Source organism: Aegilops tauschii, chromosome 4, assembly GCF_002575655.3.
Source record: "Aegilops tauschii subsp. strangulata cultivar AL8/78 chromosome 4, Aet v6.0, whole genome shotgun sequence".
NCBI lineage: Eukaryota > Viridiplantae > Streptophyta > Magnoliopsida > Poales > Poaceae > Aegilops > Aegilops tauschii.
In genome coordinates, this window is record NC_053038.3 from 8,216,358 (window position 1) to 8,278,366 (window position 62,009).

At 44.1% G+C, this 62,009-nt stretch overlaps 1 protein-coding gene, 1 long non-coding RNA gene and 10 other non-coding genes across 13 annotated transcripts; 1 reads left to right on the top strand and 11 right to left on the bottom strand.

Moving 5' to 3' along the window:
• Nucleotides 1-37,624: 37,624 nt before the first annotated feature.
• LOC109782383 (uncharacterized) lies at nucleotides 37,625-45,381 on the bottom strand. Of its 2 annotated transcripts, none has more exons than XR_012181168.1 (6): nucleotides 43,213-45,381; nucleotides 39,242-42,914; nucleotides 39,035-39,110; nucleotides 38,891-38,953; nucleotides 38,495-38,634; nucleotides 37,625-38,410 (listed from the first exon to the last, which is right to left on the bottom strand). It is a non-coding gene; the product is annotated as an uncharacterized lncRNA (long non-coding RNA). The 2 variants fall into 2 exon arrangements; XR_012181167.1 differs by having other exon boundaries at nucleotides 39,242-43,291; nucleotides 43,432-43,446.
• LOC109782382 (growth-regulating factor 9) lies at nucleotides 38,110-40,599 on the top strand. The gene is made up of 4 exons (XM_020341006.4): nucleotides 38,110-38,302; nucleotides 38,756-38,944; nucleotides 39,297-39,615; nucleotides 39,786-40,599. Exons 1-4 carry the CDS (start codon nucleotides 38,110-38,112, stop codon nucleotides 40,330-40,332), a joined length of 1,248 nt encoding a protein of 415 aa, XP_020196595.3. The 3' UTR covers nucleotides 40,333-40,599.
• LOC120963716 (small nucleolar RNA snoR126) lies at nucleotides 41,927-42,016 on the bottom strand. Its single transcript, XR_005755464.1, has one exon. It is a non-coding gene; the product is annotated as a small nucleolar RNA snoR126 (small nucleolar RNA).
• On the bottom strand, nucleotides 42,358-42,447 carry LOC120963719 (small nucleolar RNA snoR126). Its single transcript, XR_005755467.1, has one exon. It is a non-coding gene; the product is annotated as a small nucleolar RNA snoR126 (small nucleolar RNA).
• LOC120963714 (small nucleolar RNA snoR126) lies at nucleotides 42,576-42,665 on the bottom strand. Its single transcript, XR_005755462.1, has one exon. It is a non-coding gene; the product is annotated as a small nucleolar RNA snoR126 (small nucleolar RNA).
• Nucleotides 42,789-42,879, bottom strand: LOC120963723 (small nucleolar RNA snoR126). Its single transcript, XR_005755471.1, has one exon. It is a non-coding gene; the product is annotated as a small nucleolar RNA snoR126 (small nucleolar RNA).
• LOC120963721 (small nucleolar RNA snoR126) lies at nucleotides 43,168-43,258 on the bottom strand. Its single transcript, XR_005755469.1, has one exon. It is a non-coding gene; the product is annotated as a small nucleolar RNA snoR126 (small nucleolar RNA).
• Nucleotides 43,386-43,475, bottom strand: LOC120963715 (small nucleolar RNA snoR126). Its single transcript, XR_005755463.1, has one exon. It is a non-coding gene; the product is annotated as a small nucleolar RNA snoR126 (small nucleolar RNA).
• LOC120963717 (small nucleolar RNA snoR126) lies at nucleotides 43,812-43,901 on the bottom strand. Its single transcript, XR_005755465.1, has one exon. It is a non-coding gene; the product is annotated as a small nucleolar RNA snoR126 (small nucleolar RNA).
• LOC120963720 (small nucleolar RNA snoR126) lies at nucleotides 44,195-44,284 on the bottom strand. The gene has a single exon (XR_005755468.1). It is a non-coding gene; the product is annotated as a small nucleolar RNA snoR126 (small nucleolar RNA).
• LOC120963718 (small nucleolar RNA snoR126) lies at nucleotides 44,430-44,519 on the bottom strand. The gene has a single exon (XR_005755466.1). It is a non-coding gene; the product is annotated as a small nucleolar RNA snoR126 (small nucleolar RNA).
• On the bottom strand, nucleotides 44,737-44,826 carry LOC120963722 (small nucleolar RNA snoR126). Its single transcript, XR_005755470.1, has one exon. It is a non-coding gene; the product is annotated as a small nucleolar RNA snoR126 (small nucleolar RNA).
• Nucleotides 45,382-62,009: the final 16,628 nt, after the last annotated feature.

Below are 62,009 nucleotides of genomic sequence, written 5' to 3' on the forward strand. Positions count from 1 at the left end.
TCATTGTTTTCCCTTTTCGACCAACGTAGGTGCTGGATAGCCAGTCTGTACTAGTACTTTCCCCACTTCCTTTCCTCTGTGAACCACGTCCTAGATTTATGCTATACAACTTTCTCCGCTACTTTCCCCCATTCATGTCCTCTTTGAACCACGTCTTAGATTCATGCGATACAACTTTCCCCACAACTTTCCCCCTTCCTTTCCTTTTTGAACCACGTCCTAGATTCATGCTATACAAATTTTCCCACTACTTTCCCCCATTCCTTTCCTCTTTGAACCACGTCCTAGATTCATGGTATACAACTTTCCCCACAACTTTCCTGTTTGATCCAACACCTAGATTCGAGTGCAAAAGCAGAAAAAGCCCACATGCAGCTAGAGCAATGCATGTGGAATAAGTAAATTATACCTTAAGGTTCTTGGGGTGTGGTTCGGTGGGCGACCGGAGGCCGTTCGACCCACACTATGTACAGCGGCGAAGAAGAAGGGGTCGGAGGCCCTCCCGCGCCACCGCTAGGTGAAAGTGAACAGCTGCGCCGGTAGTGGATTCCCTCCCTCGCCGACGGCGACAGCGTTAAGCCTCCTTCCCTTCCCGGCAGACGGATCCTGCCGGCTCTTTGACCTGCAGTGAGTGGAGAGAGAGAGAGATGCCAACGAAGTCTTGTTTAGATCTGGAGAGGGTGAGAGAGTGTGAAGAGAGCAACTACAAGTTCTGAGGCTCCAACGCGTATATATATACTGGAGAGAGTGTGAAGAGTGCAAACCCTAGAAAACAAGCGCCGAGGCTGCAGCTTATACGTGATGAGGTGATGATACAGTCACTACGAGATCGTATAGCTCCGTATCCATCCATTTTGACCAGTCAAAGAATCCTCCTGGCACGAATTATGCTCAAGTGTAGTTATCGAACCCGAGACCTCAAGTTTGATGAGCGAACAGGCTAACCAGCTACACAACCCTCCCGTTATGTTCAACGAGAGGAAAATAACCTTTTATACATTCCTGCATTCGTGTGACAAGCATGCCGTGTTTTTTGTGTGTGTGGGAGTCATTGGGATTTAAATCATAATCGTGTCATGTGGCTTTGGTGGTAAGACTATCCACAGTGGTGCAGAAATAATGCAGCCTTAGTCACCTTACCTCTCTCCACATAGTACGTTGGGTCCCACCAGTCAGAGGGTGAAACAAACAAATTAATAAGAAAAATTAAAAGCGCCGGCGGTGTATCTTACCTCACACATCTCGCTACTGCTCGGGAACACTGTCCAATTGATCCCTCTGTTCGCTCACGTACTATTTTAAGTGAATCCTTATTATAACATGCACACAATTTTGGGCACTTGTATTCGACCTAAGTCAGTGTGCCACCGTATCTTGTACGACTCCCTCCGTCTAGGTGTAATAAGTCACGTTAGAAGGTGCAGCGGGACCAAGGTGCAAGCAGATTGGAGGAGAAGGAGAAACTTGACCGGTCATTCCTCCAATCAAAGCCCTGATTTCTGTCTCTAAACGCAACAATTAATCCAAACAACTAAGAGATGCCGTTTTAGCTACCATGCAGGGCCACGTATTAACCCGCATGCAAGCCGACTTTGATTTCTTGACTGATCAACGCATAGTTGTGCTCCATGCATTGGGTTTCCGGGGGACATAACAAGGCAGAGTAAGGAGCATTTGGTTACATTGCTTAGGCTGGTCATAGTGGTGAGTAACTTGGACTAGTAACATGCATATGTTACTACTACGCGAAGTTTGCCGTCGGAAGCGAGCCGATCTGGCTCTGCTGAGCTAGCAAGGTTTTTCTAGCCCACCCAAGCTAGCTGGCCCACAAAAGCTAACATATTTTAACAGTTCCAAACGCCTAACCTTGCCCGGCTATGCTATAAGCTGTTCTTGCTATGGATCCAAACGCTCCCTAAGTAACAACGCTCGCTAGCAACGAGGCCAGGAGGGGATTAATATGCGAAGTTAATGGACGACGCCTAAACATTTTGGGAATATCTGATTTCCGTAGGATGACTTAACACCTAGACGGAGGGAGTACTACTCCTCGGTCCAGGTTTGATGGAATATTCGTCACCTCTTCTCTTCTTGTACGTACTCCATTTGTATCTCACTTCCTGTGGCTTCGCACTCGCATGATTTTCCTATTCTATGAACCTGTGTGTGCGTGTGCGTGTGCGTGTGTGTGTTTAACACCATGTGTGTGTTAGAGAGAGCGACAGATCGACCTACTCCTACAGAGAGATGGTGTGTAGTGTACGATTTTAGCCGCGAGAGTCGTGCATCCTCTAGTTTCCGGGCGTCCGGTAGGGACATGCGGACAGCTGCCACGCCCGCTCCTGACCAGCCTGGCCCACCCAAAGCCCCTCCATCACCCGCGCGCGCTTCCTGCCCGAAATGGTCAGCGCCGCTCCAAAGAATCGGTGCCGCATTCATGCCCGGGAAGAGCGGACGCGACCTCTCACCGGCGCCTGCGTTGAAGGGAGAAGCGGATTCAAGAGTGATGGTTGCTTCGTCCGTCCAACTTACTGCTGGGTCTATGTGATTTGACGGCTCATTGGTCATTATTACTGAGGTGGTAGGACTGCTGGATGTCCCATGCTTTCGGCGAAAGGACGTACTACTAGATTACAATTTTCTCCATTCTTACGGTGGAGGAGTGCAAGAGCAGTGAAAACACGTAGGATCAGTGATTACATGGCCCACCTCACACTATCACCATATTTTCTGGACACCGTGCGAGACCTAACTCTTTACATAGTACTCCCTCCATTCCTAAATATAAGTCTTTGTAGAGATTCCACTAGGTGGACTACATACAGAACAAAATGAATGAATCTACACTTAAAATGCATCTATATACATCCGTATGTGGTTCATGGTGAAATCTCTACAAAGACTTATATTTAGGAACGGAGGAAGTACTTGTATAGTACGTACTGTAATTTATCAGCGAGATAGTACAATGCTATGAAGCTTCCAGCTTCTGTTACATGTATCTTGCGTCCAAGGTTGCCCGTTGCAACATTTCATCAAATACAAAGGAGACTAACATGCATGCTATTGCATCTCAATGATTGACAGATCATAGCAAATATGTACTCCCTCCGTTCCAAAATAAGTGTCTCAACTTTATGCTACATACGGAGCAAAATGAGTGAATCTACACTCTAAAATACGTCTATATACATCAGTGTTTGGAGTATGTACTAGTAGTTCAAATTGAAATCTACTAAAGGACATATATATTCCAAACAATATGATAATCTCTCTAACCAAGGTAGAAGGGACGAGGAGTAAATGAAGGGAGTAGTAAAATTTTCTCCTCGTCCTGCGAGCCACCGCGCGCATGGGCGAGGGAGCGGGCGTAAGGCATACAGTACTACTACTAGTAAGAAAGCTTCACCTCATCCTGCGAGCCACCGCGCCCGTGGGCGGGGGAGACGGCGTACTAAACAAGCTTCTCCTCGTTCTGCGAGTTGACGGGACACATCAAAAGTACTCCAGTGTATAGAGCCTTGCCTCTAAGGTAGGCCCCGCATGGTTTGCCTCTTTTTTAACATCCGTGGTAGACGATCCTCCCTCCATCTAGTGGACAACCAGTACACGTGTCAAATTACCACATGGGCTGCCTTTTCGTACAGAAATGAGCTCCACCGTGTACCCGCGTGGGTGTGGTTGGGAAAGAGGCGGGAGTACGTGCGCCGTGCGTGCACCTCTTCTCTTCGTGCACGTCCCCCACCTACGTGGGTGTGTGTGAGAGATACAAACCTAGACAAATGGCTTGTGCGTTCATGAGTGTTTTTTGTTTGGGGGGGGAGGTTGCTTTCGTGAATGTATTTGTGGGAATATGTGTCGATGACATCTCAAACAAAATTTTGCATGCAATGTGTGTGAAATGGAGGCCTGTCCATATCATATATAGAGGGTTAGGCGATCCATGAGAAGAGAGGGAGGGGTCATAGATATCGATAGAGTCGAAGAGAGGATCAAGTGGGTGGGTGCGAGATCGATGAAGAGAGCCATCGAAATTGTGTGTGTGTGCAAGTCAAATATATAGGGCGACTGACCTAGCTACCGGAACGTCAGAGGGCACAGGTCAAGTTTGTGTGTGGCAGGGAGACATGACTAGAGCGCTCGATGTATTGGTGTGTGTGTGGGAGGGGGTGGGGGTAGGGGTAGGCAGAGGCCTAACTATAGAGGTAGAACGGCTCGTATATGTGTTGAGAAGGAGAGACCCAGCTATGTCTTGAGGGAGATCGGTCGACATCCATACATAACTGAAGGACGGGAAATAGGATGGGACAGAGAGAGAGGAGAGAGAGAGGGAGGGAGAGGGGTAGAGTGCTGGATGGGTGATGGAGTTGCTTCTCGGAGATGGTGGGAGAGGCCTACTAGACAAACTGAGGGTGGAACTGCAATATTATCAATAAGAGTGGGGATGTGTTTCTGTGTGTGCCTGTGCGTGATAGATCTGTCGGGACACATCCATGGATGATGAAGGGGAACCATGTGTTTGGTAAGCAAACCTAACTAGATCGGTAGATCAATTGTTGTTTGTCGGAGGAAGGGAGAGACATAACTAATGAGGTAGATCGATCGACGCGTGGGGAAAAACGAGTTATAAGGACCTAGCTAGCTATATGTATAGCGGGAGATCGGTCGGTGTACGTCCATTTCTTAGAGGCAAATAAGGCCCAGCGAGACGGATAGACAGAGAGAATGGAGCTAGGAGGTGGTGCGAGAGGCCCAGCTACTAGCTAGATAGGGGGAGGCGTGTGCGGTTGTGATATCAATGAAAAGAGGGGCGAGAGTTTACACGTGTGTGGGACCGTATGAGAGACACGAGGCAAGGACACATAAAGGAGGAGATTGAAGGTGCGTGTGTATGTTGTAGGCAGACATCGCTGGAGAGGTTTATCGATCGGTGTGTGTCGGAAAGGAGTTGTGGAGACAGTGGGAGAACGACCTAAAGAAAAAAAATGAATGTGCGCGAGGGATAGAATGCTGAGGGAGGGGGAGGGCGAGGAGGGCGTGTGCATGCATGAGAGAAAGTTAGTGGTAGCTACAAAGGTTAGAGGATTGTGTGGGTGTAAGAGACTAACAAAGATCATAATTTGATATGAAAGTGGATTCATATATTTGAATAGGAGATCATAGTGTTTTAAACATATGCATGCATGAATATAGCGGTGATACGCGTGTTGTGGTTTTGCACATGTTATACCATAATGTGATAATGCATGGCGTCTGCAACTCACAGCTAAATGTCAAACAATCTAAACCATACTATACATCGAACAATCTCACATTTTATTTGTATTTGTGATAATGTGTGGCGTGCAACTTACAACTAAATATCGAACAATCTAAACAATACTGTATATCGAACATTCTCACATTTTATTTGAATTTGTGGTGACGTGTGGTGTTTGCAACTCACATCTAAATACTTGTAGGCATAGGGGGCGGGGCACCATACATAATGTGATAAACACATTATACATATGAGACATGGTTTAGTTTGTGAAGCTCTAGCTATAGCTTGAAATGTACTATGATTTGAAATCAACATAAAGTGGATTCAAAAAATCGAGTTCAAGTTCATATAGTACACATAGTTAATATGTAACTCGAGACTAATCATGTGGTGTGCTGTGAAGATAATACACAAACGATGGTTTAACTTGACAATAATGACGATTGTAGATCTTATTAAAATAGAGAAACGAATTCAAATGCTTTGACTTCACAACAATCATTATTGTAGATCTTATTCAAATAGAGAAACGAATTCAAATTTAGTTCATATTGAAGTGGTAGTATATATGTTTGGAATGCACTAAAACATTCATTTGAGTACTAGGATGCATGCATTATACACGTAGCGAAATATTTTAATTGAACATAAAATGAATTCAAAGTTTTGAATGACATTTGTAGTGCGAATTGATTTGGTATAGTACACGTTAGGCTTGTTCGGAAATTTCATTTAGCCCGAAATATTTAAGATATATCTTTGTCTCGTTGTGCTCCAACAACTCCCTCCATCTCAACCCGCGCCTTGCTATTCCAAAATTACAACGCGCGCGAAAACTCCCACCTCCTGTGAAATCCCGACACGCGAAATGCCCGTGATACCCCTGAATCGAAAGAACCTCCTCAAATTGGTGGGGGTACTTTCGTAACTTACCCCACATTTCGGACAAGCGCGTCCCTAAGCCATGGTTCCCCACTCCCATCCCATCCGCCCACTCGTACACCGAGGCCGGGAAAACCCGCGAAGCCCCACACCCTCCTCCGTCCGCCACCCAGCCGGAGCCTCTCCCCCGACGACGTTATCCACAGCAACACCTAGACGTCCGTCATCCACCGTACCGGATGAGGATCCGTTGTCGGTCTGGTCGTCCCGCCGGTTCAGCCACCCCGTTCTCCAACTCCAAGGAGCTGCCCCGACGTTCCCCTCGTCTTTCGCGCCACCTCCATTCCCACACCGCCGTCTTCACCTGCACCACCGGAAGAGCATCATCATCACCGTTTCCTCGGATGTAGCTGCGGCCTAATCGGCGCCACCAAAGAGGTTGTACACTAATCGCCGCATTTTCTTCTTGATTCGATCTCACGGTGCTGCCGGCGCTCGGTCCGGAGCCGACACGGCGCGGCTCCATCCACGGCGGCGTCGCCGGCCACTTCCTCCACGGCATCGCTCCCTCGGCAGCGACGTCCACATCAGTAGGAGTTGCTGCTACTTTAGCTCTCGCTCGCGCTGCTGCTCTGCTCTTGCTCACGGTCCCCTGCCTGGTCTACTCTTGCTCGCGCTGCTTCTCTCGCTCTTGCTCTTGCTTGCGATGCTGCTTCGATTTAGCTACACTTCAGTCGACTGAATCGACTTTTGGGTCAGTCGATTTTCAGGGGGTGGGGGGGGGGGCTCGCCGGAGTTAAGGAAGAACAAGCCGCAGCGGGGAGGGGGGCTCACCGAAGAGGTACCCCACTATCTATCTTAGGGTTCAGGGTGGGGGTGGTGGTCGCCGGCGGTGGTGGGGCGATGGCGTGGGGATCGCCGGATAAAAAGCTCGGCACGGGGGGGGGGGGCTAGAGGGATGGCCGGGGGGGGCGGCGGACCGGCGGTGGGGAGTGTTTTCGGGGCGGGCGGGGAGGCGCACCGCCGGCAGCGGGCGGCGGGGGGGCGGCGGCTGTTTGGCCGGTGGTGGCTGGTGGCTGTTTGGCCGGTGGTGGCTGGCAAGTCAGGGGGGTGGAGGTTGAAGATGAACTGCAAGCCCTTGATTTCGTATCCAACGGCTGCAAAATCGACTGACCAGAGATGAAAAAGTCAGTCGAGTGACGTGTAGCCTCACCTCTAGTGCGTTCAGTTTCGACAGTAAAATTCAGTTTCGACGGCAAAATTCAGTTTCGACAGTTAAGTTCAGTTTCGACAGTTAAATTCAGTTTCGACAGTAAAGTTCAGAGATGAGCGGCTGATGTATACATCTAGCACTTTTTGGTTATGTATTTTACGTCATCTATTGGAGATGTTGTTAGAATTCCACTCAGGTTAACGTTGTCTCTCTTGTCCTGCTTCAGCCTCGGCGTCGTACAACTCACTGGAGCTGCTCCAATGACGAAACCATCCATCACAGCGGAGCAGTACCTCGGGCTCCATCTCCAGACGGCTAAGATCTTCTTCCCCTCCTCCGACAGCCAAGTCAGCCAGAGCATCCTCACCGGCCAACCCAATCACGCTGAGATCGACATGGCTTCGCCAAAGAGGTTGTACACTTCTCGTGGTTTGACTTAATCTCACCATGCTTCTTTGCATCCTGTGATCTTCCAATTCTTGTGAACCAAACACCCAGATTGGCAGAAATCCTATGTTTTTAAATTCTCTATTTTGCACGTGCATTCCTATCCTATTCCTGTCTATTTCCTATCCTTGCATTGTTAGAATCCTCAAATTCAAACAAGCCCTTACACAATTACTTCTTTTACAGATATGTGTCAAAGAAAACCTTGTGTGGTTTGTCCTGCTCCTGCGGTGATGTGTTCCACCCTAGCTCAGCTGCTCCAACGACGGAAGGGTTCACCACAGCAGGGATCCGCTCTCCAAACTGTCTTTCGCCGCTTCATATCTTCTTCCCCGCCGCCGGCAGCCACGACAATTGCATTACCATCATCAACTAAGCAGATGACCTTGAGGACTACACGAGTCCGCAAGAGAGGTCGCACTCTTCCGTGTCTGCTTATGTTATGCATCGCTTAATATGATGACATGCTACTTTATCGTCGTGTTCACCTATTAGACTCCAACTCAGGTCCAAACTTATGCTGAAACTTGAGTTTTTAAATGGTTGTGGGGTACATATTGGGGCAGCAATCAGTACTATCTGTCTACAATCTGGTTAATCTCGGGTGTCTACTATGAGTTTCATGTTGGGTGAAAACAAACATGAAAGGATCCATTATCTGTATTTTTCAACTAAAGCTATTATCTGCCTGCTATCATTGGTTTTGGGTCTATCGACAGTTTGCTACCTTCACTCTGGATTTGTGCATGCACTCCTTACATAATCTCACTATGTTTTATTCCTATGCATGTCAGTTATTGTACACAATGGAACTGAACATGTAGAGCAAAAGAGACGAGCCTTGCGTGGCAATAAAATTTCATGCAGACGTCGCTCCATGGTGGGCGCAAAGGCAGCCCCCCCTCCACCCATTTCGGATCGTAATCAAGAGGAAGATAATTGTTCTGAGGGGGATTCAGAAGCAGAAGACCACCCCTATTTACTCCATGAGGTCTTCGCTCTAACTTGGCATGCTGATGTTGGTAATATCATGCATATGGTGCCTTGCATTGCTTACTGTATACATCAAAGATGTCATCTGCTTAGTTTAGACATGCTTTGTGTCAATGCCATCTGTTTAGTTTCTTTATCGTATATGTGAATCATGCAATGCCATCTTGTTTAGCCAGGCATCATATATGTGAATTTTGCAATGCCACCCTGGTTAGCCAATCATCTTATATGTGAATTATATCATGACATCATTTTTTTATTACGTGTTAAATTTGTCAACAATTTTAGTACATTCAATTACTCTTCTTGTGCATCAGCCATTCGGCACAGTCATGGAAAAATCTGGAGTGGAAACAAGGTCTTCAGAGCAGACAATGCTATCTGACGAAGCGCATGTCTTGCTGGTTACAGATAGCTCCTCAGAGGAGGATTCAGAGACAGATGACCAGTCCTATCCCCCCCCCCCCCCCGAGGTGCATGCTCTAACTTGGCAGTGTTATGTTGCTCATATCGTGCGTATAGCTTGCATTGCTATGTCATTTGCTTAGTTTAGACATGATTTGTGTGAATGCCACATGTTTAGTGTGTAATTACCATATATGTGAATTATGCAATGCCATCTTGTTGCAAGACATTATATATGTGAATTATGCAACGATATCTTGTCGCAAGGCATTATATATGTGAATTATGCAATGCCATGCTGTTTAGCCAAGTGTCATATATGTGAATTATATCATGCCATCCTTTTTTGTATTTCTCATTGCTTTTGTTGACAATGTTTGTATATTCAACTGCTATTCCTGTGCATCAGCCATTTGAATTGGTGATGGAGAAATCTGGAGTGAAAACAAGGTCTTCAGAGCAAACAATGCTACCTGCTAAAGCAGATATCTTGCTGGTTACAGATAGCTCTTCAGAGGAGGATTCAGAGGCAGATGACCGGTCCTATTATCCCCCTGAGGTGTATGCTCAAACTTGGCAGGGTTATATTACTCATATCATGCATATGTTGTATTGCAATGCTTAGTTTTTACATCATATACACGATATTGAATGCCATCTCCTTAGTTGACACATCATATATGCGATTTCCCTCTGCTCACTTCCTTAGTATATAAATCATATATTTGAATTATATCATGCCATGATGTTTACATAGACAGCATGTATCTGAATTATGGCATGCCAACCCATTTTCTAAAGACATAATATAGTTATATCATCTCATCCTGTTTACATAGTCATCATATTTTGAATTATGTCATTCTATCCGTGAATTATATCATGCCATCATGTTTCCATCGACGGCATGTTTGTGATTTATGGCATGCCAACCACTTTAATAGACACATCGTATAGTTATATCATGTCATCCTATTTACATAGTCATCATATTTTGAAGTATGTCATTCTATCCTGTTTAGTTAGCCATCATACATGTGAAATTGTGTCATGCTATCCTGTTTAATTAGCCATCATATATTTGAAATTATGTCCTGCTATTCTGTTTGGTTAGACAACATAAATGTGAATTATTTCATGTCCTGTTTGGTTAGACATATAGAGTTTGCCCGGAATTCGCCGAAATGGAAATAAATCGACATTTCAGCAAAACATAGGCAACTCACAAGCACAATTCGGTGGCAACTCATGCCACACACACAATTTCCATCATATCGCTCGATTACGTTATATCGGACACATACACATATTTCCATTCTTGCAAAAGCATAAATTTTTAATCACCAATCTCGAGATCGAGCACGGCGATGATGATGTCGATAGGTGTCGCCACACACACCTATGGAATGATCAAAAGTGGACAAAGCTCTTCTTGACAAGGCTAGATCTAGTTATGGAGGTACATAGGTCACTTCACTAAATGCTAGATCTACCTAGCTAGCTAGTTTGGGAGGAGACAAGTTCAACTAGTGGAGGGGGAAGGAAAAAGAGAAAGGAGATGCATTAATGGAGGTGGTGTAGTTAGCTAGGAGTAATAAAGAGAGAGAAAGATAGGTAGAAGAAGGAGAGTAATGGGGGAAAAGTATTGAGGAAGAAGCAAAGTGAGGGAGAGAGGAGGTGGGAGCTAGGGGAAAGTGAAGGAAGAGAGGATGGGGGAGGGGAGGAAAAAGGTGGTGGCTGCGGTTTAGCAGCAGCGCTGGGCGTAAAATGCGCTACTGCTAATAATATAGCAGTAGCGCACTTCTGGCAGAGGCATTATTGCTAAGCGGGGCCCGCCATGTGGCAAGGTTCAAAATTAGCAGTAGCGCACTACACAAAAAGCGCGCTACTACTATTAGAGTAGCAGTAGCCCGGTTAATGTGGGCGCGCTACTTCTAAACCTAGCGTAGCGGGAACGGTCGGGTAATTTTAGTAGTAGCGTGGTTCTACCGAGCCGCGCTACTACTAAGTCGATAGCAGCAGCGCCTGTTTACGGCCCGCGCTACTGATAATTAGCAGTAGCGCCCCTTCTTGTCCGGCGCTACTGCTAAGATTCTCTGTATAAGGTTTTCCCTAGTAGTGCCCTCCGCCCCTCCACCCGCCCCACCCCCAGATCATGTCCTCGGCGGTGCCGGCGGACTCCACTGACGGCGGGGCGGCCACCCCCTATTGTCTCCTCTTCAACTCGCTGGGCGGTGCGGGTGGCCTCCCCCAGCGGCGGCTCCCCTGGGTGGCGCAGTTCCGATCCACCCAAGATGCGATCTGGGGGCTCTTAGCTGGGTCGGCTACAGTGCGCTTCGACAGGCTTGCCGTGGCGTCCGAGCGCGCCCTCCTCGCTGCAGCTCATCCCTCCACCGACGCCCAACCCTTCGTTTCAGCCTCCTCCAGAGGCATCCATGAAGGTGTTCGGTTGTGTCTTGGGCGGCTATTTCCTGCAGCGTGCCGGCCAGTAGTGCACTACACAAAAAACAACACCTCTTGAGCATGCGTTGGTTTTCCCTTGAAGAGGAAAGGGTGATGCAGCAAAGTAGCATAAGTATTTCCCTTAGTTTTTGAGAACCAAGGTATCAATCCAGTAGGAGGCCACACGCAAGTCCCTCGTACCTACACAAACAAATAAGAACCTTGCAACCAACGCGATAAAGGGGTTGTCAATCCCTTCACGGCCACTTGCAAAAGTGAGATCTGATAAAGATGATAAGATAATATTTTTGGTATTTTTATGATAAAGACCAAAAGTAAAGATTGCAAAGTAAAAATAGATTGGAAACTTATATAATGGAAAATTGACCCGGGGGCCATAGGTTTCACTAGTGGCTTCTCTCAAGATAGCATAAGTATTACGGTGGGTGAACAAATTACTGTCGAGCAATTGATAGAATAGTGCATAGTTATGAGAATATCTAGGCATGATCATGTATATAGGCATCACGTCCGTGACAAGTAGACCGACTCCTGCGTGCATCTACTACTATTACTCCACACATCGACCGCTATCCAGCATGCATCTAGAGTATTAAGTTCATAAGAACAGAGTAACGCATTAGGCAAGATGACATGATGTAGAGGGATAAACTCAAGCAATATGATATAAACCCCATCTTTTTATCCTCGATGGCAACAATACAATACGTGTCGTTTCCCCTTCTGTCACTGGGATTGAGCACCGCATGATTGAATCCAAAGCTAAGCACTTCTCCCATTGCAAGAAAGATCAATCTAGTAGGCCAAACCAAACCGATAATTCGAAGAGACTTGCAAAGATAACCAATCATACATAAAAGAATTCAGAGAAGATTCAAATATTGTTCATAGATAATCTTGATCATAAACCCACAATTCATCGGATCTCGACAAACACACTGCAAAAAGAGTTACATCAAATAGATCTCCAAGAAGATCGAGGAGAACTTTGTATTGAGATCCAAAGAGAGAGAAGAATCCATCTAGCTAATAACTACGGACCCGAAGGTCTGTGGTAAACTACTCACACATCATCGGAGAGGCTATGGTGTTGATGTAGAAGCCCTCCGTGATCGATTCCCCCTCCGGTGGAGCGCCGAAAAAGGCCCCAAGATGGGATCTCACGGGTACAGAAGGTTGCGGCGGTGGAACTCGTGGTGCTCCTGGATGGTTTCGGGGTACATAGGTATATATAGGAGGAAGAAGTAGGTCGGTGGAGCTGCGAGGGGCCCACGAGGGTGGGGGCGCACCTCCCTGCCTCGTGGCCTCCTCGTTGAATTCTTAACGTCCACTCCAAGTCCTCTGGATCACGTTTGTTCCAAAAATCACGCTCCCAAAGGTTTCATTCCGTTTGGACTCCGTTTGATATTCCTTTCCTGCGAAACACTGAAATAGGCAAAAAACAGCAATTAGCACTTGGCCTTAGGTTAATAGGTTAGTCCCAAAAATAATATAAAAGTGGATAATAAAGCCCATTAAACATCCAAAACAGAATATATAATAGCATGGAACAATCAAAAATTATAGATACGTTGGAGACGTATCAAGCATCCCCAAGCTTAATTCCTGCTCGTCCTCGAGTAGGTAAATGATAAAAACAGAATTTTTGATGTGCAATGCTACCTAGCATATTTCTCAATGTAATTTTCTTTATTATGGCATGACTGTTTAGATCCAAAAGATTCAAGATAAAAGTTTAATATTGACATAAAAATAATAATACTTCAAGCATACTAACCAAGCAATTATGTCTTCTCAAAATAACATAGCCAAAGAAAGCTCATCCCTACAAAATCATATAGTTTGGCCATGCTTCATTTTCGTCACGCAAAATGCTCTCATCTTGCACAACCCCGATGACAAGCCAAGGAATTGTTTCATACTTTAGTAATCTCAAACTTTTTCAACTTTCACGCAATACATGAGCGTGAGCCATGGACATAGCACTATGGGTGGAATAGAATATGATGATGGGGGTTGTGTGGAGAAGACAAAAAAGGAGAAAGTCTCACATTGACGCGGCTAATCAATGGGCTAGGGAGATGCCCATCAATTGATGTCAATGCAAGGAGTAGGGATTGCCATGCAACGGATGCACTAGAGCTATAAATGGATGAAAGCTCAACAAAAGAAACTAAGTGGGTGTGCATCCAACTTGCTTGCTCACGAAGACCTAGGGCATTTGAGGAAGCTGCTACCTCATGAGCACTGCGTTGGTTTTCCCTTGAAGAGGAAAGGGTGATGCAGCAAAGTAGCGTAAGTATTTCCCTCAGTTTTTGAGAACCAAGGTATCAATCCAGTAGGAGACCACGCTTGAGTCCTACGCACCTACACAAACAAATAAGAACCTCGCAACCAACGCGATAAAGGGGTTGTCAATCCCTTCACGGTCACTTACGAGAGTGAGATCTGATAGATATGATAAGATAATATTTTTGGTATTTTTATGATAAAGATGCAAAGTAAAATAAACGGCAATAGAAATAGCTAAGTGTTGGAAGATTAATATGATGGAAGATAGAACCGGGGGGCATAGGTTTCACAAGTGGCTTCTCTCAAGAGAATAAGTATCACGGTGGGTAAACGAATTACTGTCGAGCAATTGATAGAATTGAGCATAGTTATGAGAATATCTAGGTATGATCATGTATATGGGCATCACGTCCGCGACAAGTAGACCGACTCCTGCGTGCATCTACTACTATTACTCCACACATCGACCGCTATCCAGCATGCATGCATGTAGAGTATTAAGTTCATAAGAACAGAGTAATGCTTTAAGTAAGATGACATGATGTAGAGGGATAAACTCATGCAATATGATATAAACCCCATCTTTTTATCCTTGATGGCAACAATACAATACGTGTCGTTTCCCCTACTGTCACTGGGATCGAGCACCGCAAGATTGAACCCAAAGCTAAGCACTTCTCCCATTGCAACAAAGATCAATCTAGTAGGCCAAACCAAACTGATAATTCGAAGAGACTTGCAAATATAACCAATCATACATAAAAGAATTCAGAGGAGATTCAAATATTGTTCATAGATAAACTTGATCATAAACCCACAATTCATCAGATCTCGACAAACACACCGCAAAAGAAGATTACATTGAATAGATCTCCAAGAAGATCGAGGAGAACTTTGTATTGAGATCCAAAGAGAGAGAAGAAGCCATCTAGCTAATAACTATGGACCCGAAGGTCTGAGGTAAACTACTCACACATCATCGGAGAGGCTATGGTGTTGATGTAGAAGCCCTCCGTGATCAATGCCCCCTCCGGCGGAGCGCCGGAAAAGGCCCCAAGATGGGATCTCACGGGTACAGAGAGTAGCGGCGGTGGAAATAGGGTTTTGGCTCCGTATATGATGTTTCCAGGGTATATGGGTATATATAGGAGGAAGAAGTACGTCGGTGGAGCAACGTGGGCCCCACGAGGGTGGAGGGCGCGCCCAGGGGGGTAGGCACGCCCCCTGCCTCGTGCTCTCCTCGTTGATTGCTTTACGTAGACTCCAAGTCCTCTGGATCACCTTTGTTCTGAAAATCACGTTGCCGAAGGTTTCATTCCGTTTGGACTACGTTTGATATCCTTTTCCTTCGAAACACTGAAATAGGCAAAAAAATAACAATTTGGGCTGGGCCTCCGGTTAATAGGTTAGTCCCAAAAATAATATAAAAGTGTATAATAAAGCCCAATAATCGAATATAATATAGCATGGAACAATCAAAAATTATAGATACATTGGAGACGTATCAAGCATCCCCAAGCTTAATTCTTGCTCGTCCTCGAGTAGGTAAATGATAAAAATAGAATTTTTGATGTGGAATGCTACTTGGCATAATTCTCAATGTAATTCTCTTATTTGTGGTATGAATATTCAGATCCGAAAGATTCAAGATAAAAGTTTCATATTGACATAAAAGTAATAATACTTCAAGCATACCAACTAAGCAATTATGTCTTCTCAAAATAACATGGCCAAAGAAAGTTCATCCCTACAAAATCATATAGTTTGGTCATGCTCCATTTTCGTCACACAAGAATACTCTCATCATGCACAACCCCAATGACAAGCGAAGCAATTGTTTCATACTTTAGTAATCTCAAACTTTTTTCAACTTTCACGCAATATATGAGCGTGAGCCATGGATATAGCACTATGGGTGGAATAGAATATAATGATGGGGGTTATGTGGAGAAGACAAAAAAGGAGAAAGTCTCACATCACCGCGGCTAATCAACGGGCTATGGAGATGCCCATCAATTGATGTCAATGCAAGGAGTAGGGATTGCCATGCAACGGATGCACTAGAGCTAAAAAAATGTATGAAAGCTCAACAAAAGAAACTAAGTGGGTGTGCATCCAACTTGCTTGCTCACGAAGACCTAGGGCATTTGAGGAAGCCCATTGTTGGAATATACAAGCCAAGTTCTATAACGAAAAATTCCCACTAGTATATGAAAGTGACAAAACAAAGAGACTATCTATCATAAAGATCATGGTGCTACTTTGAAGCAGAAGTATGGAAAAAGGATAGTAGCATTGCCCCTTTTTTATTTTCTTTTTTTTGGGCCTTCCTTTTTTTGGCCTTTCTCTTTTTTGGGGGACAATGATCTATGAATGATGATCATCACACTTCTATTCATTTACAACTCAATGATTACAACTCGATACTAAAACAAAGTATGACTCTATATGAATGCCTCCGGCGGTGTACCGGGATGGGACATGAATCAAGAGTGACATGTATGAAATAATATGCATGGTGGCTTTGCCACAAATACGATGTCAACTACATGATCATGCAAGGCAATATGACAATAATGAACGTGTCATGATAAACGAAACGGTGGAAAGTTGCATGGCAATATATCTCGGAATGGCTATGGAAATGCCATAATAGGTAGGTATGGTGGCTGTTTTGAGAAAGATATAAGGAGGCTTATGTGTGATAGAGCGTATCGTATCACGGGGTTTGGATGCACCGGCGAAGTTTGCACCAACTCTCAAGGTGTGAAAGGGCAATGCACGGTACCGAAGAGGCTAGCAATGATGGAAGGTAAGAGTGTGTATAATCCATGGACTCAACATTAGTCATAAAGAACTCACATACTTATTGCAAAAATCTACAAGTCATCAAAAACCAAGCACTACGCGCATGCTCCTAGGGGGATAGATTGGTAGGAAGGCCATCGCTCGTCCCCGACCGCCACTCATAAGGAGGACAATCTAAGAACACCTCATGTTTCAAATTTGTTACATAACGTTTACCATACGTGCATGCTACGGGACTTGCAAGCTTCAACACAAGTATTTCTCAAATTCACAACTACTCAACTAGCACAACTTTAATATCACTACCTCCATATCTCAAAACAATCATCAAGCATCAAACTTCTCTTAGTATTCAACACACTCGTAAGAAAGTTTTACTAATCTTGAATACCTAGCTCATTAGGACTAATTTCACAATTAAAGAAATTTACCGTGCTGTTTTGTCGGACTCTCAAAATGATATAAGTGAAGCATGAGAGAACAATAATTTCTATAAAACAAATCCACCATCGTGCTCTAAAAGATATAAGTTAAGAACTAGAGCAAAAACTATATAGCTCAAAAGATATATGCGAAGCACAAAGAGTATTCTAATAAATTCCGAATCATGTGTATCTCTCTCAAAGGTGTACTTTGCGAGGATAATTGTGGTGAACTAAAAAGCAAAGACTCAAATCATACAAGACGCTCCAAGCAAAACACATATCATGTGGTGAATAAAAATATAGCTCCAAGTAAAGTTACCGATGGACGAAGACAAAAGAGGGGATGCCTTCCGGGGTATCCCCAAGCTTTGGCTTTTTGGTGTCCTTAGATTATCTCGGGGTGCCATGGGCATCCCCAAGCTTAGGTTCTTGCCACTCCTTATTCCATAATCCATCAAATCTTTACCCAAAACTTGAAAACTTCACAACACAAAACTTAACAGAAAATCTCGTGAGCTCCGTTAGCAAAAGAAAACAAAACACCACTTCAAGGTACTGTACTGAACTCATTCTTTATTTATATTGGTGTTAAACTTACTGTATTCCAACTTCTCTATGGTTTATAAACTATTTTACTAGCCATAGATTCATCAAAATAAGCAAACAACACAAGCAAAACAGAATCTGTCAAAAACAGAACAGTCTGTAGTAATCTGTAACTAACGCAAACTTCTGGAACTCCAAAAATTCTACCAAAATAGGACGACCTGGAATTTTTTTATTGATCTACTGCAATTGGAATCAGTATTTTATCACGTTCTGGTGATTTTTAACAATTATTTTCGTGAACAGAAAGTTTCTGGAATTTTCAGCAAGATCAAATAACTATAATCCAAGAAGATCCTATAGGTTTAACTTGGCACAAACACTAATTAAAACATAAAAACAAATCTAACCAGAGGCTAGATCAAATATTTATTCCTAAACAGAAGCAAAAAGCAAAAAAACTAAAATAAAATTGGGTTGCCTCCCAACAAGCGCTATCGTTTAACGCCCCTAGCTAGGCATAAAAACAAGGATAGATCTAAGTGTTATCATCTTGGTTCTTTAATTTTTTAGCGGAGTTATGCTCGAATCCGGGAGGTTCTTTACGCTTCCCCTCATATTCCGAGATTTTTAGATCTAAAGAATCCAACCGCTTATTGCAAAGAGTAATCAACATGTTCATGCGGTGAAGATTTCCACTAACACTCTGAAGAGGTTCGAGAGATTTTTGTAAAATTTTCGTTACTTCGCAAATTTTCTCAAAAACTTGTGTTTCTTCCTGGGTATGATGAGGCCCCTTTTGTTGAGGTAGTGTTCCCACTATACCTTCTATAATTTCATGTCCAATACTGGGATCAATTTCGATAAAATTGCCTTTGGCAACGCAATCCAAGAGTTGTCTATGAGACATATTTAATCCAACATAAAAATTGCAAAGCAGAATTCTAAAGTTCACCTCTAGAGTACAATTTCGATAAGATTCCATCATTCTAAACCAAGCATCTTTTAAGTTTCTCCTTGTCTTTGTTTGAAGTGAAGAACTTCAAAATCGGGAGACAACGGAGTTAATAAGGGACTAGCCATAAAGACAAGGCAAGCGAGAAAACGACGAAGGGAAAAGAGAGGGCGAATAAAACGGCAAGGGTGAAGCGGGGGAGAGGAAAATGAGAGGCAAATGGCAAATAATGTAATGCGAGGGGTAAGAGTTTGTGATGGATACTTGGTATGTCTTGACTTGTGCGTAGACTCCCCGGCAACGGCGCCAGAAATCCTTCTTGCTACCTCTTGAGCACTGCGTTGGTTTTCCCTTGAAGAGGAAAGGGTGATGCAGCAAAGTAGCGTAAGTATTTCCCTCAGTTTTTGAGAACCAAGGTATCAATCCAGTAGGAGACCACACTCGAGTCCCACGCACCTACACAAACAAATAAGAACCTCGCAACCAACGCGATAAAGGGGTTGTCAATCCCTTCATGGTCACTTACAAGAGTTAGATCTGATAGATATGATAAGATAATATTTTTGGTATTTTTATGATAAAGATGCAAAGTAAAATAAACGGCAATAGAAATAGCTAAGTGTTGGAAGATTAATATGATGGAAGATAGACCCGGGGGCCATAGGTTTCACTAGTGGCTTCTCTCAAGAGCATAAGTATCACGGTGGGTAAACGAATTACTGTCGAGCAATTGATAGAATTGAGCATAGTTATGAGAATATCTAGGCATGATCATGTATATAGGCATCACGTCCGCGACAAGTAGACCGACTCCTGCCTGCATCTACTACTATTACTCCACACATCGACCGCTATCCAGCATGCATCTAGAGTATTAAGTTCATAAGAACAGAGTAATGCTTTAAGTAAGATGACATGATGTAGAGGGATAAACTCGTGCAATATGATATAAACCCCATCTTTTTATCCTCGATGGCAACAATACAATACGTGTCGTTTCCCCTACTGTCACTGGGATCGAGCACCGCAAGATTGAACCCAAAGCTAAGCACTTCTCCCATTGCAAGAAAGATCAATCTAGTAGGCCAAACCAAACTGATAATTCGAAGAGACTTGCAAAGATAACCAATCATACATAAAAGAATTCAGAGGAGATTCAAATATTGTTCATAGATAAACTTGATCATAAACCCACAATTCATCGGATCTTGACAAACACACCGCAAAAGAAGATTACATCGAATAGATCTCCAAGAAGATCGAGGAGAACTTTGTATTGAGATCCAAAGAGAGAGAAGAAGCCATCTAGCTAATAACTATGGACCCGAAGGTCTGAGGTAAACTACTCACACATCATCGGAGAGGCTATGGTGTTGATGTAGAAGCCCTCCATGATCAATGCCCCCTCCGGCGGAGCGCCGGAAAAGGCCCTAAGATGGGATCTCACGGGTACAGAGAGTTGCGGCGGTGGAAATAGGGTTTTGGCTCCGTATATGATGTTTCCGGGGTATATGGGTATATATAGGAGGAAGAAGTACGTCGGTGGAGCAACATGGGCCCCACGAGGGTGGAGGGCGCGCCCAGGGGGTAGGCACACCCCCTGCCTCGTGCTCTCCTCATTGATTGCTTTACGTAGACTCCAAGTCCTCTGGATCACGTTTGTTCCGAAAATCACATTCCCGAAGGTTTCATTCCGTTTGGACTCCATTTGATATCCTTTTCCTTCGAAACACTGAAATAGGCAAAAAAACAGCAATTTGGGCTGGGCCTCGGTTAATAGGTTAGTCCCAAAAATAATATAAAGTGTATAATAAAGCCCAATAATCATCCAAAACAGAATATAATATAGCATGGAAAAATAAAAAAATTATAGATACGTTGGAGACGTATCAGAAGCCCATTGTTGGAATATAGAAGCCAAGTTCTATAATGAAAAATTCCCACTAGTATATGAAAGTGACAAAACAAGAGACTCTCTATCATAAAGATCATGGTGCTACTTTGAAGCACAAGTGTGGAAAAAGGATAGTAGCATTGTCCCTTTTTATTTCTTCTTTATCTTTTTTTGGGCCTTCTTTTTTTATTTGGCCTTTCTCTATTTTGGGGACAATGCTCTATTAATGATGATCATCACACTTCTATTTATTTACAACTCAATGATTACAACTCAACACTAGAACAAAATATGACTCTATATGAATGCCTCCGGCGGTGTACCGGGATGGGCAATGAATCAAGAGTGACATGTATGAAATAATATGCATGGTGGCTTTGCCACAAATACGATGTCAACTATACGATCATGCAAGGCAATATGACAATGATGAAGCGTGTGATAATAAACGGAATGGTGGAAAGTTGCATGGCAATATATCTCGGAATGGCTATGGAAATGCCATAATAGGTAGGTATGGTGGCTGTTTTGAGGAAGATATAAGGAGGTTTATGTGTGATAGAGCATATCATATCACGGGGTTTGGATGCACCGGCAAACTTTGCACCAACTCTCAAGGTGAGAAAGGGCAATGCATGGTACCGAAGAGGCTAGCAATGATGGAAGGTTGAGAGTGCGTATAATTCATGGACTCAACATTAGTCATAAAGAACTCACATACTTATTGCAAAAATCTACAAGTCATCAAAAACCAAGCACTACGCGCATGCTCCTAGGGGGATAGATTGGTAGGAAAAGACCATCGCTCGTCCCCGACCGCCACTCATAAGGAAGACAATCAAAGAACGCCTCATGTTTCAAATTTGTTACACAACGTTTACCATACGTGCATGCTACGGGACTTGCAAACTTCAACACAAGTATTTCTCAAATTCACAATTAATCAACTAGCACAACTTTAATATCACTATCTCCATATCTCAAAACAATCATGAAGTATCAAACTTCTCTTAGTATTCAATGCACTTATATGAAAGTTTTTATTATATCCATCTTGGATGCCTATCATATTAGGACTAATTTTATAGCCAAAGCAAATTACCATGCTGTTCTAAAGGACTGTAAAAATAATATAAGTGAAGCATGAGATATCAATAACTTCTATAAAATAAAACCACCACCGTGCTCTAAAAGATATAAGTGAAGCACTAGAGCAAAACTGTTTAGCTCAAAAGATATAAGTGAAGCACATAGAGTATTCTTATAAATTCCGATTAACGTGTGTCTCTCCCAAAAGGTGTGTACAGCAAGGATGATTGTGGTGAACTAAAAAGCAAATACTCAAATCATACAAGACGCTCCAAGCAAAACACATATCATGTGGTGAATAAAAATATAGCTCCAAGTAAAGTTACCGATAGACGAAGACGAAAGAGGGGATGCCTTCCGGGGCATCCCCAAGCTTAGGCTTTTGATTGTCCGTGAATTTTACCTTGGTGTGCCTTGGTCATCCCAAAGCTTATGCTCTTACCACTCCTTATTCCATAATCCATCAAATCTTTACCCAAAACTTGAAAACTTCACAACACAAAACTCAACAGAAGATCTCATGAGCTCCGTTAGTATAAGAAAACAAATCACCACCATAAGGTACTGTAATGAACTAATTCTTTATTTATATTGGTGTTAAACCTACTGTATTCCAACTTCTCTATGGTTCATACCCTCCGATACTAGTCATAGATTCATCAAAATAAGCAAACAACACACGAAAAACAGAATCTGTCAAAAACAGAACAGTCTGTAGTAATCTGGATCAAACGTATACTTATGGAACTCCAAAAATTCTTAAATAATTGCTGGACGTGAGGAATTTGTCTATTAATCATCTGCAAAAATAATCAACTAAATAGCTCTCTCCAGTAAAAAAATGGCAGCTAATCTCGTGAGCGCTAAAGTTTCTGTTTTTTACAGTACGATCAAAAAGACTTTACCCAAGTCTTCCCAAAGGTTCTACTTGGCACAAACACTAATTAAAACATAAAAACACATCTAACCAGAGGCTAGATCAAATATTTATTACTAAACAGAACCAAAAATCAAGAAACAAAAATAAAATTGGGTTGCCTCCCAACAAGCGCTATCGTTTAACGCCCCTAGCTAGGCATTGAGATTTCAATGATGCTCACATGAAAGACAAGAATTGAAGCACAAAGAGAGCATCATAAAACACGTGACAAGCACATCTAAGTCTAACATACTTCATATGCATAGGCATCTTATAGGCAAACAAATTATCAAGGCAAGCAAAAACTAGCATATGCAAGGAAGCTGAAAGAAGCAATAGCAATCTCAACATAACGAGAGGTAATTTAGTAGCATGAAAATTTCTATAACCATACTTTCCTCTCTCATAATAATTACATGTAGGATCACAGGCAAATTCAACAAAATAGCTATCACATAACATATTCTCAACACGATCCACATGCATGCGAAGTTGACACTCTTCCAAAATAGTGGGATTATCATTAACTGAAGTCATGACCTCTCCAAACCCACTTTTATCAAAAATACCATAAGATTGAACATTCTCCAAATATGTGGGATCTAAAATTGACACTCTTCCAAACCCACTTTCAATATTATTGCAAACACTATTATCAATCTCATATTCATCATGGGGCTTAAATAGATTTTCAAGATCATAAGAAGAATCACCCCAATCATGATCATTGCAACAAGTAGTAGACATAGCAAAACTAGCATCCCCAAGCTTAGGGTTTTGCATATTATTAGCACAATTGACATCAAGAGAATTTATAGTAACATCATTGCAATCATGCTTTTCATCGAAGGAACTATCATGTATGGGTGCAATAGCAACGATCTCATGTTTAACATAAGGAACTATTGCAAATTCATCTTCATAAATATTGGTATCATGGCCACAAGAATAGCAAGCATCATGGTCATCAAGGGATATTTAAATCAAATCATCGGAATCATAATTATCTATAGATTCATGCATATCATTATTTTCTTCAGAAGCACCGGTCATTCTTTCAATAAATTCTTTGACATAGACATTATGAGAATAGTTTTCATAGCAATATTTAAGTATGTCAAAATTTTCAGATTCGTAGAGAGTAGTATCATACTTTTCAATCAAAGAAGCAACTTCATAAGCACCCTTAAAAGCAAAAAATTCTTCAATTTGTTCAATATCGTAGTAACTATAAACACCCTTTGCATAAGAAGATAAGATTTCATTATCATTAAACTCACATAGGTAGGGGAGGTGTTTTTTAGGGTTCTTAGAGCAACAAGTAAAATCATAAATTTCACAAAGATTCCAAGCATAACACATCAACCTGTTTATTTGATTCCATAAGAGTCTCCCTTTTTCAGACAAACGGTGACGCAGAAAATGAGCATGCTCATCTAAAGATTTCCCATCAACTAGGCTAGTTGGGGTTTTAGCACGAGCGCATAAGGATTGAAGATGATCCAAGTAGAACACTTTAAGTGGATCCATATCAATAGATTTTTAGCAAGCAAAGATGCAAGCAAATAGAAGGCACATGGAAACACAAACAAAAAGACATACGGGAAGAAGGCGAAGAAAAGGCAAAGGTGAAGTGGGGGAGAGGAAAACGAGAGGCAAATGGCAAATAATGTAATGCGAGGGATAAGAGTTTGTGATGGGTACTTGGTATGTCTTGACTTGAGCGTAGATCTCCCCGGCAACGGTGCCAGAAATCCTTCTTGCTACCTCTTGAGCATGCGTTGGTTTTCCCTTGAAGAGGAAAGGGTGATGCAGCAAAGTAGCGTAAGTATTTCCCTCAGTTTGTGATAACCAAGGTATCAATCCAGTAGGAGGCCACACGCAAGTCCCTCGTACCTACACAAACAAATAAGAACCTTGCAACCAACGTGATAAAGGGGTTGTCAATCCCTTCATGGCCACTTGCAAAAGTGAGATCTGATAGAGATGTTAAGATAATATTTTTGGTATTTTTATGATAAAGACTAAAAGTAAAGATTGCAAAGTAAAAATAGATTGGAAACTTATATAATGGAAAATTGACCCGGGGGCCATAGGTTTCACTAGTGGCTTCTCTCAAGATAGCATAAGTATTATGGTGGGTGAACAAATTACTGTCGAGCAATTGATAGAATAGTGCATAGTTATGAGAATATCTAGGCATGATCATGTATATAGGCATCACGTCCGTGACAAGTAGACCGACTCCTGCGTGCATCTACTACTATTACTCCACACATTGACCGCTATCCAGCATGCATCTAGAGTATTAAGTTCATAAGAACAGAGTAACGCATTAGGCAAGATGACATGATGTAGAGGGATAAACTCAAGCAATATGATATAAACCCCATCTTTTTATCCTCGATGGCAACAATACAATAAGTTTCGTTTCCCCTTCTGTCACTGGGATCGAGCACCGCATGATTGAACCCAAAGCTAAGCACTTGTCCCATTGCAAGAAAGATCAATCTAGTAGGCCAAACCAAACTGATAATTCGAAGAGACTTGCAAAGATAACCAATCATACATAAAAGAATTCAGAGAAGATTCAAATATTGTTCATAGATAATCTTGATCATAAACCCACAATTCATAGGATCTCGACAAACACACCGCAAAAAGAGTTACATCAAATAGATCTCCAAGAAGATCGAGGAGAACTTTGTATTGAGATCCAAAGAGAGAGAAGAAGCCATCTAGCTAATAACTATGGACCCGAAGGTCTGTGGTAAACTACTCACACATCATCGGAGAGGCTATGGTGTTGATGTAGAAGCCCTCCGTGATCGATTCCCCCTCCGGCGGGGCGCCGAAAAAGGCCCCAAGATGGGATCTCACGCGTACAGAAGGTTGTGGCGGTGGAAATAGGGCTTCGTGGTGCTCCTGGATGGTTTCGGGGTACGTAGGTATATATAGGAGGAAGAAGTAGGTCGATGGAGCTGCGAGGGGCCCACGAGGGTGGGGGCGCGCCCAGGGGGGCAGGCGCGCCTCCCTGCCTCGTGGCCTCCTCGTTGATTTCTTGACGTCCACTCCAAGTCCTCTGGATCACGTTTGTTCCAAAAATCACGCTCCCGAAGGTTTCATTCCGTTTGGACTCCGTTTGATATTCCTTTTCTGTGAAACACTGAAATAGGCAAAAAAAACAGCAATTTGCACTGGGCCTTGGGTTAATAGGTTAGTCCCAAAAATAATATAAAAGTGTATAATAAAGTCCATTAAACATCCAAAACAGAATATATAATAGCATAGAACAATCAAAAATTATATATACGTTGGAGACGTATCAACGGTTCACACATTATTCATATTCTTCAACTATCCCGCCGATGCCCATGATATGCAATTCATCCTCACGTATGATTAGTTACCCTCCATGTTATTATTTTGATCCACATATGCAATATAATTTCTTACGCCATGAGAGGGTATTACCACATCCCTATACATTCGATTAGCTGCACTTTTATCGCTAATCCAATACACGATTATCGTCCTAAGTGTAAAGATGGTTGAATATACTTATTGCCATTAGCACATAAAAATGGCCAATGGAGTGTTAACATCGTCCTCGGAACAAACTCGATGCAAGTTATTTTCTGGCACACGAGCTTTGCCAAAAAAATTGGGGCATATGTTGATACCGGATTCTATCACGACAAAAAAATAAGGGCCCCAAATTAATAAGTGTCCACTTTGAAAACCCTTGTGCCAGCAAAACTGACAATTTAATGTTTGGGTCATCTCAATCTGAGTTCATCTCGAGGGCTAAAATAGCGCTCGGGTTGTTGAAAGTTGTTGCTCGGCTGATTACACACCAAAGATCACATTAGATGGAAAATCTTCTTCTCGTTGAGGCAAACAATTTTGATATTTGAATGCTCTCAATCCAAGATCGCATGCAAAAGTTACAGTCAACACAATGCGGTCCGACCACAAATAAAAAGTGATGTCCGCCAGCCATCACTTGTTTGGCGGGAGAGATTCGACTCTTACGATGACCGCCGATGAAAAAGTGTTCAACATGAGATTTCTTACTTGCTTTTTGGATCATTTTAATCCGAGTTTGTCTATGGCTTGTGGATCTCAAAAACCAAACTGTTGTCTTAGGCCCACGTATAATCCGAGTTTGGTTAATTTGGATATGGAGACCTTTTTTGTATGAAAAGTGCAGCCGCCTCATAAATAGGAAAGAAATGATGGTCGAATGAACAACACACAATCGATCAATCAATCTATCACTTTTTTATCTTTTATCTTTTGTCATTTACCCTAGTTTTCTTCTTCCTCATTCTTCGTTGTTCTACTTGTTGCAGGGCAGCGATCCACAAGGCCTAGGGGCAACTAGGTCGGCTTATGGCAAACCATAGCCGTTGCGCGACCTTACAGGTCGCTCCCAGACATGTGGGGTTTCGGGTCCTCAGAAGGCCTCGCCGGCGTGTCTAGCGCATCGCGCTCTCGGCGAGGCTCCTACCCCCGACGTGTCGTGCGTATCACGCTCGACGCCGGGGGCTCCCGGCGATGTGTTTGTGTGTGAACAACACGCACCATAGATAGGCCCAACCGTAGGTGGACGGGCTAGAGTACATTATCCGAAAAAAGAGAGGGCTAGAGTACATTGAATCGTCGCCTCCTTCTTCTCCATGCTAAATTGTTTAGTCTTGATCTTTTCATTTATTTTCAGCTTTTAGTGTAGGGGATTTCTTATTTACCCTTTTTCCCTTTGAGAAATTCTTTATCTTGGACACTCTTGGCTAAGGGCACCACCCGTGCCCCGTGGGTCAGGAGAAGCTAATGAACCCCGGCCGGCCTCTTTGAAACTTGTTTGGTAATGTGATAGGAGACTCTCTATCATGAAGATCATGGTGCTACTTTGAAGCACAAGTGTGGTAAAAGGATAGTAACATTGCCCCTTCTCTCATTTCTCTCATTTTTTTGGGCCTTCTCTCATTTTTTTTTGGCCTCTTTTTTCGTCCGGAGTCTCATCCCGACTTGTGGGGGAATCATAGTCTCCATCATCCTTTCCTCACCGGGACAATGCTCTAATAATGATGATCATCACACTTTTATTTACTTACAACTCAAGAATTACAACTCGATACTTAGAACAAAATATGACTCTATATGAATGCCTCCGGCGGTGTAACGGGATGTGCAATGAATCAAGAGTGACATGTATGAAATAATTATGAACGGTGGCTTTGCCACAAATACGGTGTCAACTACATGATCATGCAAAGAAATATGACAATGATGATGCATGTCATAATAAACGGAACGGTGGAAAGTTGCATGGCAATATATCTCGAAATGGCTATGGAAATGCCATAATAGGTAGGTATGGGGGCTGTTTTCAGGGAGGCATATGGTGGGTGTATGGTACCAGCGAAAGTTGCGCGGTACTAAAGAGGCTAGCAATGGTGGAAGGGTGAGACTGCGTATAATCCATGGACTCAACATTAGTCATAAAGAACTCACATACTTATTGCAAAAATCTATTAGTCATTGAAACAAAGTACTACGCGCATGCTCCTAGGGGGATATATTGGTAGGAAAAGACCATCGCGCGTCCCCGACCGCCACTCATAAGGAAGACAATCAATAAATAAATCATGCTCCGACTTCGTTACATAACAGTTTACCATACGTGCATGCTACGGGAATCACAAACTTTAACACAAGTATTTCTACAATCCACAATTACGCACTAGCATGACTCTAATATCACCATCTTTATATCTCAAAACAATCATAAGGAATCAAACTTATCATAGTATTCAATGCACTTTATATGAAAGTTTTTATTATATCCCTCTTGGATGCCCATTATATTAGGACTAAATTCATAACCAAAGCAAATTACCATGTTGTTTAGAAAGACTCTCAAAATGATATAAGTGAAGCATGAGAGTTCAACAATTTCTTCAAAATAAAACTACCGTCATGCTCTAAAAAGATATAAGTGAAGCACTGGAGCAAATGACAAACTACTCCAAAAGATATAAGTGAAGATCAATGAGTAGTCGAATAATTATGTAACTTTGTGAAGCCTCTCTAACATTTAAGAATTTCAGATCTTGGGATATTATTCAAATGGCAAGAAAATCCTAATAAAAATAAAATGACGCTCCAAGCAAAACACATATCATGTGGTGAATAAAAATATAGGTCCAAGTAAGGTTACTGATGGACGAAGACGAAAGAGGGGATGCCATCCGGGGCATCCCCAAGCTTAGATGCTTGGTTGTCCTTGAATATTACCTTGGGGTGCCTTGGGCATCCCCAAGCTTAGTCTCTTGCCACTCTTTATTCTGTAGTCCATCAAAACTTTACCCAAAACCTGAAAACTTCACAACACAAAACTCAACAGAAAACTCGTAAGCTCCGTTAGTATAATAGAACAAATCATTCACTTTGGTACTGTCAAGACAAGATTCATAATTTTTATCACATGATGCCTACTTTACCCTATCATTTCTACAATTTATATTAAGCAATATAAGCCATAGGAACTAGAAAACAAGCAAACTATGCATCGAAAACAGAATCTGTCAAAAACAGAATAGTTTATAAAGATCTGAATTGAAATCATACTTCTGTAACTCCAAAAATTCTGAAAACTAAGGAAAATCTAGACAATTTGTATATCAATCTTGTGTAAAAAATTCAGATAAAAAGCACGTTCCAGTGAATTTTCAAAATTCCTGGACTGAGAGCAAAAGTTTCTATTTTTGCACAAAATCAAGTCAACTATCATCCACACTATCCCAAAGGCTTTACTTGGCACTTTATTGAAACAAAAGCTATAAAACATGATTACTATGGTAGCATAATCATGTGAACTCACAAAAACAGTAGGTGTAAATATTGGGTTGTCTCCCAGCAAGCGCTTTTCTTTAATGTCTTTCTAGCTAGGCATGATGATTTCAATGATGCTCACATAGAAGATAAGAATTGAAACATAATGGGAGCATCATGAAGAATATGATTAGCACATTTAAGTCTAACCCACTTCCTATGCATAGGGGTTTTGTGAGCAAACAACTTATGGGAGCAAGAATCAACTAGCATAGGAAGGTAAAGCAAGCAAAACTTCAAGATTTTCAACACGTAGAAAGAAAACTTCATATTATTGCAATATGTAAGAGCACATGTTCCTCTCTCATAATAATTTTCAGTAGCATCATGAATGAATTCAACAATATAACCATCACATAAAGCATTATTCTCATGATGCACAAGCATAGAAATTTTACTACTCACCACATAAGCAAAATCTTCTCATTCATAGTAGTGGGAGCAAACTCAACAAAATAAATATCATGTGAGGCATAATCCAATTGAAAATTAAAATCATCATGACAAGTTTCCTGGTTATCATTATCCTTTATAGCATACATGTCATCACAATAATCATCATAGATAGCAACTTTGTTCTCATAATCAATTGGAACCTCTTCCGAAATAGTGGAATCATCATTAAATAAAGTCATGACCTCTCCAAATCCACTTTCGTCAATATAATCATCATAAATAGGAGGCATGCTATCATCATAATAAATTTGTTGCTCATCAAAACTTGGGGGACAAAAAATATCATCTTCAGCAAACATAGCATCCCCAAGCTTGTGGCGTTGCATATCATTAGCATTATGGATATTCAAGGAATTCATACTAACAACATTACAATCATGCTCATCATACAAAGATTTTATGCCAAACATTTTAATGCATTCTTCTTCTAACACTTTGGCACAATTATCGAAATCCTTATTTTCACGAAAGACATTAAAAAGATGAAGCATATGAGGCAACCTCAATTCCATTTTTTGTAGTTTTCTTTTATAGACTAAACTAGTGATAAAACAAGAAACTAAAAGATTCGATTGCAAGATCTAAAGATATACCTTCAAGCACTAACCTCCCCGGCAAAGGCGCCAGAAAAGAGCTTGATGTCTACTACGCAACCTTCTTCTTGTAGACTCGTGTGGGGCCTCCAAGCGCAGAATTTTGTAGGACAGTAGAAAATTTCCCTCAAGTGGATGACCTAAGGTTTATCAATCTGTGGGAGGCATAGGATGAATATGGTCTCTCTCAAACAACCCTGCAACCAAATAACAAAGAGTCTCTTGTGTCCCCAACACACCCAATACAATGGTAAATTGTATAGGTGCACTAGTTCAGCGAAGAGATGGTGATACAAGTGTAATATGGATGGTAGATATAGGTTTTTGTAATCTGAAAATATAAAAACAGCAAGGTAGAAAGTAACAAAAGTGAGCAAAAACGGTATTGCAATGCTTGGAAACAAGGCCTAGGGTTCATACTTTCACTAGTGCAAGTTCTCTCAACAATGATAACATAATTAAATCATATGGCAATCCCTCAACGTGCGACAAAAGTCACTCCAAAGTTCCTACCGCGGAGAACATAAGATGAAATTGCTTGTAGGGTACGAAACCACCTCAAAGTTATTCTTTCCGATCAATCCATTGAGCTATTCCTATAAGTGTCACAAACAGCCCTAGAGTTCATAGTAAAATAACTACATATGACACACATCAATCAACCCTAATGTCACCTAGATACTCCAATGTCACCACAAGTATCCGTGGGTCAATTATACGATATGCATCAAACAACTTCAGATTAATAATATTGAATCCAACATAAAGAACCTCAAAGAGTGCCCCAAGATTCCTACCGGAGAAACAAGGATGAAAAGATGCATCAACCCATATGCAAGATTACCCCAATGTCACCTCGGGAATCCGTGACTTGAGTGCCAAAACATACATCAAGTGAATCAATAGAATACCCCATTGTCACCACGGGTATCCCACGCAAGACATACATCAAGTGTTCTCAAATCCATAATAGTATTCAATCCGATAATAGTGAAACCTCAGACGTAAAACTCAATTCATCACAAGAAGATAGAGGGGGAGAAACACCATATGATTCAACTATAGTAACAAAGCTCGCGGTACATCAAGATCGTGCCATATCAAGAACACGAGAGAGAGAGAGAGAGATCAAACACATAGCTACTCGTACATACCCTCAGTCCCGAGGGTGAAATACTCCCTCCTCGTCATGGAGAGCGCCGGGATGATGAATATGGCCACCGGTGATGGTTTCCCCCTCCGGCAGGGTGCCGGAACGGGCTCCCGATTGGTTTTTCGTGGCTACACAGGCTTGCGGTGGTGAAACTCCCGATATAGGTTTATTTCTGGGGGTTTCTATATTTATAGGAACTTTTGGCGTCGAGAACAAGTCAGGGGGGTCCACGAGGAGCCCACAAGACCGGAGGGCGCCCCCAGGGGGTAGGGCGCGCCCTCCACCCTTGTGGATGCCTCATGGATCTTCTGGCCCAACTATTTTGCTTCGGGGGCTTCTTCTGGTCAATAAAAATCACCGTAAATTGTTAGCTCATTTGGACTCCGTTTGATATTCCTTTTCCACGGAACTCAAAAACAAGAAAAAAACAGAAACAGGCACTGGGCTCTAGGTTAATAGGTTAGTCCCAAAAATCATATAAAATAGCATGTAAATGCATATAAAACATCTAAGATGGATAATACAATAGCATGGAACAATAAAAAATTATAGATACGTTCGAGACGTATCAATAGCAAATGATTCACAAAAAGAGGCTACTATCTCAGAGTCAAGTCCATATTTAGTGCTAAACTTGTGAACAGCATCGGTAGATTTAACACAATCAAACTCAAGCTTAATACCTGACTCCTTACCTTCGTCGAGTTCCCAATTTTCAGAGTTGCGTTTAATTCTTTCTAAAAGATCCCACCTGAATTCAGTAGTCTTCTTCATAAAAGAACCAGTACAAAAAGTATCGAGCATGGATCGATCATCATGAGAAAGCCGAGCATAAAAATTCTGAATAATAATTTCTCTAGAGAGATCATGATTGGGGCATGAATATAACATTGACTTAAGCCTCCCCCAAGCTAGAGCGATACTTTCTCCTTCATGAGGCCAAAAATTATATATATAATTCCGATCACGATGACTAGATGCATAGGATGATTTTTTTGGTAAAATTCCAATTTCAATCGATTCCAGTTCCGAGATCCAATATCATCGCATAGCATATACCATGTCAATGCTTTTCCCTTCAAAGATAAAGGGAAAACCTTCTTCTTAGCTTCATCTCCGGATAAACCTGCAAGCTTAAATAATACACAAATTTCATCCATATATATCAAGTGCATATCAGGATGTTCAGTTCCATCTCCTGCATAAGGATTAGCTATCAGTTGTTCTATCATACCCGAAGGAATTTCATAACCAATATTTTCAGTAGGTATAGTAGGTTGAGGGGCAACTAATTGTGCTTCCGGTCGAGGTGAAGATACCCCGAACAAACCCCTCAAAGGATGGTTCTCCATAGTAACAAGTGACAATAAATTTCAGCACGTAGTAATAATTTTTCCTCACCAATTCTCACTTACCAAGAGCGCTTCACTCCCCGGCAAAAGCGCCAGGAAAGAGTTTTGATGACCCACAAGTATAGGGGATCAATCGTAGTCCTTTCGATAAGTAAGAGTGTCGAACCCAACGAGGAGCAGAAGGAAATGACAAGTGGTTTTCAGCAAGGTATTTTCTGCAAGCACTGAAATTGTCGGTAACGAGTAGTTTGATAGCAATTAACGGTAATGGTAACTAAAGTGCAGCAAGGTAGCCCAATCCTTTTGCTGAGCACAACCCACTAGGGCGCGCCTGGGGGGCCTTGCGTGCCCTGGTGTCTTGTGCTTAGCAGGTGCCCCCCCCCCCCCTCCGGTATTTGCTACAGTATTTTTTATATGTTCCAAAATAATTCTCCGTAAATTTTCAGCTCATTTGGAGATGTGCAGAATAGGTAAGTCTGACGTAGCTTTTCCAGGCCCAGAATTCCAGCTGCCGACATTCTCCCTCTTTGTGTAAACCTTGCATATTATGAGATAAAAGGCATTAGAATTACTCCATAAAGCATTATTATGCATAAAAATATTATAAATAACAGTAGGAAAACATGATGCAAAATGGACGTATCACGCGTCCCCATGTCCTCCGGCACCGCCATGCCCGCCCTCGTCCAGGACCGGCATCCCCAATGTGCGCCGCGTCCGTGGATCCTGCGGGAGGAGGTCCTCCGCGCCGCCCTGCTGGAGGTAGGCCATCGGGAAGTGAGGGCGCGCGTGGGGGCGCTGTAGGCAATGGAGAAGAGTCGCCGGAGATGCACCGACGAGGAAGGCGATGGCAGAGGCCAAAACCCTAGCATGGGTGTGGGTTATTGGCGAGCGGTAGAGGCCGGGAAGCGAAAATCTTGCTGGAGGGGAGGATGGAGCCGAGCGAGGCGAGCACGGCGATGTGCACCGCGCCGGCGATAGCCGCCGGAACCGCCAGAATCTGGAGTGGGCAGTTGTGGCGGCTGAGGGAACGGAGGAGAGAATGGGGATTAGGTTAGATGGGCATTGACCGTGGGTTAAATTGGCTGGCTCCAAAATTTTGCAATGGGCCACGTTGGCGACTCAAAATTTTGCATGTCCACGCGCGCGCGCTCGAAATTTCTGGCGCGTCCTCCATTTTTTTAAGTTTTTTTTAGACTGTTAAAGACTACATATTCAGCTGACATATGGGCCAACAAAGGAACCATACACGAAACATCAGCGAGAGCCATCGGTGACGGTCCGGATTGTGCATAAAGAAAGAAAATGAATAGACCAACAAGTTGATCTGTGACAGTTTCCATGACGGCTCATCGACGTCCATCATAAAAGGGCTAACTTTTTTAAGGGCGGTCGCATCCTGCTGTTCCATGACGCTTTATGTGACGGATAAGAGAAAACTGTCATAGTCCATGACGATTTCCTAGAACGTCACGAGAAATCCGTCATGTATTAATAGGTTTGCCCTACGTTGGATCGGGGCACATCGACCTCCACCGCCCCCGCCCGGCACCAGACCCAGCGTGGATCTCGTCAACTGCTGCCATGGCGCACAGGTAGGCAAAGCAACGCACGGCGCGCGGCGGTGCTGGCCGCGCATGGGCGTGACAGGAGCACCACCACAGCTGGTGCTCTGCTACTGCTCAATCCGCGCGACAGGAGCACAACCTCAGGCGCAAGGGCAAGAGCAGCAGCGCCACTGGCCACGCATGGCCGCGCGTGGGCATGAGGAGCAGTGGCACTGCCCGCGCATGGCCGCCGCAGAAGCAGGGGAGCAGCGGCAAGGAAGAGCAGAGCAAGGGCGGCCTCAACTTCTTCCAGCGCGTGCGGCGAGCAGAGCAAGGGAGATGGCCACCGTGGTCGTCGACGGCGGCCTCCAGGAAGGAGAGACGAGGAGGCAGGCAACGGGGCTGATTGCTTTTTTAGTTTTTGAAGAAGGGTGTACATGTAAAATTATATGGACTGTTTTGCAAATCTGTACAAATCCTCTGTCTAACGGCATTGCATGTGAACCGGTATGCCACGTCGGTAAAAGCGGGACCCACCTGTCATAATCGTCATCAAATGGGCCAAAGCCGCCACCTATTGTTTTTTGCAAAAAAAAGTCTCAGAATTAGTGGTTTTGGCACAAAACTGTAGAAGTGTGGTTTCTGCAACCCTAGCCTTCAATGTCGATGTTTTCTGCAATTCACTCATCAATCTTTCACCTTTTATCTTTTATCTTTTCTCATTTACCCTAGTTTTCTTCTTCCTCGTTCTTCGTTGTTCTACCTGTTGCAGGGCAGCGATCCACGAGGCCTAGGGGCGACCAGGTCGACTATGGCAGACCATAGCCGTTGCCTGGTCTGACAGGTCCCTCGCGGGCGTGTGGGGTTTCGGGTCATCAGAAAACCTCGACGGCGTGTCTAGCGCACTAAGCTCTCGACGAGGCTCTTACTCCGACGTGTCCTGCATATCATGCTTGACACTGAGAGTTCACGGTGATGTATTATGGTGCGTGTGAACAACACGCACCATAGATAGGCCTAACCATAGGTGGACGGGCTAGGGCTAGAGTACATTATATCAGCAAAAAGAAAAAGAGGGCTAGTGTACATTGAATCGTCGCCTCCTTCTCCACCACGTCAAACAGTTTTGTCCTGCTCTACTATTTATATTGATGTTTAGGGGATCCCTTCTTTTCCCTTCTTGTCTTTTTGAGAAATTATTTAGCTTGGACGTTCTTGGCTAGCTAGGGCCGCGCCCGTGCCCCGTGGGTGGTCAGGAGAAGCAAATGAACCCCGGCCGGCCGGCCTGTTTGAAACTTGTTTGGTAATAAATGAAGGAGCTGCGAGATACCGTAATGGTCACATCGTTCCCCGGGTGTCACATAAATCGGGAACCGGCCAAGGAGTACAAGCGAGCGCACTTGCTAGGGCTATTACTACACAGGACAAAGCTCGCAACAAAGAGACTGCACGGGGGGACCCAGACCAGACCAGACCGCTTGTTCAACTCACATGATGCCCGCCCGCCCGCAAGAGACATGTATGCGTGATGCGTCGCCGTCCGTGTACGTACGTACACACACACACACACATACGTGATTCCTCAGGGTATACAAGACGAGCAGCATTGGCAGCGCACTGCCGTGCCGGCGAGCCGCCGCTGTTTACTGCGTCCGGGTGCCGGCGGCGAGCGGCGAGCGGCGCACGGGCGGCAACGCGGACGGACGCCCAGCGCAAGCGAGCGAAGCCGTGGGAGGAAGGGGGAGGCGCAATGAATGAAGGCGGGCCTTGAAAAGCGTCACCTCAACCTCGTGACCGCGCAGGCAGGCAGAGGGCGCGCGAGACGGGTGACGGGTGATGCGACGCGGATGGGGGCCTCCTGCCGGCACGCCACGCCACGCAGCCGCACTGCCAGAGCTCGCTCCTGCGCGCGCCGTACTTTGCGTGCCGATGTGCGCATACATACCCGCCGCTCTCTCTTCCTTTCTCTTATAAAAAATCAGATGTACATAGAAATTCTATCAGAAATACAAAGCATCTCAAACATAATGAAAAACATATCACGATTCCAAGATCACCGAACGACCTCTGCCGCTGCATCCGACACCAAATCTACGAGAAACGCTAACCTCATCGCCACAAACAGACGGCAAGGATCCACGCCGAACCTCCGCCGACTACGTCCAAACGGACGAACGAACTCGAGTGGGATCGAAACCCACAAGACAAGCTCGAACAAGAAGCGTCGCCGTCCCCCCAAGCGCCGCACCTGCGAGGACTAAAACTCTAACCTAAACCACTAGCCGGAACGGAGGCGCCGAGATTCTTCTCCCAGCCACCGGTCACCGTAGCCGCAGGCAGACAGAGGGAAAGCGAATCCACGTGCTCTCCTCTGCTCTGCTTTGTCACTAGTGGTACTCAATCACTTTCTTGAAATGCACTCCATGTTTACCATATCTGACTGTATTATCACTAAGAGCGTTAACACGTGCCTTGTTGCCCTTGACTTGAGAAAACTCGGGAACGAACGAACGAAGCAAGCCTAGGGAAAGAATGCGTAGCTAGCTAGCTAGAGCTACGCGTCGCCCTTCATTAACGCCCGGGCTCAAGACGATTTCGATTTGAAAGCGAGCGGCCGTGCAGCCTGTTTGGGGGGAGACATTCATTCACTTGCAAGCATACAAGGGCACTAGTAGGGTAATTGCAGGTACTCACAAGGAAATTCATTGTTGATAGCACGTACTACCGCCATGTACTTATGGAATCGCATTGCTTGCTCTGCTAGTACCACCACAAAGTTACTACAGCACCCCAACTAATTGCCATAAAAAAGGCTAGCTGGCTTGCCGGCTCTTGCGGATAGGTACCACAAGTACAACCAACATTTTTTATTGATATTTCATTTCAAACGAGTACTCTCTCTTTCGATAAAAAAATTTGTCTGAAGTCAAACCCCATAAAAAGCATGACCAACTTTATAGAAAAGAGTATCGGCACTCACAATGCGAAATCAACATCGCTAGACGGGCCATTAATTCAATTTTCATATCCGGAGTAAAAAAGACTTTCATAGACGGGCATTCAATTTTCATATTCACTTTTTAGTGTTCGACTTGGGACAAATATCATAGACGGAGTAAAAAAGACCGGAGGGAGTACTCCGCAAAATGCTTGGCAAAAACCTAGTGGGGAATATCAGCACTGTACTTCCAAGCCATTGAGGCTAGAGCCGTGGGCCACGAGCCGGACACTACTATGCGCACATCCACCACCACAGTGCAGTGTAAATACGTGCCATTGCCATTGCCATTGCCATTGCCATTACCACCACTCGCTGTCACCGGCCACTAAAGCACCAACGATGAAGAGAGAAAGAAAACGAGAGCAAAGCAATCCAAAGCAAAAGGCCGCAGTGAAAAGACAGGCCGTTGCTATTTAAGGGCCACCCCCAGTCCCCCAAAGAGGCACACTCCCTGCCTCCCCCTCCCAGTACCTCCAGCTCCAGCAATGCCCGCCGCCCCCTCCCCGCTCCCCCCAAATGCTTCCTGAGCTCACCGCCGCCGCCATGGAGCTCGGGCAGGTGCTGGGCTACACGCCGCCGGCGACCAAGGACGCGAGATCCGGCGGCGGCTTCGCCCAGGCCGCCGCTTGCCCCTACCCCTACCCCTCCCCCTTCCTCGACGAGCAGAAGATGCTCAGCTTCTCCAAGGCCGCCGCCCCTCCATCGTCAGGTCTTTCTTGGATCCGCTCCTCCCTCTTCCACGCTTTATTTTTCGCATGATCTTCGCTCGATCTGTTCTCTGCAAGCCATGATAGATGGGCAGTGCTCTGGCGTTCGACTGTTCCCATGTTCAAAAATAAAAGGAAAAAGGTCAAAAGCCAGCACTTGATGAGCTCTCTCTCTCTCACTCACTCTCACTCACCAGCGCCACCAGCTCGACTCATGGCCATGGGGATTTGCTCGAATCTACCCATCCACTGGGCCCCTCCTCCTCGGCCAAGGCTGCTCCATTTCATTGCTTCTTTTTACTGCTTTATCTACACTTTTGTCTTGACTCGGCGCCTGCAATAATAAGAAACAAATAAATAACTACACGCATGGATATTTTCAAGATAAGGTTGCTGCTTCTCTGAGCATTTTTGCTCATGCTGAGTGGGTTTTCCTCTTCTTTTTTTGCATCTAGGTATGGATTTTGGCAGGTCCAATGAGCAGAGGCTGCTGCTGGCCAGGAGCAAGATGCCCTTCACTCCTTCACAGTGGATGGAGCTGGAGCACCAGGCCCTCATATACAAGTATCTCAATGCAAAGGCCCCCATACCTTCCAGCCTGCTCATCTCCATCAGCAAAAGCTTCAGACCCTCCTCCGATAGAAGTAAGAATCCTGCCAAAAACATGTACTCACATCTCTCTTTTTTTTACTGAGGTAGAAATGCAGGCAACGTTGTATGTAGATATAACTTGCCTGTAAATGTGATGCGGTAAAAGATCTCTCTTGATGGAAATGTGAGAGAAAGTACTGTCTGTCCTGCACGTGATATCTAAAAGCATGTCAGCAAATATTGTTTTTGCATATTTATAATATTCCCCAATAAGAATACATATCACTGGTTAGAATATATTCCAAACAAGTTAACATGTATCAAGCACAACCTTAATACTACCTACTTACTTGGTTATACAACTATAAATGCAAGCAGAGCATGATTTGCTTCTCTGTAATGCAGTGCCCTGGAGGCCTGTCTACCAAGGGTTCACCAATGCAGATTCTGACCCGGAACCTGGAAGATGCCGTCGAACAGACGGCAAGAAATGGCGGTGCTCAAAGGAGGCGATGGCCGAGCACAAGTACTGTGAGCGGCACATCAATAGGAACCGCCATCGTTCAAGAAAGCCTGTGGAAAACCAAACAAGGAAGAACGCCAAAGAGACGCCTGCTGCTGGCTCGTTATCGGCCGCTGTCTCACAGGGTGGCTGTAAGAAAGCAAAAGCTGGTGATGAACTGAAGCCAGGGAGCGTCAGCTATTGGACAGATAATTTAAACAGGTTTGTATGCACTGAATTTTAGTCTCTTATATGGATCAGAACTATTTCACAGCTATGGAGTGACTTTAAAAAATGCAACTGCTAAGTTAGGGAGGCAAAGAAACAAGCAAAAACAATTAAGTTTTATTGCAAGGTCATAATTTCGATTTAACACTTGTACTCATTTGCAGGGCAATGGTGAGCAAAGCCAGGGGAAACAACCCTGAAGAAGGCAACAGTGCTCCACTCCTGAATTCTACTAATCAACAACACACATTGTCCTTGTTCTCTCAACTGAAGCAACAGAGCAAACCAGATAAGTTCAGCCCTGCAGTCGATAGTGAATCGATCTCCTCAAATACAGTATTGAAGCCCTGGGAAAGAAGCAACCAGCAGAGCAGCAAGGACGTTTCTTCGACGACGCTCCATGATCGCGGGTGCCTTCAATCAGTCCTTCAAGATTTCAGCATGCATAAGAATGACAAGATCGAGGCTCAGAAAAACAATGCTTCAGTGCCATCAACTTTCTATTCACCTACAGAAGGTCGACACATCAGCTGCCTTGCATCTAACATGATGCAAGTGCAGGAGGATTGCATCTCAAGCTCTTGGGAGATACCTCAAGGTGGGCCATTAGGTGAAATCCTAACAAACTCCAAGAACACTGATGACTTGACCAATAAGTGTGAATCAAGATCATATGGTTGGTTACTGAGTCTTGATGAACATGAAATGTGAGTTCGCAGTAAACGGAGAGCTAGACATAGCAAAGTTCAACATGGAAGGGAACAATGCTGATGGAAGCAGGATGAAGTAGCTTAGATGTGTGACCCATCCATGCTTGTTCTTCTCTCCATATTTTCAGTCTTCTGTTTTGTAATATCCAGTAGTTGCAACTTTTAGTGTTTAGGAATTTGGCTGCATCCTAAAATATTATGGCTTGCCTTGTATCAAGCTTATTGGCTACATCTTTTAACAGGTAAACTATAAGGATTCATTTCTTCATATCCATCCAGTAGTTCCAAGGAACTTTTCTGATATTATTTGAGCCCATAACACCAATGGTTCTGTTTTGTCAATGTCCAAGACCACATCATCAAAAACCATAACTGGCAACTCTTCAGAAGGAATAACATATATTGAAATAATCATATAACAAGCAGATGAATATCAATTCAAATCGTCCTGACAAACATTGAGGGTCATTTGGTTATCAAGCCTTGAACAACTTACTGCGGGTTAAATGAGCCCAGTAATCATAGTACAATTATACAGTCAATTTCTGGGAACTTCTATCATATTTTATGAGGACAGTTTATCATCTCTGGTATGGTTCAAAAGAATGAACCCATGTCTGGTATGGTGATGGCCCTTAAATTTGATACTCCTGTATTGATCATGTTCAGGACAGGATTGATACAGTGAGGAGTATTACAACAGAGATACGTATCAATAGGACATCCAACAGATAAGAACAGTATCCAGCTAGCTACCTATACAGGACGATCATACAGTCTCTCTTGGGCCGATGTTATTCAATTTTGCCAGTTTCTCATTATGAAGCAAGTTCCTGAAAAAACCATTGTTTTGTTGTGCCCGTACGGAAATATCAACCATAAGAACGATTTTGATCTCAATCACACATGAAAATGCAAAGTGAATATGATGAATTGATCATATCTGCCTAATCTAGTTTGCAAATGCATGAGAATCAAGAAATACACAGGGTTGAAATAAGTGCCTTTAACAGACGGTTAATCAGAAACAAAACCTGGGCAAACCAAACCAAAATAGTACAAAACGTTTAGCAACAAGGAGCACACCGAGAATAAGCAGCATTGGCTCAGATATGCAAAAAGCTCATCAAATGATAAATAAAGAAACAGAATATCTCAGCTAGACAAGAACACTAGAAGCAGATAAAAAGGACATCACAACTGAAGATGCCAAACTGAGTTTACACAAAAAAAAATACAAAACCGAGCTAACACAGTACAAAGCACAAAGGCATATTTGCATATGTCGAAGGCAGGCCTAACCCGAAGTCCAACAATATTCATGGTACAAGGGCTATCTTGCGTTGCATCAATATGGGAGTAACTGAAGCCAATAGCTATCAAGAAGCAATGGCTTGCCAAAATTGTGGAACTCCCATGAACAATCATTGGTGATGTTACCTAAACCACAATAGATACTGGAGAATGCAAAATCAATATGCTAGTTCGTCTAATACACAGTTGTCACCTAAAATACAAGAACAAATAATTGAGACCAAAAAAACTTAATAAGGTAGGAGAGGATGAAACTTAAAAAACAGTACAGAACAAGTGCTCCGGCTCAGACACGCACAAATAAAGTCATCAGTTTTGGTCCTTAACTGAAATTAAGGTATGAAGAAGTAATCTTGTTGTCATCACAGCCACGCAAACTAGTTCCTCTAATACACAATTGTCATCACCTAAAACACAGACCAGAAAATTGAGACGAAAATAAACTTAAGAAGGTAGGACAGAATCGAACTTAAGCAACTGTACAGACAAACAAGTGTGCCGGCTCAGACACGCACAAATAAAGTTGTCAGATTTGGTATTAACTGAAATTAAGTTATGAACAAGTAATCTAGCTGTCATCACAGCCTCCCAAACTGGTTCCTCTAATACACAATTGTCGCGTAAAATGCAAGAAACAAAATCTGAGACGAAAATCAGCTTAAGAAGGTAGAAGAGAATCAAACTTATACAACTGCACAGAGAAACAAGTGCGCCGGCTCAGACACGCACAAATAAAGTCATCAGGTTTGGTCCTTAACAGAAATTAAGGTATGAAGAAGTAATCTTGTTGTCATCACAGCCACGCAAAACTAGTTCCTCTAATACACAATTGCACCTAAAATACAAGAGCAAAAATTAAAACAAAACCAACATAAGATGGTAGAAGACAACCAAATTTAAACAACTGCACTGCATACACAAACAAGTGTGCCGGCTCAGACACGCACAAATAAAGTCATCAGATTTGGTCCTCAATTGAAATTAAGGTATGAACAAGTAATCTTGTTGTCATCACAGCCACGCAAACTAGTTCCTTTAATACACAATTGTCGCCTAAAATACAAGAAACAAAATCTGTGACGAAAATCGGATTAAGAAGGTAGGACAGAATCACTTAAACAACTGCACAGACAAACAAGTGTACCGGCTCAGACACGCAAAAAATAAAGTCATCGGATTTGGTCCTTAACTGAAATTAAGATATGAAGAAGCTATCTTATTGTCATCACAGCCAGGCAAACCAGTTCCTCTATTACACAATTTTGTCACCTAAAACACAAGAACAAAAATCATGACAAAAACAAACGTTACAAGGTACTCCCTCCGCTCACAAATATAAGATGATCTCTTTTTTTTCTGAATCGTATGTATATACACACGTTTTAGTGTGTTTGTTCACTCATTTCAGTCCGTATGTAGTCCATATTGAAATTTCCAAAACAACTTATATTTGTGAACGGAGGGTGTAGAACTAGAAGAGAACCAAATTTAAACAAGTGCACTGCACAGACAAATAAGTGCACCGGCTCAGACACGCACAAATAGAGTCATCAGATTTGGTCCTTACCTGAAATTTAAGGTATAAAGAAGTAATCTAGTTGTCATCACAGCCATGCAAGCTAGTTCCTCTAATACACAATTGTTGCCTAAAATACAAGAACAAACATCCAGACAAACCAATGTAAGAAGGTAGAAAAGAACCAGATTTAAACAGCTGCACTCAAGATATAAACAAGTGTGCCGGCTCAGACACGCACAAATAAAGTCATCAGATTTGGTCCTTAACTGAAATTAAGGTATGAACAAGCAATCTAGTTGTCATCACAGCCACGCAAACTAGTTCCTCCAATACACAATTGTCACCTAAAATACAAGAACCAAAATCGAGACAAAAAATAACAAAAGGTACTGTATAAGAGAACCAAACTTGAAAAGCTGAACTCCAGAAAAAGAAAACAAGTGCAGAGGCTCAGACACGCACAAATGAAGTCATCAGCTTTGGTCCTCAACTGAAATTAAGGTATGAACAAGTAATCTTGTTGTCATCACAGAGTTCCTTTAATACACAATTGTCGCCTCAAATACAAGAAACAAAATCTGTGACGAAAATTAGATTAAGAAGGTAGGACAGAATCACTTAAATAACTGCACAGACAAACAAGTGTACCGGCTCAGACACGCACAAATAAAGTCATCAGATTTGGTCCTTAACTGAAATTAAGGTATGAAGAAGTTATCTTATTGTCATCACAGCCAGGCAAACCAGTTCCTCTATTACACAATTTTGTCACCTAAAACACAAGAACAAAAATCATGACAAAAACCAACGTTACAAGGTACTCCCTCTGCTCACAAATATAAGATGTTCTAACCTTTTCTTTTTCTGAATCGGATGTATATACACACGTTTCAGTGTGTTTGTTCACTCATTTCAGTCCGTATGTAGTCCATATTGAAATTTCCAAAACAACTTATATTTGTGAACGGAGGGAGTAGAACTAGAAAAGAACCAAATTTAAACAAGTGCACTGCACAGACAAACAAGTGCACCGGCTCAGACACGCACAAATAGAGTCATCAGTTTTGGTCCTTAACTGAAATTAAGGTATGAAGAAGTAATCTAGTTGTCATCACAGCCAGGCAAGCTAGTTCCTCTAATACACAATTGTCGCCTAAAATACAAGAACAAGAATCCAGACAAACCAACTTAAGAAGGTTTGGTCCTTAGAACAACTGGAAGAGAACCAGATTTAAACAGCTGCACTCAAGACACAAACAAGTGCAACGGCTCAGACAAGCACAAATAAAGTCATCAGGTTTGGTCCTTAACTGAAATTAAGTTATGAACAAGTAACCTAGTTGTCATCACAGCCACGCAAACTAGTTCCTGCAATACACAATTGTCGTCTAAAATACAAGAAACAAAATCCGAGACAAAAACCAGCTTAAGAAGGTACTCCCTCTGTCCCATAATATAAGAACGTTTTTGACACTAATGTAGTTTCAAAACGTTCTTATATTATGGGACGGAGGGAGTACTGTATAAGAGAACCAAACTTAAACAACTGCACTGCAGGAAAAAAAAAGTGCAGAGGCTCAGACACGCACAAATAAAGTCATCAGCTTTGGTCCTTAACTGAAATTAAGGTATGAGGAAGTAATCTTGTTGTCATCAAAGCCACACAAGAACAATTGTAATTAAGTATCCTAAAAAAAGATGGAGAAATCATATACGCAGGCCTGACAGTAACGCAGAAATAACCAAACTAAAAAAACGAAATGTCAATTACGTAGATACCAAGATTAATCAAAGAACAAATCGCAAGAGCAATAAATTTATCAGCGTGCGAGGGAGTCTATTTCTCGGGCTATGGCTATTAGAGCCGCAACTTGATCTGGGAGTAACTGGAAGAGAAAACCAATTATGGCCATCGAATCTGGAAGCTACAGGTCGTCAAAATGACCCCGACTCCTGTAAAACCGTAGAGATGTTACGAAGAACATGGAGAAAGATAACGAAATCGCCACCCGAACAATCCGTCGGGCTGCGGTGGCTCAAGATACTATCCGTATTGGGTGCGTGCATAATAATCGGGGAAAAGAAAATTTACAATCGATTTTGCGGAGATCGACGAGGCAACAATCGAGGCCGAGAAATTGCAGAGGGGCGGGGGGAATTCGCCGGAAATTTGCTTATCCCTGGTCGAATCAGGGAGGAGATCTGGTCAGATCTGGTAGCTGCTGATTCAATTGGGGGGAAGCTGCAGGTCTCACACTAGAACGCTGGGAAGAACCCTAATCGGCTAAAGCTCGGCCCAATTCGGCCTGTCAAGGGACTGGGCCGAGCTGTTGTTACTTAACTCGCCGAACAAGTTTTTTAGCCCATTTTAACCCTACAGGCCCCAAAGCTTGGACCAGATTACAACAGGGTACACGAGAGAAAAATAACAGTGATCTCCCGACGCCCATAAGTTTTGACATATTTAAAAGTTTGTCACCCCTAATTTTTTTTAAAGTTTTTCTGAGAACAACCTATTTAAAAGTTGCAAAATATATGAAATAAAACCATAACATTGCTACGACACCTAATTTCAAATGAAAATCAGTATGTAGCTCGAGAAACGAAGAAGAAGACTACATTTTCGCCGTTGGTTGTGCTAATAGACCGAATCCACATACAAGTTAAATTAGTTACTAATCATAGCTTCATCGCAAAAAAAAGTTACTAATCATAGCTAGATTTTTTTGTTTTTATTACTAAAGATGCATTATGAATTAGGATTTGAACTTTTTTTTGTCATCTACTTTTCTTAGTTCATTTTTGTGACTTTTTTTTAGAACCGCCATCAAGGCCTTTCTATTCATTTTGGCGGAACACTTCTGATTGCAAAATGTCAATCAGAAAACCAGGGGGTACATCAAAATTACAAGTAAAAGAGTCTATCTGAAGAGCATGTTTCGCACATGCATGGGCAGCCTCATTGGCATTCCGCCCAGTCCAACGTAAATCAAACCCCTGGAAATTTTGGAGATAAGTATGCATCTCCCTGATGATATAACCTCCAACCGAGCGATCATCGCTTCTACTCCACGCAAGTGCCACTTCCTGACAGTCTGTTTCAATCACAACTTGCTAATAGCCATGTTCACTTGTTAGGATTATACCCGACATGCTAATAGCTCGATCGCTAACGGATCAAGCGCCCCTTGGTATTTGTTACACCTGCCAGTAAGGAACTGGCCAGCTCCATCTCGCACAACTATTCTCGTTCCAGAACATTGCAGCATCTGATCAACCGCCCCGTCAGAATTTAGTTTCATCCAACCATGCTCCGTCGCCTCCCAAGAGTGCCTCTGAGCTGGTCTCTCCACTCCTGGTTTTGGAAAATCCAGGCTTTGGACATGATCCCTGATGATCTCCATTAATCTGTGAGGCTGGAACTGAACCTCATTATGTGTAAACTTGTTACAATTGGTCCAGATTGCCCACATCACAAAGATTATGGTTGATGTATCCTCTTTCTTCATTACAGTGTGATCCAGGATATCTTTAGACCATGTAGCGGGATGCAACCTTGGTAAATTTACCTGGAAGAAGTCCTCAGCTTCCCGCCAGAACAAAAGTGCATGATCGCACTGTAGCAACGCATGAAAAAGCGTTTCCATGTCAATCCCACACATAGGACATATTGCGTCTTCTCTAATATGTCTACGTAGCATCTCCCCATGTGTTGGGACAAAAAATTTAGCACTCGCCACCAAACCACCCTAACATTGGGTTGGACCGGCAATTTCCACAGTGGCTTCCAGTGATCTTCCCCATGCGTTGAGGTACTTGGCGTAGGTTAGCTTGCCATTTTCAGCTCAAGCAGTCCCCTGTATGCTGAACTTACTGTAAATACGCCATTGCGTGCCCATTCCCACGCCCAAAAATTATCAAGTTATGTTCTAGGTCGTGGCATTTTCAGAATCGCCTCCGCATCCGGGGCGATAAACAAACGTCGAACTAAGTCTTCGTTCCAACTACATGTACAGTCGTCAATCAGGTCTGAAACGAGATGCACTGGATCATCCGCGAGACGGCTGAGAGGTTTCATCGTTTTTGTTCCTGAGATCCATCTATCATGACACACCTCGGATGTCCGCCCATTCCCAATTCATATTTAATTAGCCCCTCCTTCAAGGTTGTTCGTCCTGTGCATATTGCTCGCCACGTGGCCGATGCCCCCTTAGGACATCCAGCCTCAAGAAAGTTTCCATCTGGAAAATACCGTCCTCTCAGGACTCATGCACAAAGGCTCTCTGGTTTTTCCAACAATCTCCAAGCTTGCTTTGCTGGCATAGCATCATTGAACAATTGCAAATCTCTAAAACCCATACCACCTCTAATCTTTGAAGTAGACATGCCTTCCCAAGATTACCAATGAAGCCCTCGCTTATCAAGTGATCCTGCCCACCAATACTTGGACATTACTGTCATAATTTTCCGGCACAAACCTTTTGTGAGTTTGAAACAACTCATTGTTGGAAATATGCCCTAGAGGCAATAATAAAATGGTTATTATTATATTTCCTTGTGTTGGAAATATGCCCTAGAGGCAATAATAAAATGGTTATTATTGTATTTCCTTGTTCATGATAATTGTCTATTGTTCATGCTATAATTATATTAACTGGAAACCGTAATACATGTGTGAATACATAGACCACAACATGTCCCTAGTAAGCCTCTAGTTGACTAGCTCGTTGATCAATAGATGGTTATGGTTTCCTGACCATGGACATTGGATGTCATTGATAACGGGATCACATCATTAGGAGAATGATGTGATGGACAAGACCCAAACCTAAGCATAGCACAAGATCGTGTAGTTCATTTGCTAAGAGCTTTTCTAATGTCAAGTATCATTTCCTTAGACCATGAGATTGTGCAACTCCCGGATACCGTAGGAATGCTTTGGGTGTACCAAACGTCACAACGTAACTGGGTGACTATAAAGGTGCACTACAGGTATCTCTGAAAGTGTCTGTTGGGTTAGCACGAATCGAGACTGGGATTTCTCACTCCGTATGACGGAGAGGTATCTCTGGGCCCACTCGGTAATGCATCATCATAATGAGCTCAATGTGACTGATGAGTTAGCCACGGGATCATGCGTTACGGAACGAGTAAAGTGACTTGCCGGTAACGAGGTTGAACGAGGTATTGGGATGCCGGCGATCGAATCTCGGGCAAGTAACATACCGATTGACAAAGGGAATTGTATACGGGATTGATTGAATCCCCGACATCGTGGTTCATCCGATGAGATCATCGTGGAACATGTGGGAGCCAACATGGGTATCCAGATCCCGCTGTAGGTTATTGGCCGGAGAACGTCTCGGTCATGTCTGCATGGTTCCCGAACCCGTAGGGTCTACACACTTAAGGTTCGATGACGCTAGGGTTATAGGGAATAGATATACGTGGTTACCGAATGTTGTTAGGAGTCCCGGATGAGATCCCGGACGTCACGTGGAGTTCCGGAATGGTCCGGAGGTAAAGAATAATATATAGGAAGTGAGGTTTTGGCCACCGGAAGAGTTTCGGGCGTCACTGGTAATGTACCGGGACCACCGGAGGGTTCCGGGGGTCCACCGGGAGGGGCCACCAACCCCGGAGGCCTGCGTGGGCCAAGTGTGGGAAGGGACCAGCCCCTAGGTGGGCTGGTGCGCCTCCCACAAGAGGCCCAAGGCGCATGGAAAGGGGGAAGGGGGAAAACCCTAGGCTCAGATGGGCCTAAGGCCCACCTAGGGTGCGCCCCCCTCTCTCCCCCTCTGGCCGCCCCTCAGATGCATCTAGGGCTGGCCGCCACCCCTGGGGAAAACCCTAGATGGGGGCGCAGCCCCTCCCCTTCCCCTATATATAGTGGGGGTTTTGGGGCTGCCATAGACACGAGTCTCCCTCTCTCTTGGCGCAGCCCTACCCCTCTCCCTCCTCGTCTCTCGCAGTGCTTGGCGAAGCCCTGCTGGAGTGCCAGGCTCCTCCATCACCACCATGCCGTTGTGCTGCTGCTGGACGGAGTCTTCCCCAACCTCTCCCTCTCTCCTTGCTGGATCAAGGCACGGGAGACGTCACCGGGCTGCATGTGTGTTGAACACGGAGGCACCGTTGTTCGGTGCTTAGATCGGATTCGGCCGCGATCTGAATCGCTTCGTGTACGACTCCACCAACTGCGTTCTTGCAACGCTTCCGCATCGCGATCTTCAAGGGTATGAAGATGCACTCCCCTCTCTCTCATTGCTAGTTCACTACTGGAATCAGCTAATTTGCCATCTGCCAGCTCTTTGCCGTCTGCTAGCTGACGGCAAAGAAGCTCTTTGCCATCAGCTACACGTAAGCGGACGGCAAAGAAGCTCTTTGCCATCAGCCACCTCTTTGCCGTCCGCTGGCAGACGGCAAAGAGTGTGGTGGCCCCCACCCCTCGCTCGTTTGAAAAAATCTTAACGGCCCACCTCTTTGCCGTCCGCTAGCAGATGGCAAAGAGGCAAAAAGGCGGACGGCAAAGGCTGGCTGACGGAAAAGAGGGCACTTGCCTATCGGCAGGTACCCCCCCGCCCGTTACTCACTTCGTTCTCGCGCGCCCTTCTCCTCCGACCCCGCCGCCGCCGCCGCCCGCCGCCCCGTCGCCCCCGCCGCCCCGTCTCCCCGCCGCCCCACCGCCCCGTCGCCCCCCGCCCCGGCCCCCTGCCGCCCCGCGCCCCACCGCCGCCCCGGCCCCCCGCCGCCCCGCGCCCCCCGCCGCCCCGGCCCCCCACCGCCCCGCCCCGGCCTCCCGCCGCCCGGCCCCTCCGCCGCCCGGGCCCCCGCCGCCCCGCCTCCTCCACCGCCCCGCCCCGGCCTCCCGCCGCCCGGGCCCCCGCCGCCCCGCCTCCTCCACCGCCTCGCCCCGGCCCCCCGTCGCCGGCCCCTCCCCGACCCGTCGCCGCCCCCCACAGTGAGCCCCTTGATCCCATTTTTTTCTTCTGTTTTTTTGTTTTTTTTTCTGTTTAGATAAGGTTTTTTAGTTTAAGTTTTTTCAGTTTAGAATTAATTAGTGTAGGTTATTTAGTTTAATTAGTTTAAATAGTTTAGTTTTAATTAGTTTAGGTTTTTAGTTTAGGTTTAGGTTAAGTAGAAGGGGGAAGAAGAAGAAGAAGAAGAAGAAGAAGAGGAGGAGGAGGAGGAGGAGGAGGAGGAGAAGAAGAAGAAGAAGAAGAAGAAGAGGAGGAGGAGGAGGAGGAGGAGGAGGAGGAGGAGGAGAAGAAGAAGAAGAAGAAGAAGAAGAAGAAGAAGAGGAGGAGGAGGAGGAGGAGGAGGAGGAGAAAGAAGAAGAAGACGGGGGATGAGAAGAAGTAGAAGAATGAGAAGAAGTAGAAGTAGTAGAAGAATGAGAAGACCCCCTGACCCCCCAACCCCGACACCACACCCCGACACAACACCCCGACACCACACCCCGACACCACACCCCGACACCACACCCCGACCCTGAGCCCGACCCGACACCCCGACCCCGACACCGACACGGCACCCCGACCCCGACCCGGCACCCCGACCCGAGACCCCGACCCCGAGACCCCGACCCCGACACGGCACCCCGAGACCGACACGACACCCCGACCCCGACACGGCACCCCGAGACCGACACGACACCCCGACCCCCGACACGACACCCCGACACCCCGACCCCGAGACCCCGACCCCGACCCCGACCCCGACACCCCGACCCCGAGCCTGACCCGACACCCCGACCCCGACACCGACACGGCACCCCGACCCCGACCCGGCACCCCGACCCGACACCCTGACCCCGAGACCCCGACCCCGACCCCGAGACTCCACCGGGCTTCTTTAATCCAATGATATCTGGTGGCGGGAGGTCCCATGGCTCCATAGCCATTGGAGATGGACTTATCCGTTGTCCTAGCACTCTCCCGGAGATCAAGGTGCGCCAGTCGAGCTCCGCTCCTGAGATAAGGCCTCGTGAATGGCCAGTGCAACTCGCCATCAAGGTTAGTGATACGTACTCAGTTATCTTTCTCCATTACATTGTGTGCGCTTCCATCAATGATTACAAATGGTCATGTGAGTGGTGTTGCAGGCTGCTATACAGACTGAGAGAGATAGAACGGAGAAACTTCTGGCGGAGGCGGCGGAGAGGCAGCGGGAGATGGAGGAGAGGACGAGAAAGATGATGGAGGAGGAGAGGGCACGGAATGACATGCAGGCAAGGGCCATGTACGAGCTCCTTGTGGTAAGTTTCTTCTACAGATTACTTGCTAGTCTTAACATTTGAGTCTCATTACTAACTAGTATGACTCTGTTCTGAAAACCAAATGTGCAGTCTGTGTGCGAGAAGTCCGGTCAGCCCGCTCCGCCGATGCCAGTGATTGCTCCTGGGAGCACGGTGAGTTTAGTTTGAATGGACATTACTTGGTAGTCTTAACATTTGAGTGTCGTAATGCTAACGAGACATTGGAAATGATCTTTGGTGCAGCTTAACTCCAGAAACGCATCGCACGATCCTTCTCCAGGTAGCGGCACTAGCCACCCCGCTCCTACACCTCCCTGATCACGGTAAGTTTCTCTAGTGTTTTGCTTAACAAATGCATAAAGACCTAGACTTAGCTTTATTTCCTCCTATATGCTTACCATAATGACCTAGAGTTAGCTTATTTTCCTCCAAAATGACCCATTTTACCTAGGTTAGCTTATAAATGATGCAGTTCATCCAAGTTAGCTCAAAAATGACCCCTTTTACGTAGATTAGCTCCTAAATGATCCATTTTACCTACGTTAGCTTTAAAATGGTCCATTTCACCTACGTTAACTCCAAAATGACCCATCTTACCTAGGTTATCTCATAAACGATCCATTTCAACTAATTTAGCTCATAAACGATCCATTTGACCTAAGTGAGCTAAAAAAGATCCATTTCACCTAAATTAGCTCTTAAATGATCCATTTCACCTAAGTTAGCTGAAAAAGATCCATTTCAACTAAATTAGCTCAAAAATGATCCATTTCAACAAAGTTAGCTCAAAACCGATCCATTTCAACAAAGTTAGCTCAAAAACGATCCATTTGACCTAATTGAGCTAAAAAACGATCCATTTCACCTTAGTTACCTCAAAAACGATCCATTTCACCTTAGTTACCTCAAAAACGATCCATTTCTAACTTTCTTATTTTGCCATTTTGCAGATTTCATTATGTGCTGGATGGAGTGCTTGTTCTACTCTTCTTCTTCTTGTCTTCTCATTCTTGTCTTCTCATTCTAGTCACCTTAGCTATGGAGTGCTTCTTTATGTATTGATGGAACTTGTTTATGTATGAAATGATGGATGGAACTTGTTTATGTATGAAATGATGTATGAACTTGTTTATGTGATGAATGCCTGTGAAATATATCTATATGTCATATATATTTTCTGTGCAATTTGTGGGATTTAACAAAAAACAGAAAAAACAGACAATATGCAGGCTCTTTGCCGTCTGCCACCGACGGCAAAGAGCTCTTTGCCGTCTGCCGCAGACGCCAAAGAAGCCACGTGGCAGCCAACTGTGCTTCCTGGGAGATGACCCATTTGGTCAGTTTGCCTACAGTGGCAGACGGCAAAGACTTTGCCGTCCGTGGCAGACAGCAAAGAACCTGCACTTTGCCATCAGTGGCAGACGGCAAAGAACCTGCCATCTAGTGACGTGTAGATGACATCATAAGGCGGACGGCAAAGACCAGAGAAATTTTGCCGTCCGCGGCGGACGGCAAAGGTCTGCCATTAGCCACTTAACGGACTGACAGCGCAATTATTGCCGTCCACCCTCTTTGCCGTCCGCCGCAGACGGCAAAGGCTCTTTGCCGTCCGCCGCCAGGAAGCAGACGGCAAAGCAGCTGTTTACCGTAGCCTTCTTTGCCGGAGCCTTTTGCCGTCCGCGGCTGACGGCAAAGGTCTTTGCCGTCCGCCTTTCGAGCCTTTGCCGTCCGCCGTGGCAGACGGCAAAGTAGCTGTTTCCTGTAGTGGTTATTCCATAGATTGATCTTGGTGATGCGTAGAAACTTTTGAATTTCTGCTACGTTCCCCAACAGTGGCATCATGAGCTAGGTCTATGTGTAGACTCTATGCACGAGTAGAACACAAAGTAGTTGTGGGCGATGATTTGTGCAATTTGCTTGCCGTTACTAGTCTTATCTTGATTCGGCGGCATTGTGGGATGAAGCGGCCCGGACCGACCTTACACGTACACTTACGTGAGACAGGTTCCACCGACTGACATGCACTTGATGCATAAGGTGGCTAGCGGGTGTCTGTCTCTCCCACTTCAGTCGGATCAGATTCGATGAAGAGGGTCCTTATGAAGGGTAAATAGCAATTGGCATATCACCGTTGTGGCTTTTGCGTAGGTAAGAAACGTTCTTGCTAGAAACCCATAGCAGCCACGTAAAACATGCAACAACAATTAGAGGACGTCTAACTTGTTTTTGCAGGGTATGCTGTGTGATGTGATATGGCCAAAAGGATGTGATGAATGATATATGTGATGTATGAGATTGATCATGCTCTTGTAATAGGAATCACGACTTGCATGTCGATGAGTATGACAACCGGCAGGAGCCATAGGAGTTGTCTTAATTTATTGTATGACCTGCGTGTCAATGAAAAACGCCATGTAATTACTTTACTTTATTGCTAACCGTTAGCCATAGTAGTAGAAGTAATAGTTGGCGAGACAACTTCATGAAGACACGATGATGGAGATCATGGTGTCATGCCGGTGACGAAGGTGATCATGCCGCGCCTCGAAGATGGAGATCAAAAGGCGCAAGATGATATTGGCCATATCATGTCACTTTATGATTTGCATGTGATGTTTGTCATGTTTACATCTTATTTGCTTAGAACGACGGTAGCATAAATAAGATGATCCCTCACTAAAATTTCAAGAGATGTGTTCCCCCTAACTGTGCACTGTTGCGAAGGTTCGTTGTTTCGAAGCACCATGTGATGATCGGGTGTGATAGATTCTAACGTTCGCATACAACGGGTGTAAGCCAGATTTACACATGCGAAACACTTAGGTTGACTTGACGAGCCTAGCATGTACAGACATGGCCTCGGAACACAAGAGACCGAAAGGTCGAACATGAGTCGTATAGAAGATACGATCAACATGAAGATGTTCACCGACGATGACTAGTCCGTCTCACGTGATGATCGGACACGGCCTAATTGACTCGGATCATGTATCACTTAGATGACTAGAGGGATGTCTATCTGAGTGGGAGTTCATTAAATAATTAGATGAACTTAATTATCATGAACATAGTCAAAATGTCTTTGCAAATTATGTCGTAGCTTACGCTTTAGTTCTACTGTTTAAGATATGTTCCTAGAGAAAATTTAGTTGAAAGTTGATAGTAGCAATTATGCGGACTGGGTCCGTAAACTGAGGATTGTCCTCATTGCTGCACAGAAGGCTTATGTCTTTAATGCACCACTCGGTGTGCTGAACCTCGAGCGTCGTTTGTAGATGTTGCGAACATCTGACATACACGTTTTGATGACTACGTGATAGTTCAGTGCGTAATGTTAAAACGGTATAGAATTGAGGCACCGAAGACGTTTTGAAACGTCGCGGAACATATGAGATGTTTCAAGGGCTGAAATTCGGATTTCAGGCTTGTGCCCACGTCAAGAGGTGTGAGACCTCCGACAAGTTTCTTAAGCCTACAAACTAAGGGAGAAAAGCTCAATCGTTGAGCATGTGCTCAGATTGTCTGAGTACTACAATCGCTTGAATCGAGTGGGAGTTGTCTTCCAGATTAGATAGTGATGGTTCTCCAAAGTCACTGCCACCAAGCTACTAGAGCTTCGTGATGAACTATAACATATCAGGGATAGATAGGATGATCCTTGAGCTATTCGCGATGTTTGACACCGCGAAAGTAGAAATCAAGTAGGAGCATCAATTGTTGATGGTTAGTAAAACCACTAGTTTCAAGAAGGGCAAGGGCAAGAAGGGATACTTCATGAAACGGCAAATCAGTTGCTGCTCTAGTGAAGAAACCCAAGGTAGAACCCAAACCCGAGACTAAGTGCTTCTGTAATGAGGGGAACAGTCACTGAAGCAGAACTACACTAGATACTTGGTAGATGAGAAGGCTGGTAAGGTTGACAGAAGTATATTGGATATATATTATATTAATGTGTACTTTACTAGTACTCCTAGTAGCACCAGGGTATTAGATACCGGTTCGGTTGTTAAGTGTTGGTAACTCGAAATAAAAGTTGCGGAATAAACGGAGACTAGCTAAAGATGAGATGACGATATGTGTTGGAAGTGTTTCCAAGGTTGATGTGATCAAGCATCGCATGCTCCCTCTACCATCGAGATTGGTGTTAAACCTAAATAATTGTTATTTGGTTTTTGCGTTGAGCATAGACATGATTGGATTATGTTTATCGCAATACGGTTATTCATTTAAGGAGAATAATGGTTACTCTTTTGAATAATACCTTCAATGGTCTTGCACCTAAAATGAATGGTTTATTGAATCTCGATCGTAGTGATACACATGTTCATGCCAAAAGATATAAGATAGTAATGATAGTACCACATACTTGTGGCACTACTATTTGAGTCATATTGGTATATATGCATGAAGAAACTCCATGCAGATGGATCGTTTGGACTCACTTGATTTTGAATCACTTGAGACATGCAAATCATACCACATGGGCAAGATGACTGAAAGGCCTCGTTTTCAGTGAGATGGAACAAGAGAGCAACTTGTTGGAAGTAATATATTTGATGTGTGCAGTCCAATGAGTGCTGAGGCACACGGTGGATATCGTTATGTTCTTACTTCACAGATGATTTGAGTAGATGCTGAGAATATTTACTTGATGATACACAAGTCTGAATTATTGAAAGGTTCAAGTAATTTCAGAGTGAAGTAGAAGATCGTCCTGACAAGAGGATAAGATGTCTATGATATGATCATAGAGATGAATATCTGAGTTACGAGTTTGGCACACAATTAAGACATTGTGGAAATTGTTTCACAACTAATACTGCCTGGAACACCATAGTGTGATGGTGTGTCCGAACATCATAACTGCACCCTATTGGATATGGTGCATATCATGATGTCTCTTATCGAATTACCACTATCATTTATGGGTTAGGCATTAGAGACAACCGCATTCACTTTAAATAGGGCACCACGCAATTCCGTTGAGACGACACCGTATGAACTATGGTTTAGAGAAACCTAAGCTGTCGTTTCTTAAAAGTTTGGGGCTGCGACGCTTATGTGAAAAAGTTTCAGGCTGATAAGCTCGAACCCAAAGCGGATAAATGCATCTTCATAGAATACCCAAAACAGTTGGGTATACCTCATATTTCAGATCCGGAAGCAAAGTGATTGTTTCTAGAAACAGGTCCTTTCTCGAGGAAAAGTTTCTCTTGAAAGAATTGAGTGGGAGGATGGTGGAGACTTGATGAGGTTATTGAACCGTCACTTCAACTAGTGTGTAGCAGGGCACAAGAAGTTGTTCCTGTGGCGCCTACACCAATTGAAGTGGAAGCTTATGATAGTGATCATGAAACTTCAGATCAAGTCACTACCAAACCTTGTAGGACGACAAGGATGTGTACTACTTCAGAGTGGTACGTAATCCTGTCTTGGAAGTCATGTTGCTAGACAACAATGAACCTACGAGCTATTGAGAAGCGACGGTGGGCCCAGATTCCGACGAATGGCTCGAGGCCATAAAATCCGAGAGAGGATCCATTTATAAAACAAAGTATAGACTTTGGAAGAACTACTTGATGGTCATAAGGCTGTTAGGTACAGATGGATTTTAAAAGGAAGACGGACAATGATGGCAAGTGTCACCATTAAGAAAGCTCGACTTGTCGTTAAGATGTTTTCCGACAAGTTCAAGGAGTTGACTACGATGAGATTTTCTCACTCGTAGCAATGCTAAGAGTCTGCTGGAATTATATTAGCAGTTACTGCATTATTTATGAAATCTTGCAGATAGGATGTCAAAAACCATTGTTTCCTCGACGATTTTCTTGAGGAAAGGTTGTATGTGATACAACCAGAAGGTTTGGTCAATCCTGAAAGATGCTAACAAGTATGCAAAGCTCCAGCAATCCTTCTAAGGACTGGAGTAAGCATCTCGGAGTTGGAATGTACGCTTTGATGAGATGATCAAAGATTTTGGGTTTTTACAAACTTTATGAGAAATTTGTATTTCCAAAGAAGTGAGTGGGAGCACTACATAATTTTTGATGAGTATATGTTGTTAACATATTGTTGATCAGAAATGATGTAGAATTTCTGGAAAGCATACAAGGTTATTTGAAAAGTGTTTTTCAATGGAAAACCTGGATTAAGCTACTTGAACATTGAGCATCAAGATCTATAAGGATAGATCAAAAACGCTTAATAGTACTTTCAAATGAATACATACCGTGACAAGATTTTGAAGGAGTTCAAAATAGATCAGAAAAGAAGGAGTTCTTGGCTGTGTTACAAGGTGTGAGTATTGAGTAAGACTCAAGACCTGACCACGGCAGAAGAGAGAGAAAGGACGAAGGTCGTCCCCTATGCTTAAGACGTAGGCTCTACAGTATGCTATGCTAGGTACCGCACCTGAAGTGTGCCTTGCCATGAGTTAGTCAAGGGTACAATAGTGATCCGGGAATGGATCACATGACAGCGGTCGAACTTATTCTTAGTATCTAGTGGACTAAGGAATTTTCTCGATTATGGAGGTGGAAAAGGAGTTCGTCGTAAAGGGTTACGTCGATGCAAACTTTGACACTAATCCGGATGACCCTGAGTAGTAAACCGGATTCGTATAGTAGAGCAGTTATTTGGAATAGCTCCAAGTAGCGCGTGGTAGCTGCATCTACAAGATGACATAGAGATTTGTAAAGCACACACGGATCTGAATGTTGCAGACCCGTTGACTAAAACCTCTCTCGTAAGCATAACATGATCAAACCCTAGAACTCATTGAGTGTTAATCACATGGTGATGTGAACTAGATTATTGACTCTAGCAAACTCTTGGGTATTAGTCACATGGCGATGTGAACTTTGAGTGTTAATCACATGGTGATGTGAACTAGATTATTGACTCTAGTGCAAGTGGGAGACTATTGGAAATATGCCCTAGAGGCAATAATAAAATTGTTATTATTGTATTTCCTTGTTCATGATAATTGTCTATTGTTCATGCTATAATTGTATTAACTGGAAACCGTAATACATGTGTGAATACATAGGCCACAACATGTCCCTAGTCAGCCTCTAGTTGACTAGCTCGTTGATCAATAGATGGTTATGGTTTCCTGACCATGGACATTGGATGTCATTGATAACGGGATCACATCATTAGGAGAATGATGTGAAGGACAAGACCCAAACCTAAGCATAGCACAAGATCGTGTAGTTCGTTTGCTAAGAGCTTTTCTAATGTCAAGTATCATTTCCTTAGACCATGAGATTGTGCAACTCCCGGATATCGTAGGAATGCTTTGGGTGTACCAAACGTCACAACGTAACTGGGTGACTATAAAGGTGCACTACAGGTATCTCCGAAAGTGTCTGTTGGGTTGGCACGAATCGAGACTAGGATTTGTCACTCCGTATGACGGAGAGGTATCTCTGGGCCCACTCGGTAATGCATCATCATAATGAGCTCAATGTGACTAATGAGTTAGCCACGGGATCATGCGTTACGGAACGAGTAAAGTGACTTGCCGGTAACGAGGTTGAACGAGGTATTGGGATACCGACGATCAAATCTCGGGCAAGTAACATACCGATTGACAAAGGGAATTGTATACGGGATTGATTGAATCCCCGACATCGTGGTTCATCCGATGAGATCATCGTGGAACATGTGGGAGCCAACATGGGTATCCAGATCCCGCTGTTGGTTATTGGCCGGAGAACGTCTCGGTCATGTCTGCATGGTTCCCGAACCCGTAGGGTCTACACACTTAAGGTTCGATGACGCTAGGGTTATAGGGAATAGATATACGTGGTTACCGAATGTTGTTCGTGTTGGAAATATGCCCTAGAGGCAATAATAAATGGTTATTATTATATTTCTTTGTTCATGATAATTGTCTATTGTTCATGCTATAATTGTATTATCCGGAAATCGTAATACATGTGTGAATACATAGACCATAACGTGTCCCTAGTAAGCCTCTAGCTGACTAGCTCGTTGATCAACAGATAGTCATGGTTTCCTGACTATGGACATTGGATGTCATTGATAACGGGATCACATCATTAGGAGAATGATGTGATGGACAAGACCCAATAATAAGCATAGCACAAAAGATCGTGTAGTTCGTTTGCTAGAGCTTTTCCAATGTCAAGTATCATTTCCTTAGACCATGAGATCGTGTAACTCCCGGATGCCGTAGGAGTGCTTTGGGTGTACCAAACGTCACAACGTAACTGGGTGACTATAAAGGTACACTACCGGTATCTCTGAAAGTGTCTGTTGGGTTGACACGGATCGAGACTGGGATTTGTCACTCCGTGTGACGGAGAGGTATCTCTGGGCCCACTCGGTAATGCATCATCATAATGAGCTCAATGTGACTAAGGAGTTAGCCACGGGATCATGCATTACGGTACGAGTAAAGAGACTTGCCGGTAACGAGATTGAACAAGGTATTGGGATACCGACGATCGAATCTCGGGCAAGTAACATACCGATTGACAAAGGGAATTGAATACGGGATTGATTGAATCCTCGACATCGTGGTTCATCCGATGAGATCATCGTGGAACATGTGGGAGCCAACATGGGTATCCAGATCCCGCTGTTGGTTATTGACCGGAGAGGCGTCTCGGTCATGTCTGCATGTCTCCCGAACCCGTAGGGTCTACACACTTAAGGTTCGGTGACGCTAGGGTTGTAGAGATATTAGTATGCGGTAACCCGAAAGTTGTTCGGAGTCCCGGATGAGATCCCGGACGTCACGAGGAGTTCCGGAATGGTCCGGAGGTGAAGAATTATATATAGGAAGTCCAGTTTCGGCCACCGGGAAAGTTTCGGGGGTCACCGGTATTGTACCGGGACCACCGGAAGGGTCCCGGGGGTCCACCGGGTGGGGCCACCTATCCCGGGGGGCCCATGGGCTGAAGTGGGAGGGGAACCAGCCCCTGGTGGGCTGGTGCGCCCCCCCTTGGGCCTCCCCTGCGCCTAGGGTTGGAAACCCTAGGGGTGGGGGCACCCCCCACTTGGCTTGGGGGGGAAGCCACCCCCTTGGCCGCCGCCCCCCTTGGAGATCTGATCTCCCAGGGCCGGCGCCCCCCCAGGGACCCTATAAATAGTGGGGGGAGGGAGGGCAGCAGTACCTTAGCCCCTGGCGCCTCCCTCTCCCTCCCGTGACACCTCTCTCTCCCGCTTGCGCTTGGCGAAGCCCTGCCGGGATCCCCGCTACTTCCACCACCACGCCGTCATGCTGCTGGATCTCCATCAACCTCTCCTTCCCCCTTGCTGGATCAAGAAGGAGGAGACGTCGCTGCTCCGTACGTGTGTTGAACGCGGAGGTGCCGTCCGTTCGGCACTCGGTCATCGGTGATTTGGATCACGACGAGTACGACTCCATCAACCCCGTTCACTTGAACGCTTCCGCTCGCGATCTACAAGGGTATGTAGATGCACTCCTTCCCTCTCGTTGCTAGTAGACTCCATAGATGGATCTTGGTGATGCGTAGAAAATTTTAAAATTCTGCTACGATCCCCAACAGTGGCATCATGAGCCAGGCCTATGCGTAGTTACTATGCACGAGTAGAACACAAAGCAGTTGTGGGCGTAGATGTTGTCAATTCTTCTTGCCACTACTAGTCTTATCTTGTTTCGGCGGTATTGTGGGATGAAGCGGCCCGGACCGACCTTACACGTACGCTTACGTGAGACAGGTTCCACCGACTGACATGCACTAGTTGCATAAGGTGGCTAGCGGGTGTCTGTCTCTCCCACTTTAGTCGAAACGGATTCGATGAAAAGGGTCCTTATGAAGGGTAAATAGAAATTGGCATATCACGTTGTGGTTTTACGTAGGTAAGAAACGTTCTTGCTAGAAACCTATAGAAGCCACGTAAAAACTTGCAACAACAATTAGAGGACGTCTAACTTGTTTTTGCAGCATGTGCCTTGTGATGTGATATGGCCAGAAGATGTGATGAATGATATATGTGATGTATGAGATTGATCATATTCTTGTAATAGGAATCACGACTTGCATGTCGATGAGTATGACAACCGGCAGGAGCCATACGAGTTGTCTTTATTTTTTGTATGACCTGTGTGTCATTGAATAACGCCATGTAAATTACTTTACTTTATTGCTAAACGCGTTAGCCATAGAAGTAGAAGTAATCGTTGGCGTGACAACTTCATGAAGACACAATGATGGAGATCATGATGATGGAGATCATGGTGTCATGCCGGTGACGAAGATGATCATGGCGCCCCGAAGATGGAGATCAAAGGAGCAGAATGATATTGGCCATATCATGTCACTATTTGATTACATGTGATGTTTATCATGTTTTGCATCTTATTTGCTTAGAACGACGATAGTAAGTAAGATGATCCCTTATAATAATTTCAAGAAAGTGTTCCCCCTAACTGTGCACCGTTGCGAAGGTTCGTTGTTTCGAAGCACCACGTGATGATCGGGTGTGATAGATTCTAACGTTCGCATACAACGGGTGTTGACGAGCCTAGCATGTACAAACATGGCCTCGGAACACACGCAATACACTTAGGTTGACTTGACGAGCCTAGCATGTA

Coding starts and splice junctions, on each gene's coding strand:
- LOC109782382 (XM_020341006.4), top strand. CDS start 38,110: ATGCTTCCTGAGCTCACCGCCGCCGCCATGGAGCTCGGGCAGGTGCTG. Junction 38,303..38,755: donor CGCCGCCCCTCCATCGTCAG/GTCTTTCTTGGA, acceptor TTTTGCATCTAG/GTATGGATTTTGGCAGGTCC. Junction 39,616..39,785: donor TGGACAGATAATTTAAACAG/GTTTGTATGCAC, acceptor ACTCATTTGCAG/GGCAATGGTGAGCAAAGCCA.